At 37.9% G+C, this 72,089-nt stretch overlaps 1 protein-coding gene and 2 long non-coding RNA genes across 3 annotated transcripts; 1 reads left to right on the plus strand and 2 right to left on the minus strand.

Annotated features, from left to right (window-relative positions):
- Window positions 1–32,940: 32,940 nt before the first annotated feature.
- Window positions 32,941–43,519, minus strand: LOC126613874 (uncharacterized). The gene is made up of 2 exons (XR_007620209.1): window positions 43,301–43,519; window positions 32,941–33,078 (listed from the first exon to the last, which is right to left on the minus strand). It is a non-coding gene; the product is annotated as an uncharacterized LOC126613874 (long non-coding RNA).
- A 7,093-nt stretch (window positions 43,520–50,612) lies between these two features.
- Window positions 50,613–52,847, minus strand: LOC126586170 (uncharacterized). The gene is made up of 4 exons (XR_007610762.1): window positions 52,492–52,847; window positions 51,815–51,966; window positions 50,967–51,013; window positions 50,613–50,829 (listed from the first exon to the last, which is right to left on the minus strand). It is a non-coding gene; the product is annotated as an uncharacterized LOC126586170 (long non-coding RNA).
- Window positions 52,848–55,716: 2,869 nt separating this feature from the next.
- LOC126591270 (uncharacterized) lies at window positions 55,717–57,084 on the plus strand. The gene is made up of 2 exons (XM_050256918.1): window positions 55,717–55,829; window positions 56,607–57,084. Exons 1-2 carry the CDS (start codon window positions 55,717–55,719, stop codon window positions 57,082–57,084), a joined length of 591 nt encoding a protein of 196 aa, XP_050112875.1.
- Window positions 57,085–72,089: the final 15,005 nt, after the last annotated feature.

Genomic DNA, 72,089 nt, shown 5'->3' on the forward strand with positions numbered 1-72,089 from the left:
ACGTTTTTAATTAATAAATTAATTAAAAACTTAATCCAAAAATTGTATTTAGGCTATATTATACAAGCCTAATTCACACAACCATAAGGCCCAAGCCTTCAATCCATTTCCAAATGGTCCATGTTGTAATTACTAGACTAAAACATTAAATCTATATAAAGGCCCTTGGGAATCTTGTTTTCCCCAATGTGGGACAAGAGTCTCAAAACTTCCAACACTACTTATTTTTTAAGTGATCCAAGTTCCTCTTCCAATTTCCTCAACTTGATTTTAGTCGCAAACCTCGCCTTTTTGCACATGTCGAGCCACACGCACTAGCCTAATCATGGCAAGATTCCACCGCACTTCGAGGTCGTCAAGAATCGTGACAAATTTCATGTACCGAATGACATGCTCCTTAGTCCAGTTCTTGTCGAAGCTAATATGTATTCAGGTTTCGACATTCCTCTTGGGCCCACATTTTTATCTCTAGACCACTTAGGAGCCATTAGCTTCCTGCTCCACCCCATGATACATCTCGTCTTATTTTTCATAAACATTCATCTTATGCAGCTAAATTTGAACTCATACTCGGTTATGTCGACTTTCCTATCCTTGGGTTTGAAGCTAGGTGTGTCTTTAGCTTTTAGGGATTTTCTTTATCTTTTCGACTTGACCGCTTTTAAAAAAGAGACTAGTTTCTTTAATTTTAAACCTAGATACCGCAAGAAATTCTTGTCTTTGGAGCCCATGAGAGCTAGAGAATGGAAGAAATGCCCCCTTATGTTTCAGGAAATTGAATGACTCCTGAGCTGTCTCAACTATCTATCACTTTTGCTTTTGGTCCCAAACCTGCTATATAAATTTTCTGTCGTTGTTAATCCTTTCATAACTATGTAGAAATAACTGATCATAAGCTTTTTTTGCAGCTTTATCGGATGCCCTAGGACACATCATCCTGAGAGACCAGTAATGCTAGCTAAAGAGGTTCGTGATGAGGAAGGTATGAAGGTCGAGAGAAGTTGCTGACACTTTTGGTCGAACAATCGTTGTCTCCTGACGCCATACTTAAATCTCTCTTCACTTTTGATATTAAGCTTTGATACACCTCAAACTCTTCCCTCCTTGGGATTGACTCCTGAACAAAAGGCTAAGAAGAAGAAAACGAAAGAGAGGAAGACAACGAGATAGAGCAAACAGAAGCGGACTTTAACTTAGATTATTCTCCCGCTGTGGCTTCGCCGCCTTGTGACTTGCCAATGTCTAGCTTTGTTGTATTGCTTCTTCTTTGCCTACTAGTGCCCATGTTTATGGGCAGGTCAGAAAAACGACCTGCGATGGATAAACCCAAAAAATCTAGGCATGATTCACCAAATACCTTTGGTATATCTTTGTGCCCATGCAATGTCAATTACCTCCTCTTACCTTTGGCTTGGCTAATGGCAATCGTTCCAACAATTTCTTTCATGCTTGGATACTTGAGTTCACGAAAAAAGATGAAAGTTTTGTAACCTTTGGCGATGGTCTATGGGACAATACAAGTGTTGTTGCTGCTGTGGCGAGGGTTTGACTCATCTTAACGATGCTGATAATTTTGAGGTCATGCTTGATGACGATGTTAATTCCTACGAATCTTGTTGTTTCCTAAAGCTATTCTCCCACTCTCGACTTTTCTTACCATTCATGTAAACCTTAACCTTATTGTTGTTTTACAAATTCCTACACTCCAAAAGGAAAAATTAGATAGACTATCTGCCAGGATGGAGTTCCTTAGCCTTAGCAACAGGTGTTAAACTTCACAAGTACGAGGAGAAGATCTCAAAATTTAAGAGAGCTCGTGATGAGGTGACATCTGAAGTGAACTGCGTGAAATGAGAATTGGACCAGGTAAAATTCGTGAACACCGCTGAGCTCGAGAATCACAAAAAACAAATATGCAAGAAGATAGTTTTTAGTTTGGTTGATGCTGACTCGTATGCTGGCTATATGGTGAATATAAGTTGTATGAGGGGATGGACCCTAACAACTGAAGGCCCTCTGATGACCTTACTTCTTCTGATCCTATCTCAGGTAGCGGATTTGTCACTAATAGTAAGCATATATTTCGATTTCGGGCTTTGGAGGCTTTCAGTTTGGTGAAGGAAAAATTTTGTCTTAGCTAAGAACATGTGAGAACATTTGAACACATAAGCAAACTAATAACACTTTAAAGTAGACATGCATTCAAAACAATTCTAAAACCCATGACTTTCAAAGCCTAGTGAATGGTGAACCACAAGACTCTTTAACAACATTAAAGAGAAGAAAGGATTTTGAGATTCATTACCCTTGAAGCTCATCCTTGTTTACACAAAGGATTCACCCAAGTGGAGGGCCTTCAAGTCACATCCTAGATCCTTAGATCTTCCTTGTGTTTTTCTTCCTTTTGATACTCCTTTGCTCCTTAAGGATGTGAGGAAAAGATCTCCAAGAACACCAAAGATTTAGTATCTCTAAGTCTCCACACCAAGGATAAGGTGTGAAGATGAAATGGATGACTTAGAGGAAGAAAGATTGCTAGCTATCCTTCCCCTAAGTGGTCGGCCTCTATGGAGAAAAAGAGAGAAAAGTTTCTCTTCTTTGCCTCAAGAAAACCCTATTGAGAGAATGGTTATAAAGTTGCCTTTATACCATCTCTCATGTGAGTGGCAAACTTACAATTAACCCATGTTTGCTACCATTAACCTTTGGATGGTTTTGACTTTGTTTTTGGGTTAATTTCCATTTAGTTTTAGTTGTCACACAACCTAAACTCAATGGGCCTTGTGGACCAAAAACCCTTTTGGGCCCCGAAACCCAAAACCAAATTAAAAGCCCAATATGAACCTTTTGTAAGATTAATTAACTAATTAATTAATCTTGACCATTCTCAATTAAACTATTTAATTGCTTATCCATCTCATATATATTTATTCACTTTCATCCTTACTCGGTGTATGATCCATTATGTTCCAATTAGCGAGGTAGTGGGTGATTGTTCATCTTAATGATCAATTGTGAATTGAAACCACATTTCAATTCTTCCTTTGATGAAGATTAGTGTTTGCTAATCTTCAGGGCTTCCACAAACCATGAGTGACACCTAGCAGTATGTCATGGCTACCCAAGCTAAGTATAAGTGGTTGGAGAACCTATCCAGTTAGAATTATAATGCAATACGGTCCTTCTCTAATACAATACTCTTAATCACATTGTTTGAGTGATAGTTTGTTTCATGTCTACTATTCAATGTGATACTTCTCTATATGATTCAATTGAATATGATTTGGATCAAACTTCCTAAGTGATATTTGGCCAAAGACTCCTGAATCATATCTTAGAGTATTCTCCCTCCACCATGGACGGTTAGAGATCCCTTGTTGTAAATATATGCCTACATGACTAGATAGAACAATGTCGTGGACACTCACACTGGAATGCCTTTAACATGATCAAAGATCAAGGACCCAACCATTAGACATTTATGATGCCTCAGGTCAAAGGACTACTTTGCATATTGCAACTTAAGAGTTCTTACATGACATGTATGTTCGAACTCCTTTTTGATTGTTGTTCATTGTACTCAATTACCTTTTGAGCACCTATGTGTTTGTCTCAGTGTCCAACACTAAATGACTTGAGACTAGTCATACTCATGCTTGAGTCACTGGATATTTCTTCAACTGGTGCTAGTTCGACATCATCGAGCTGAGGATCCATTAAGGCTAGAAAAATAAACCTGAAAATAATATCATCGTGTTACTTAAAAATAAAATACAAACATCATTTTGCCTTAATCAATTACTCTGAACCGATTTCACTCACCTTGCAAAGTGCAAAGCTTGATGCTCCCATTTCCAAAGTAAGATTGCTAGAAACATTAAAGGTTTAATAGAAAAATATAGACAATGTGATTCTTCCTAGATATTAATAATTCGCTACAAGCAGACGGCTCAATTACGAAATGAGTGATGGATTGGAATTTGCATATGAAGTTTATAGAACTTGTTTTGCTCAAGAATTAGAACAGATTGACATAATTCATAGGCCAACAAAGATACAAGGGCACCAAATGGGTAGAAAAATCATCAAACTCATGAACTGACAAAATGAAAAGAAAAAAAATTACAAAATGGAAGAGACTTTTGGCAACAATCTCTTCCAAGCATTGCAGACCCCATCGGCAAATTAAGAAGAGATTTCATTGTTTTTGTTATTGGCTCAAAGTTTGCAGGTAGTTTGTTTTCACGATTACAACTAGTTAGGGTTTTTTCCGTTTTTAAAATTTATTTTTAATTTTTCAGATTTTATGTTTTTTAATTTTCAATTTTCATCATTAATATTAGTTAAAATCCACATAAGCATCCATATTATTTAATGAATAAATAATAACCCTTAGATGTTATAAAATCTAAAGGCTACAAAGAAGTGTAAAAATATTTGTAAAGATATTTGTCTCTTTATCCAATCCCCCATATGACACACCCCGTCCCATTCAGGGCGGGGTGTGTCACCATATGTAACATCCCACATTGCTCAGGGGAGTGGATCTTGTAAGCCTTATATGTATATTCTCATCTCTACCTAGCACGAGGCATTTTGAGAGCTCACTGGCTTCGGGTTCCATTGGAACTTCGAAGTTAAGCGAGTTCACTCGAAAGCAATCCCATGATGGGTGACCCACTGGGAAGTTCTCGTGTGAGTTCCTAGAAACAAAACCGTGAGGGCATGGTCGGGACCCAAGCGGACAATATCGTACTACGGTGGAGTTGAGCCAGAGATGTGGTGGGGGCCCGGGTCGGGATGTGACACCATATATATATGTATGTATGTATAGCATGGCGTCAATGTCATATATATATATATAGCCTTTAAGACCAACTCCAATCTTTGGAGTAAGTCCTAAAATTTCACTTCTATTCCCTCCCTCCCTCCATTTGTTTCTAACCCTTATTCTAAAATTGGGTCAAGTGTTAGAATCTAAAAAAAAAAAATCCAAATAGCAGCCAAAATTTAGCCCAAACAAAGGGGATTCAAGTGGACTCGCCGGCCCAGACGCGCGCCACGAGCTGCATTCGTTAGGCTAGCTTATGCTATCTGGCCCACCCACGTGGGGTTGTCTCCCCACTTGTTTCCTTGGATTATGAGCCCAACAGCTCTCTTCTAATCGTGTAGCCACAATTACATGGGTCGTTGGTTAATCCAATGGTCCACATTTAATTTTTTTTAGTTTTATATTTATATATTTATTGAATCCAATGGTTGAGATCTAATATAATCAAATCTAACGGCCCAAATTTAAACCAACAGCTAAAATAATTAAAAAAAATTATTTAACCCAAAATTCACCCAAACAATTTATAAATACTTATGTATTTGTTCAAACATCCACACAAAACTCATTTTTCTCCTACAATTCTTCCAATTTTTCTTTCTACCACCTTCCAAAACCATTTCTTCCCATTTCCATTTTTTTTAAGATGACAAAAGATCATATTAGAGGTCGTAATTGGACATTTCCTTTGTCGATTTAGTGATTTTTTAATACTTATCGAAATTTAAATATTTTTAGGTTAAATTGTTCATAAAATTAATTTAGGGTGGTGTACATATATATATATTTTTTTTAAAAAACTAATTTTAAAAAAACTTAGCCTAAAATCATTCTTTAATAATCTGGGGGCTAAAATTTTTTGCCACAAAAGTTGGAGCAGTAAAGTTATTTCTGGGTTAAAACCTAAATTTTTTGGGCTAAAAATTTTATGTGATAACCCCTCCCAACTTTTACGATTTTATTAATTATAAAAATGTGAATTGACTAAAATGCCCTAGAGGCTTGATTATTGACTTTCGTTGACCGTTACTTCGTGACGCGTTTGAGCTATTACTTTATTGTACCCCTGAACTACTCGACAGTAGGAACGCGTAGGTGCAAGCGAAATCGAAATTAGAGTTACAATGAAGATTTTATGAAGCTACGTATACAAGAAATACTTTTATGAAAATGCACTATTTTATATTTTATATATTTTTCGAAATGTTTATGTTATTATTTTAATATTTTTTGTTTGAATATTTTAAATATTATATTAATTTATATTTAGCCCGTGGGACCCACAATCACACCAAGTCAACACTTCCTCTCTTCTGCGTGACTTCCCCTCTTAATGCTCTCATACACTCATTCTTCTCTTTATCTTCTTCCTCAGCTCTCTCTCCCTCTGCAAATATTAGTGCCGAGACCATCACTGGCACACTCCCACTCTGACAACACTGCCACCACAACCCCAACTATCACCTCGTTCCACATCTCTTTCCCCGAGCCCAGAGATTCGAACTAAACCCCCGGGCCCACATGCAAATCGGAGAAACAGAGGATGGAGAACTCCGACGAGTTCTCAGATTTTCCGACCGAGGTAAGACTCGAAATACCTTCAATCCTTTCCTCTTGATATTTTGAGTCGATCTTTTGAGTTGTACACATGTTTTGGTGACGATCTGGTGTAGAAACCAACTCAGGGAAACTTTTCAAGTTTTCCGGCGGAGAACCGACGGTTTTCGAGCCGTTTTCCGACCAACTCCAGCCACGGCCGAGGAAACCAAGGTTATAATTCGAACCATTGTTCTTTGATCCTCATTTTGGTATATTACTTAGATAGGTTTAGTGAAGTTTTCAGTTAGTCGAAACCGGGATTTACTCTGGCTATTTCATTCCCAGATTCTGGCAGTTGCAGTAGCAACCGGTAGAAGAAGAAGGTAAAGAAAAAAAAAAGAAAAAAAAGAAAAGGGCTTTAGGCCCAATAACCAGGTCCAAAATCCTTAGCCCAACCGGCCCAAACTTATGGGCCAATGTTTCAGCCCAGTCCAGTTCTAGAGTGGGCTCAAAATATTCTGGAATATTCTTGGAATATTTCTCATGTTAACTTTTTCGAAAATTTTTGGGAAACCCTTCTAGCCTAATTTCGACGTCCTGAGTCCATTTTTGACATCCATTTAGTGAAATTCTAAAGTTTTAATGTAGTTGACCACTGGAGCGTCTCGATTGAATTTTTAGGGTTGACTGTTGATTTTTCGTTGACATTTTACAAAATTTGTCAAGGACCCTCCTTAGCGTATTTCGACACGCTAATTCCAAATCCGCACTCCGTCTTCCCAAATTTAATTGTCTTAGTGGATTTTTACTAACGGGTCCCAATATTATGCTTAGGTGTGATTACTATTGGAGACTCCAGCTTCTCATGTCCGAAATACTACGACTTCGCAAGCATCTGTGAGTGGGTCTTTTCTTTTATATAGTATATATAATTGTTAGTTCATTATACATTTCATAAAGAGTTTTCCCCTACACGTTTAGATTAGTGTGACGTTTATAAGATTTAGCGCATTGGTAGAAGTTATGACATTATGCTACATCCTATAGGATGCACAAGTATGCGTATTATTATTGATGTCTTAATTATATTTATGACCGTGGATAATATTATTCTGACTAGAATTATCGAATCACTGTGGCATGACTATATATGTGATTCACTCATTGTTTGTTGCACCGGTGTTAGTACTCTTCTGGGCCAGGGCCAGTTTTTCACGTGTATGTCCACATCGCATTGTACGCTCACTTTGGATCCATTGTAGGTGCCAGTCCTGTCCTAGATTGCTATAGGCAATTAGGACTCGTATGTGTTGTGCATAGCGCCAGTCTTCACGTGATTGTAGTATTAGAGCGTATATCATTGTTACACCCAGTCATGTTCATGTCAGAATATCTCTGCATGAACTCATGTGTCAGCATGTGTCGATGAGCACTCGATATAATATGTTTGCTTATGCGAGATTATACGATTACAGACGTCATGCACTTATTTACAAATTATTAGGTCATATTGAATTCTTGAGATTTTGCAGGCAATAGGTATTTTCTTACTATACGTAGGATGTATATTTTGAAAACTATACTTGTTTTACGGCAAAGGGTTTTATAATGTTTTCATAAAGGTTTTATTAAAACTTTATTTTCAGGTCCACTCACCCTTGCTTTGTTCTAGTAGTAGAGCTTTCGTATCGACGAGGATTCTTGGAAAATCTTGGTATAAGTGGTTACCTTTGATGGTATAATTCTCATCCTACTTTACTGTATTTTACTAATGCTTTGATATCACGTGTGAAATGGGTCCATTCCCGCTCACCAGCGCACTCTTATACTTAAGCACTTTTAGGTTGATAGGAGCATATTTATGCGCCTTAGTTAGCTAGTTCTTATGCATTTTTGTTATGTTTTCTTAGTTTAAGTAGTCTTTTAAGCTATTTTCATGTGTTTTCAGGTTTTAAGGGCATATTACATAAAATGAGGCAATTTGGAGCTTTTTGGAGCAAAAGTGAGCGTGGATTGAATAGTACATGCTTGGAACACAAGGTTTGGATGAAATTGAAGATTTGAAGATTTGAGGATTCCTAGTCCAAGAAGGATTCCTAGTCCAAGGAGGAGTCCTAATTGAAGAAGGATTCCTAATCAATGAGGGAGTCCTAATTGAAGAAGGATTCCTAATCAACGAGGGATTCCTAGTTGAAGATGGATTCCTAGAAGAATGAAGATTCCTACTCAAACGAGGTTTCCTACTTGAAGTAGGAAAGCTAAGCCTAAAAGTTTCCACTTTGGGTTGATCTTTCCTAAACCTAAATGGCCTTGAGTTTTAGCAACATTAGAAGGTTCCTAAGCGTTGGAAGACACAAAGAAAGGTTCTAGAATAATTTCTCATCTTTGCCGTGGGTTAGGGCCTATTTCTTCTTGGTGTTGGGCTTTCTAGAAGCCCTATCTATATTCCCCTAAACCTGCCGCACATCTCCCTTTCTAGAAACCCTTTTCCTTGCCTTGCAAGGCATTCTAGAAGACCAATCCTTTACCCTATCCATCCAGCCGCACCCTAGGCCTTTTCCCATCCAAAATCTGATTGTTTTAACCTATTTTCTGATGGATTTGGTTTTCTAGAAACCCTAATTTGATTTGCTAGGGTTTTTGGTGCTTATATATATATATATATATCTACACCTTTGCCGCACAGCACCACCTCCCATATTCATAAATCACGCCAGAAACTCATCTACGCTCTCTGCCGCAACCCTCACTCACCATACTCCATATTTTCTGACCCTAAACACCTTGCCGCATCCTCCATCAATCCTAAACCCTTCCATACCATCCCCTACCCATTCTCCCATACAAAAACCACCCAAACCTTGCTCTTAGACCAAGTGCCGCAGCAAGGAGGAAGGAAGACTCGTGGATGTACCTGCTGTCCAAATTGGATCATCTAGGTGTTTTCTTTCTTTGGATCTTAATGTCTAAATTTATGTATCTTTGCTTTGCGAGTATGAGGAACTAAACCCCCCTTGGCTAGGGGGGATTTGAAACCATGTTTATGCTTGCTATATGATTTGATTACTTCTAATTGCGTTTCATAAGTTGTGAATTTAATTTGCTTATCTACAAGAATTAAAACTGATTTGTGTATGTGGTTGAGAATGCATGCTTAATTTTCATGCATGAGTTTATAAGGGAATTTCACCTAATTGTTATAAACTTATATTCACAAGTAGTAAAGGTTGTTGATCACAATCGTGTTAAGTAAATTATTGGCATAAGTTTCAAGCGCTTTCATAGTAACAAGTGCCTCGCCAATGCTTATGATTTCCATAGAACCTAATGATCTTTGATTGTTTATCTATTATGCGCTTTCATGTGGGTAACTTTTAAGGAATAATTTGATTGCGATGCGCTATTTCCATTCAATTCAATGACTAAAGGGAAATCTGAAAGTTCATTTAAGCGTACCTAATTAACTTGGGGTGTTGGGAATTCATGGTTTATTGAAAAGCAATTGGAAATCGTTTTGTATGCAAGTCTGGCTTGTGTGGAGAAGAACCCCTTAGCTAGCTTTCCATCCATTCACTTTAACCAAATTCGTTTTAGAATCTGTTCAATTTACAAGTTTTGTTTTTGTTTTCAATTTTCGTCAAAACCAAATCCCCATTTATTTTGAAGTGTCATATTAGTTAGAAATCAATTTAGTTTGTGTTTTTAAGTGTCTTGAGTCAAGTTAAAACTAATTTTCGTCCAAATTCTTCCTTAGTGTTCAAAACTACCCAGAAAGTGTCTTTAAGGTAGTTTTGAGTGTTTGTTTGCTGTTTTGAGTCTTTTGCTTTGTTTTGGTGTTTTATAGTTTAGTTTTGTATTCTTTGAGTCTAGTTTAGTGTTTTAAACTTTGTTTTTACGTTTTGAGTCAGTTTTCAAGTGATTTGGCAATCCCTCCTAATCCCCGGCCTAGAACAATCCCTACTTACATTCCTTACTACAATTGATAAAAATAGGGTTTAATTTGTGTGCTTATATATTTCGCATCATAGGTTTAAAATTTTTCATATTTTCCACATCACTACACTTTATGGCTTCGTCACCCTTCAGGTGTCAGCCAGCACAGCTCGATTCGGAGTCCAGGTGGATATTTCGAGTTGCAGTGTGTCATTTTAAGTTTTACACCAATGGTTGGAGATGGTCTAAGGGAAGATATCTCTAATTTTTTTTTATATGAAAAAAAAAGATTATTTGTGGGGTCTACATCACACTGAACTTTAATAATTCGAACCGTCTATTTGTCAAGTTGCACTTCATAATCATCATTGCAAAATATGAGCCAAATCGAAAATATTTGAAGAATGTAATTGGGTTCAAAGAAATTGATGAACACTTTGTTAAGAAACATTAAAATTTCATCATGATAATTAAATATGCAAATGATTTTTTATTGAATTGAATTTTTGCAAAGATGATCAATGAATCGAGATTTACAAAATAGACGGTTTGGATCATTGAAATTTAATATATATAATAAAGGGATCCGTTGATCCCTTCCTCCTAATTTACCAAATCAGTGAATCTGTGCCATTGAAAATTATTATAACGGCTAAAGTTATTATCACTTTTAAAGTGGGTCCCTGCTTGTAGCCGTTAAATCAAATTTCAATGGTACAGTTTCCCTAATTTGATGGATTAGGAGGAAGGGATCTGGAAAGGATCCTTTTCCATATATACATACACAGAGTTTTGAAATGTCAATTGGCTTTAGCAAAAGTGGAGAGTTAGTTGTTAAATGGCTTTTGTAAAAGTAGTGATAGTAGTTGTCCATTGGCTTTAGCACGGCATTAGATAGATGAATAGTGTTAGGGAGCCCATTCGACATTGTGCATTGAGGTCCCTACTTAGCTTTAGTCATCAATTACGAAAACGAGAAAAAATGGAAAAACCTTTTCATAGATAGTTTTGGTAGCCGGATCACTTTCTCCAAAATCCATGGATCAAGTAATTCGAGTCCTTGAAATTTAATCCAACGGCTAAAAACAGAAATGTTAGTAAAAACATTTATAAGTTATAATAATTTTTTATCATTGAATTAAATTTAAAAGACTCAGATCACTTAATCCATGAAGCTTTGAAGGAAGAGATTTAGATATAATCTCTTTCTGTTTTAGAAAACTAGGGGAAGGAGAGTGTCAGATGGCTTTAGCAAGTTAGTAAAAGGGCAAGATGTCAGACAACTTTAGTAAACTAGGAAAAGAGGAAGGTGTCAGACGGCTGGGCAGGCATCCACAATGTGCAAAAACCTTTGTTGAATTTAATGAATGAGGATACTTTCCAGATCCTCGTTGAATTTAATGAATGAGGATACTCTCTGGATCCTCTTTTGTTAAGATTTTGAGATCCTTTAATCACATCTGTTTATTGTATATCATGCATTTATTTTTTGTCAGGTACTGTTTATATTTAATTTTAAATAAAAAAATTTATAATGATTTCTGACTATACGATATACGATAAACAGATATGATTGGAGGATCTCCGAGATCCTCACAAAGAGGATCCGGAAAGAATCCTCATTCGAATTTAATAGCCCTAGTTGATAAGTTGGGTAGCCTGTTAACTTTTGCGGTGACATGTTTATGTTGGAATTTGTAAAGGCACCGACCATATGATAAAAAGCTAACATCCAACTCGTGCAATGAAAGACACTTTTAATTTGGTTAATCACAAGCTCCAAATCACCAAAGACGATAACTCGAGTTGCCTTAAGATCGTGAAGTAGCTCAAGAATGAGCCCATGAGCCTTTTATTCGCCAAATAATTAGTACATTTAAAGCCAGTTTTGAAAGGAAACAACCACATCAACGTTCGAGCGATTTAATGGTGACATCAACTCCCACTGAAGACTCAGTACTATAACCATCGAAATACATGGTCTAGAAATTGTCCTACATTTGAACCGTGCCGATCTCTAGTTCTTCACCTCCAGAACTGTAGGGGAAGGATAGTGCACTAAGAAATCCGCTAACACTTGGCATTTCATTGCCTTTTGAGGAACATACTAAAAAGTAAACTCCAACAAGATTGTGGTCCATTTTTCGATTTGGCCTTTAACGATAGGTTGTGTAAGCATATATCGAATCACTTTTGGGTGATTATTTGAGTCATCGAAGGCAACATGTACTGTAGCAGTTTAGTCGCCACAAAAAACAAAGCAAGACAAAACCTTTCAACGGAAGTGTAATTGACTTCAGCCGAGTTAAGATTTCTGCTAAGGTAGAACACAGCTTGTTCCGGGTTGCTTTTATTTTCTTGAGCCAACAAACAATCAATTGATTCATCTGTCGCTGAGATATCCAACTTTAAGGGTTTTCCCTGTTTGGGCGTCATCAGAACAGGCAGACTTGCAAACATTCTTTAATTTTATCAAAGGCTTATTGGTCTTCTGTCTGCCAAACGAACGTGTCTGAATCTTTCAATTTCAGTAATGATGAAAATACTTTCATCTTTCTGACCAAATTAGAAATAAATTGTCGGAGGAAATTGATCTTGCCGAGCAGATATTGAAGTTGCTTTTTGGTTGTCGGGGGATGAGTGTTTGTAATGGCTTTGTTCTTATCTACCTCTATCCCCCATTGATGGACCAAGAAACCTAGAAAATTCCTTGCTGAAACCCCAAAAGCACACTTCTTGGAATTCATCTTCAAACTATATTGCCGTATTGGCTCAAAGGTTCGTCGAAGGTCCGTTAAATGATCTTGGAATTTCTTGGATTTGATCACAACATCATCAATGTAGACTTTGGAAATTGTTCTAATAAGATCATGAAAAACTGCATTCATCACACATTGATAGGTAGCATTCGCATTCTTGAGACCAAAGAGCATCACGACATACTCATAAGTGTCAAGGGCTCCAAGACACCGAAAAGATGTTTTATGAACTTTAGTTTAGGCTATTAAAATTTGATTATAGCTAGCATGTGTTGGAAATGTGCCCTAAAACCAATCATATGATGATACTTTACGGACATTTCAAATGTTAAACTAATATAGTTTAACATATAAAGGGCAAAGATTATTGTTTGAGCCGTCTCATATAAATGTTATATGCTTAAACGATAAAGTCCAAGGAATATGTGATTGGGAGAATGCAATCTAATGAAGTTAGATTAATGAGACCATTCTTTCGTAGACACATCCTAAATGTTCCTGATCATAGGATTACCAATTGGGCATTGACAGTCCGTTAAGATCAGTACGTACTGTGTCTTCTCTCAGGGAGAGTGACTAGTCTCGAGTCATTGGTGTGTGTGACATCAAGACAAGTACGTAGGTGCTCAATAAGAGAATGAGTTCACTGAACGTGATCAACGAAGAGTTCTTATATTCCATGTCACATGAGAACTCATGGTTGGGATAATGCAAAGTAGTCCTTTGACCTGAGGCATCACAGTTGTCTTGTGGTTAAGTCCTTAATCTTTGATTATGTCTAATTCACCCCCTAGGGGTGTCACGGCATCGTTGGGGTTAAGCCACTTAGCTATGGAGACAAGTAAATGCGCAACAAGGGATCTCTAACCTTCAAACAGTTGAGGGAGAATACTCTATGATATGATTTGGAATCTCTGGCCAGAGTATGAATGAGATTGGGGAATGCGTTCCAAATCACATTCAAGGAAATCATATAAGCAAACGATTCACATTGGATAGTAGACATGAGTAAATAAACTATCATACCAAACAATGTGGTCAAGAGTATTAGATTAGAGAAGGACCGTATTGCATTTGTAATCCCGAACTGAATAGGTTCTCTATCCTCTTCTGATTAGCTTGGGTAACCATGACATGCTGCTAGGCGTCAACCATGGTTTGTGGAAGCCCTATACGTGTATAACCACTAAAGGGAGAATTGAAAATTGTTTCAATTCACAATCGATGTAAAATGGTTTTAATCGCCCACTGCCTCGCTAAAAGGAACCTAATGGATCGCACACCATAAAAGGTGGAGATTGAAGATTAAACGGAAATGAGTAAGAATGATTAAATGGTTTAATCATTTATTTATGGCAAGGATTAATTAATATGTTAATTAATCAAACGAATAAGTTCGTTAAAGACTTCGGGATAGTTTTGGACCTTAAGGCCCAATGGGCTTCGAACGTCAAGCCCATTAACTTAAGTTGTATGACAATTTAATGAATAAAGATTCATTAAGGCCCAAAAGCCCAAAACTCCCTAAATGGCCGGCCATATGTGTATGAATTAGGGTTTTGGTTGTTTAGGTCACTTAAAGAAGTGACTATATAAATGACTTTATAGCCAAATATTCATTAATGTGATTAAGGGTTTATTTTGGGTGAAAATGGGTGAGAATTGTCTCTCCATTTTCTCTCTAAAGAGGCCAACACCTTGGAGGGTACATCTAGCAATCCTACTACTCCAAGGTCACTCATTTCTTCTACAATCTAACCTTGGTGAAGAGACTTAGAGGTTCTCAATTTTGGGAACTTGGAGAACCTATTCTTCCATCCAAATCCATGGATCTAAGAAGCAAGGAATGAAGGCCCTATCTCTTTGGGTGATTAGCCTTTGCTTATGCAAAGAGGAATCTACAAAGGTATTAATTTCAACTCACTTTGTTTTGAGTTGATTATTGGTTCACCAATCTACTAGGCTTTGAATTTCATGGTAATGTTTTGTTTTTGAGTGCATGCAAGCATGATTCCGCCTTTTAATTGTTAATTGCATGCTATATGATGTTGCTCAAATGAACATGTTTTTCAAAATAATTCCTTCAGCATGGCCATCCATAAAGGATTAAATCTCGTGATTGGCCGCAAAATAAATTAGCAAATAAAAAATTAGCATCAGATATTCATCTTCTAGTGTAGCTAAATTTAGATTGTGAAAGTCGATGCAAATCTAAAGCATGCCATTTTTCTCTATGCCTAGCACAATGTTCGTCAACCATTCCACATATCGAGCCGTGCAAATAAAGCCGACATTCAACAAACAAGCAAATTCATCTTTGATGCTAAGCTGGACTTCAATTAAGAGTCTGCACGGGGTTGGTGAAATGGTTGCAATCCTTATATATCTTGGGCCTATTTAGGCCAGGCATCTCATGATAGCTCCAAGTGAAACAATCTTTGTATTCAATAAGTAATTTACATAGCTCGGCCTTTAAGGGCTGAGGTAACAAGGAACTAATAAAAAAAGGTCGAGGGTTGTCAGCATTCCCACATTTATTTCTTCCAACGTGTCTTGATCTTCAGGTTGATTGTCCTCAAGTTTGGCCGGTACTACTTTTAATTGTTAAAAAAAAAGGTGGCCTTATCATCTCTTTCAGCGAGGAAGTCAATTTAGTTGGCATCAAAATGAGGGACTTGGGAAATTGATACCAGTGGGTCAGCAATCGTTCCATAATGGATGAAATTGCGGCCTTTCATTCTATGACACTGGTGTGACTACACATTGGAAAAATCAATAAAATCAACCAGGCCAAGTCGTGCAGAATTCAGTTGGACGGTTTCAGTGCCTACTTCGATAACTTTCTTAACAGAGATCTTGGTGAGTCGGCCATTTTCATTGAACCCTTGGAGTGTGATATAGCTGACCTTGTCATCATATTAATGAGCCTAGATCATGTTAGGCTCAAATGGTTGGCTATCGGCTAGGTTAACCACAACCGAATTTCCATCTTATAAGACTAAGACTTGGTATGAAGATGATGTAATGCAACCAGGTTGATGAATCCAATCTCGGTCGAGCAAAGAATTATACTCGGTCTTTGAATTGACGACGAAAAATACTATCATGTGTGGTCTGCCAGTAATGGTAACTTCCAAGGGCTAAATGCCTTTGGTTGGGAACTTGTCACCGACAAAGCTACTCATGGTTATGCCAGTTGGTATGAGCTCATGTTTTGATTGTTTTAAAGCTTTCATGATCGATACTGCAAAATTCAGGATTGCCTACACTAAGTTCGTCTGCCTCGACTATATTCGTGAGAATATAGATGTGATGAATCGGTATCAAGCTGTATGGACATGTTCTTAAAAAGAGATGAGCATTTTTATGGTAAACATGGTTCAACCGTCTGAAAGCCTATTAAATTGAAAGATACTTAATGAGCTGAGAATCATGGCCCTTGGATCAACTTTTCTTGGCCCAAACTATTATTTCAGAACTAAACAAAATAATTTCAAAAAAAGTGACTCGGTTGATCTTAAAACGGAACTTAATCAATAGCAAATTTATCATCTCCTTTAAATATTTTAATTGACTTTACTCTTTGATCCATCTTTACTACCACCTTCTTGCCATGGCTACAGTTCATTACCACCACTTCTACCTCCACACTTCATCACTTCTTCTACCACCGCTTTACCATGAAAATTACGATCACCATCCCTCTACAATTTCCGCCACATCCACTATAACCACCATTGTAACTACACCACAACCCTACCACAATGTCCATAACCACCCTCTATTAGAAAGAAATCATAATCCCTTAGAATCAGGGAATAGAATAGGCACGTATGTTACAATTGTTTGACTTATTTTCTTTCCCTTTATTGTATATTTGTAGAGAAATTAGCTCCTAGTTTATAGGTTCTTTGTTATATATAACTATTCTATGATTAACAAGGTAATCATTCGGGCCAAATATCTTCTTTTACGGTCCAATTTTACATGGTATCAAGAGCAGGGTTAATCCTTGCTCTGCTCTGCCTTCACTCTTCCGCTGTTGGATTCCTTTGCGCCTATACAACGAGTTTTTTCTTCTATTTTATTATGTGGTAATTCCAGCCATGGGTAATAACCAAAGCTTGGATGGAGACAAGCCATAAGCATCTAGTCCATTTTTTATTCACGTTCTCGTCTCCGATGGAAACAATCGTTCTACTTGGTGTAGATAGCTTTCTAATATCCAATGTCAACAAATCATCTTCATTATGAACAATAAGAGAACTGGGTATCCAACTGCTCCTTAAGCCAATGTTGCCGACAATTAGTCTATTTTGTCTAAACTCCCAGAGAATCTTCGTCCATGGTTAATTGATAGTGGGGCGACAGACCACATCATGTCTTCCCCACACTTGCTCGACACCACCACCAAATCTTCCTTGCCACCGATGGTATTACCTAGTGGAGAGAAGGCTACTATTACTTCTATTGGCAATTTATCTTTAAATTCATAAATTCAATTGAATAATGTTTTGGGTGTGCCTAGTTTTAAAGTTAACCTTATGTCGGTTGGCAAGATTACAAGAGGATTGAGTTGCTTAGTAACTTATTTTCCATATTGGTGTATTTTGTAGCACTTGGTTATAAAGAAGACAATTGGTCTGGGTAAAAAGCGTGGGAGACTTTACTACCGATCCCCTTTCAACAACCAGTGGCCGCGCCACTTGCTCACCTTGAACCTCCACTACATGCTCTTTCCCTTTGGGCTGAATCTGTCCCTTGCATAGCTCTCTGAAGCTCTTGCCTGTCGGGCACGGTTTGCTTCTTAGTGTGCTACAATATGAGTTTGTTGTTAGCTTGAACGGTGCCTTTATGGGGCCTTTGTTAGGCCTTGAGGCTTACAATCAAAACTAACATGGATCTAAGCATGCCATTGTTATCTTTGTATAACAGACTGTTCTTTTTTTTTTTTTAGTTATGAACTGGGTTGATTACTTGCACCATAAGTTACTTAGATTTCTTGATCTTACTGGATTGTCATAAATAAGTTAAGTCTGTATAAAGTTTTTTTTCTGCCGTAAACAAGGACTTTTACTCATAATATTGTATATCCAAAATGAAGGGGGTTCAGGGCCCTTCTAACCATTCATTTTATTACAGTTAACACTTAAAGATGTAAAGTGAATTAGTTTGGCAGATTAATCACAGATGAGACTTTAAACAACAGACAGCTGAAAGTGATTTAAAGACACAATGGAATATGCATTAAATAATAGATCTACTTTATGTAAGAGACTCGGGTAAGCTATTAACCTTGTCGAGCAAGGTTGAACTTCTTGCAACCACTTCTCTTTGTGTTTACAAGGGTTTGTAAACTCTGGAAAATGAAATGTAAATAGGGTTTCCTAAAGGGATTCAATACGACAACACTGGGGGAAGGTAGTAGAGCTTCTAAAATTGACAAAAGATGGCTTTCTATGGGGGAATCTATAACTAAAAGGGCAAAGTCTGGACAAAATGCAGCTTTCTAGTTTCTTGCTTGTTTGATAGCAAAGTTTAGATGTGTTTTGATTGATTGGTTGAGTGTCCTTGTCTCTGGTGTCCCTTCCTGTTTTTATAGATGTTTTAGCCCGACTGTCCAAGCTCTGCTTTTTGCTGATAGCCTTTGGAGGATGGTTAGTCACCATTAATTTACCATTCATGCCCTTGAAAAGTGCTTTTTTGTTGGAGGTGAGCTGCCCTCTGTTGCCCATCACTTCTCACATAGGCTTACTGCCTATTCCTTGGCAGAAATGGTTTTGAAATCATCTCGGGCTGCTAGCTTGTCCAAGCCCAATTTCTCCCTTGCTTTTTGTACTATTGGGCATTCATTCTCACTAAGACCAATGTTAAATATTAACCCAAATAGTACCCCCTTTAATCATTGTCGAGTCTGTTAATCAAGACATTGATAATGATTAAAATATATTGCATGCTTTAACTAGGTACTCATGCCACTTAATTAGACATTTTGAAAAACCTTTGCACTAACCCATGATTTCCAAAGTTTAACTACCTATCCGTTAAATAACTTCCACATCACTTTTCTCGGTCATCTTCTTCAGCCAACTCGACTTTCTGAGCTCTCTAATGTCTCGAATTCTCATCCCTCTCTTACCTTAATCTTTAGTCACTTTTCCACTGTCTTTTCTCGAATTCAAACATGGCTTCTAAATCGCGCCTTGTATTCGAGTTTGGAGAAGGAATTGTCAATCTGCGCTGTTGGCTTAATGGCATTCATCGCCCTTTGGCTGGCCTCAATCTGTCAATCTTCTTCGAGGAGGAAGGTTACACTCACTGGGGCTTGCTTTGACTGCTTGAGTCCCTATTACAGTGGAAAACATTATGGCCGCTGCCAATTGGTTCGCACTTAACCCTACTCTGCCGAGGCTGGGATTTCTGCTTCCAAGTGGTCCAACTTCATTAGGGGTTTTCCCTTGATGAAGGATGAAGCATAGTCTTAGTGGGTGGATAAATTGAAGCCTATCTGGAAGCAAAAATGGATGGCGAATGGCATCTATAAGCTCATCATGATGTCAAAGACCACTGTCTCCATTAAGCACGAGCTTCTCTAAAAAACTCTTTTCTTCTAGAACAACGGGACGAACATTTTCAACTTCAAAGTGGAATCATGACTTGCACCATTCTAGATATGGCTCAGGTTTTCGATCTAAGGCCATTGGGCAGGTGTGTGGACATCACGCATGATTGGTCTTCCCCTTCTCGCCCGACTACTGAAAGCTCAAATGCTTATAAGTCTACCACCAATTTGGAGTACAACTCCACCACTTTCAAGAGCTATGAGACCTCATTTGCAGGCTTCATCCCATTCGCCAATAAGAAGTTCAGTCTACATTCCCCCACTGCTGACCCATCACAGGAACACATGTATTTTCTCCTTTATTGGTTAAATAAGCATGTGTTCCCTAATAAATCCAAAGAGTAAAGTTGGAGTGGATCCCTCTGGTAGAGGCGCTGCACTCTTTCGACGATGTCGCCAATAGGCACTTTCTTTTGGCGTATCTCTACCATATCCTCTATAAGATGACAAGGGGCCAACCCTTCTAGACCAACATCAATAGAGCTACCTGGATGGTGCAGCTCTAGCTTTAATGGTATTTTCCTGAGTTTCAGGTTGCTAACTTAAAGTTCCTAGAGGGATTAGCTCCAAACCGAATTCTGGCAGAAGTTCCTACCACCAATCACTTTACTCTTGCATGCCTTTACTTCTTCAAAATCTACTAAACTCAAGCTAATTTTGTTGGAAATATGCCCTAAAACCAATCATATGATGATACTTTACGGACATTTCACATGTTAAACTAATCTAGTTTAATATCAAGGGCAAAGATTATTGTTTGAGCCGTATCATATAAATGTTATACGCTTAAACGATAAGTCCAAGGAATATGTGATTGGGAGAATGCGATCTAAAGAAGTTAGATTCATGAGACCATTCTTTTGTAGACACATCCTAAACGTTCCTGATCATAGGATTGCCAATTGGGCATTGACAGTCCGTTAAGATCAGTACGTGCTGTGTCTTCTCTTAGGGAGAGTGACTAGTCTCGAGTCATTGGTGTGTGTGACATCAAGACAAGCATGTAGGTGCTCAATAATGAATGAGTCCACTGAACACGATCAACGAGGAGTTATCATACTCATGTCACATGAGAACTCATGGTTGGGATAATGCAAAGTAGTCATTTGACCTGAGGCATCATAGTTGTCTTGTGGTTAAGTCCTTGATCTTTGATTATGTCAAAGTCACTCCATCAGGAGGGTGTCCACGGCATCGTCGGGGTTAAGCCACTTAGCCATGGAGGCAAGTGAATGCGCAACAAGGGATTTCTAACTTTCAAACCGTTTGGGGGAGAATACTCTATGATATGATTAAGAATCTCTGGCCAGAGTATGAATGAGATTTAGGAAGTCGTTCCAAATCATATTCAAGGTAATCATATAAGCACACGAATCACATTGGATAGTAGACATGAATAAACTATCAAACCAAACAATGTGGTCAAGAGTATTGTATTAGAGAAAGACCGTATTGCATTTGTAATCCTAAACTGAATAGGTTCTCCACCTCTTCTGATTAGCTTGGGTAACCATGATATGCTGCTAGGTGTCACTCATGGTTTGTGGAAGCCCTAAACGTGTATAATCACTAAAGGGAGAATTGAAAGTAAGTTTCAATTCACAATCGATTTGAAATGGTTTTAATCGCCCACTGCCTCGCTAAAAGGAACCTAATGGATCGCACACAGAGTAAGGTAAAGATTGAAGAAAAAATCGGAGATGAGTAAGAATAATTAAATGGTTTAATTATTTATGGCAAGGATTAATTAATATGTTAATTAATCAAACGAATAAGTTCGTTAAAGACCTCGGGATAGTTTTGGACCTTAAGGCCCAATGGGCTTCGAACGTCAAGTCCATTGACTTAAGTTGTATGACAACTTAATGAATAATGATTCACAAAGGCCCAAATAGCCCAATGAATCCCTATGGCCGGCCATTTAGAGATGGAGTGGGTTTTGGACTTATTTACAAGTTTGCCACTCCAATGAATTAAGGTATAAATATGACTTTATAGCCAAAATTCATTTAGGGTTTCTTTTTCGGAAAGGATGAGAAAACAAAGCTCTCATTTCTCTCTAAAGAGGCTGGCCACCCTAGAGGAATTTAGCTAGCAATCTTGCTTCCTCTAGGTCACTCATTTCTACTTAAATCTAACCTTGGTGTGGAGACTTAGAGGTTCTCTACTTTGGGAACTTGGAGAAACCTATTCTTCCATCCAAATCCATGGATCTAAGAAGCAAGGAATGAAGGCCCTCTCTTTGGGTGATTAGCCTTTGCTTATGCAAAGAGGAATCTACAAAGGTATAATTTCTCAACTCACTTTGATTTGAGTTGAGTCTTGGTTCACCAATCTACTAGGCTTTGAATTTCATGGGTAATGTTTTGTTTTTGAGTGCATGCAAGCATGATTCTGCCTTTAATTGTTAATTGCATGCTATATGATGTTATTCAAATGAACATGTTTTTCACAAAATTTCCTTCAAGTGGTATCAGAGCCTAGGTCTAGTAGTTGGTGAATCCTTTTGGGTTTTGTAGTTCATAGTTTTGATTTAAATGTTGTAATATGTTACAAGCTTTATTCTTGTTTCTTTGAATGTAAATTTTGTTGGAAAATTTGCCATCTCAAATGTTGTAGATGTAGTTCATATGAGCATGAATATTGGAGCTAAAATTTGGTGCCATGTTTTTGGGATTTTTCGGCCAAATCCAAAGGGTGGATTTTTGGGTTCTTGTTTGACTTGTTAAAAGTGTTTTCAAGTAACTTTTGGAACCCCTATGTACCCTAGTTTGGTTATATGTTATTTCCCTAAAGTTTGAATGGTTTTCCGATGTTTTTGGGTGAAAAATGTTCATGGAAAGTTTTTGAGTTTTTCATGAATGTTCTTCATTGTTCTTGACATTTTAGCCAAGAACAAAAAGTTTTGTGTTTTGATTCAAAGTTTTGATTTATTTCATAAAGTTTATGTTTTATGAATTTTCAAATGTTTAAATGTATTAGATATTTGTTTAGAAAGGTGATAGAATTATTGGTGGGTGTGAAAGGATTAATTCCCTTTCACACACACCACTTGCACCACTTGCATGCTTTATGTCAAAACTACAAATCAACACACACATCACTCTCTTTGCTTTCCAAAACCGGCCACTACCTCAATGGGAGTACTTTTGGGGCTTTTATGCAATTACATAAAGTTTTGATACTTTTGTGTATTTGCACTTTGGCCCAAAAGTTTACGTTTTTACATAAAGGCTCAAAATCATTAAAGGACAAATTGGTTTGTTTCTTTAATGATGTTCTTCAATTTGTTGAAATTTTTGGGTTCTAGTTGTGATTACATGAAGTAGTGGACTTTTGTGTTTTTACAAAATGAGCTCAAAAGTTTAGTTTTGCAACATAGCCCAAAAAGTTGAGGTTATTGCATTTTGGCCCAAATTAGGTTGAGAACAAAATTGTTTTGTCTCTTTAAATGAGAATTTGATTTTCATTTCATTTAGCTCCATTTAAATCAATTTTATGGATACAAAAACCAAATGAAAATGTTGCATTCAAGTTTAATTGGTTAAAGCGTTAATTAATTAAAGAAAGGGTGATTATGAATCTAAGCCTAATATAATTGAGCTATGTGAAAGGCCGTTTCAAATTTGTTTGAACCATGGGAATGTGTAGATTAGATTTTGGTTGTAATTTGATTTGATCAAATGTTGTAAAAGAGCATAAGCTCTTCTTTACTTTAAAGTAATTTGTTTTGATCAATTGTTGTAAAAGAGCATAAGCTCTTCTTTACTTTAAAGTACTCCTTTTCTTGTTTTATTTGATATGCATGAAATTGGAATAGTTGGGGTCCAACGCCCCTAAGACAACACGCCTTAATGTGATTAAACGCGTAACTAAAATCAATCACCATCCCTAGACCGAGATTCAACACTAGGCTCGTGTTGAATCTAAACAAAGGTTCATAGTCATCCTAAGGCCCTAAGGCAACTATATAGTCCATCAAATGAATGCAAAGTTTATGTTAGTAGTATCATATACTCTTGCTTGAAAAACTGTTTTATAAGCATAGTGGGAGTATTATATACAACTAAAAACAATCAAATGGACCAATAGTTGTAATAGAACCAAAATTGTTTTAATAAGATTAAAATGAAAGTTTATATGTGATGAGACCTAAAAACCCTCAACCAAACCATTATTAAGTTGATAAGCGTGAGAGTGCTTTGAACACTCTTTTGTGGCCTTCCACCGTGGTAGGCTTCAATCGTTTGTGACTCATACACCGTATTCGTCCAGTTCTGGGGTTGCAAAGTATGTGCTTACATTCAGGAGAAGCCTATAAACATATGATGAAGTAAAGGTAGGCAATGAGTATGGTCAATATGATTTTCTTCTGAGGCCATTCTTGAACCCCTACTTTAACTAGCATGGTGGGAATGACTTAACTAAGTGCAATGTGCCAATATGATATTCTTCTGAGGCATCATTCTCTAGAGGCCAAACTAGATGGGTACTTGCAAGAGATGCAAATGAGTAAGCGTACTCTCTCATTATTATTGACGCTAGCCAATATGATTTTCTTCTGAGGTGGGCTTGGTAATGGTGAGTCTCCCATACCCTACTAAGAGTTTCATCCAAAACTCTCGAATTCCAATGAGGGATATGGAATTTTCCAAAAATAGTGGGTGGTGCTATTTGATTTAAAGACCCGGATCAAATGGCTTAAAATCAATCAATTTATATTCGTTATGTATTTGTTTACCAATATATTTGCAAACGCTATCCAAAACTTGACAAAGAAAAGCCGAATGCTTTAGTTTCCGGACTTGGTACAACAATCCCAAAGATTGTCTTAAATGGATTGTATATGTACCTAAGTAGTCTCATCCTCACAATCTTCCTATTGATAATGTATCATTGGAAGAAAATGTTAGATAAGTCTATCATAAGGAGGACAACACTTTTAATGTCATAATTCTTCACTTACAAATCGTTGTATGAAGAAATAAGAGTTGCTTTGAACAACCCTTAGTCAATGCAAACACTTAGTGCTTGTTTCTTTGTTACATGAACAAGGAACTTGAGAATAAGCACAAAGGCATGGACACTTAATGTGCCATGATTCTTCACTTACAAATTGTTGTATGAAGAAATGAGAGTTGCCTTGTACAACTCTTGAAAGTTTGTAATTATGTTTAGAACAAAATGGTTGGTTGACAAAAATAGTCCATCAACATGGACTTATGATGATTTTGAATCATTGAGTGTTGAAGTGTTAAAACACTTCATGAGACGGAAACTAGGCTAGGACTTCACCTTTGAGTCCTTATCCAAATGGTTCACTAAGTTTATTACAAACTATATAGTGAACAATAATCACATGCTCTCCAAATTGTTTCATGTGTATAACACAATTGAAATAATTTTCAAGAGAGATAGTGGGAGTTTAGGGACCATGACTATTGTAGTCAAAGGAGAAGTCAAATGAAGAAAGCGAAATAAACTCCAAGGGAACAAACTTTCTTTATGAAAGGATGGACATTGGAAGGGGTATTTGCAAGAAATGTCTTGCAAATGTCAAGAACACACCTTTCGAAGGTGTTGTAAATTGTTCTTGAAAAGTTCAAAACAGTTGGTTCTTCTACTTGAATGCTTGATTCCGTATTAGTAACTATGTTTTACAATCGTTGTAAAAGTGTGACTAATAAGAAGTAGAAGATATATGAGAGAAGAAAAAGGTGCTTCACATTCGGAACGTGAATAAAATATAGATCTCTGCGAAAGCAGATAGTACTTACTTCCTCATATGAACTACCAAAGAAATTGGAAAAACCAAAGATTGTCTTTACATTCCAATTTTAAGGAACTTAATTCCGTCACTATAGTAGAGATGGATGAATGTTTTGTTTAACAAAACATTGTTTTTTATTAATCAATGATTGGATTATAGTAATCTAATTGATTGTCTCTATAGTAGAGATGATATGGTAGTGTTAACTGTTTAGAATATAACGATGCTTAAAACCCAAAAGGTTGCAAGGTAGTGACTAATCCCAACTAAAGTTGTGATACCTCTAAAACATAAATTACGAGTTGGTCAAAGATGGATGCTTTAGATCGTTAGATCCGGATCCAATACCTTCTTATTAAAATTGTATGGAGGCGAAATGTTCGATTCTTTATTCTTTTGGAAAGAAGAAAGAATCACAAAGTTGTTGAGGCTAATTCACTTAGATGTTAGTGGCACTTGTCCACAATATAATACTACTCATGTTGTATGACATTCACCGAAGATCACTCTCGGTTGGACAATAGTTTATTTTGAATAAACACAAGTCCGAATACTTTGCAAAAGGTTTCAAAGAATTCAAGAAATGTAAGTTGATGAGTAAGACGTCTAAAGTATTTGCCTCCTTAGATTTGATCCAAGGAAAGATAACACTTTAGAACAGTTTCCTTGAAAAATATCAAGGAAAGAAGCATCAAAAGATAATGAATTTCTCCATTAGGAGAAGAACGAACTTGAATAAGATTTAGTTCGTTGGATGTTATCAATTACCCATATATAGGATATATGCTTCTAAGACAATATGATTGTCAATTAGAAGATCTTCCAAAATTTTCATGACTCCATAAGATGTAGTTGGAAAGAAAGACAAATCTTAATCATGTTAAGATTTAGGGTTGTGTGCTAATAAGCAATATTTGTTTGAGAATTATCTTGTGGATATCCTTAAATTAACATTTGGATATCACTTCTATAAACCAACTAACAAATGTTGTTTGTTGGGTAGTTCATTGTAATCCTACACTAGGATTTGCCCAAGATAGAGCAAATGAACGAGGGATAGAACTCAAAGAATGGTTCTTTAAGAAACAAGATAGTGATCAACAAATATAACAACCTAGTTCCTATACCACAAGCTCCAAGGTAGTCGAGAAGGATTTATAAACCGTCTCAGTTGAATGGTTTGAACTTTATGACTATGTCATAGAGTTACACCTCTTAATTCGAAAGAAATAAGAATGAAAATCCTTATGACTACATTGAGTGTATATACGATATATACTCAAGGAAATGGTAAAGTACCATTTGACCCGAAATAATGAAACCTTAAATAGCTAATTGGTAGCTTAAGGTGACTACAATCAAAGAGAATGGTTGACTTTGAAGAAACCATCTTTGACGTAGTCTTGTTTTCAATTAATTCGAAGATTGCTAGCTACAACTAAATGGTGATTCAATGTTTGGACATAATATAGGTTTCCGAAACCATTATTAAGATAGTCTTGATAATATATGTCTAAAACTATGAATCACAAGACATGTAAGTTGTAGAGATCCAACCATCATGGATCTTAACAAGCTAGTGGGATCTGTAAACGTCTTATGAGAGAAAGATCAAAACGTTTGATTTTCTCATAAAGATGTAAATGAATCTTTTGTTTACTAGGTTTACAAAAGATTAGTGGGAGTTAATCATGTTCCTAAATCTGAATCTATATATATATATACAAATATATGATATATTGATTTTGGAAATGAAAAGAATACTTCTTCGTTAAAGTTATGACTTTAAAACATTATATGAAGATAGAATGTATATGGGAGACATAATCTATATACATGGGATGGAAATCTATATTGATAGATTTTAGGATATAATTGGATTATATCAAGCCCTAAATATAGACAAAAGATGATAGGAAGTTTCTCATATGATGATGAACTTCAATCAAAAGGACAACTCTAGTGAGACTAAGAAGTTGCTATTCTCAAAGAGAACGTACTCTTTGACTCCCAAAGAAATAATGCGTAAATAGAATCCTTTATGCATACGCAGAAAGGTGATTTATGTATTTCATATTGTATGAAAAACATTGATATGAGTTGTACCTAGAACGGTACAAGACGATATCAGTGCAAGCCCAGGATCAGAACCACGGCAACTATCAAGTGAGTCCTTAAATATTTAAGAAATACTAAAGGATAGATTCCTCAAAGAATGAGGAAGAATTAGAGCAACGTAATGGAAGCGTAAATGTATTAGATTATGAATCTAATCCATCATTGGATATTTCTTCATTATGAATGAAGAGATAATCAGATATCTCTTTATTATGACTAAAGAGATATTTGGATGGAAACATTAAAAGTAATGACTTTAGTGTGTTCCATTATGAATGCAAAATATATTGCCATATAGAAGCTTACAACAATGTTGTTTGGATGGGAAAGTTCATTTATGAACTCTCTATTCGGTTCCAACCAGAAAGTGTCTCTAGTGTAACGACACTACGACACTAATGGGGCAATAGCTCAAGCCAGGGAATCAAGGTCTCATCACGATCCGAACTCAAATGAGAGACTGAACCACATGATTGAGAATCATGTATAATGGTGACGTTGTTATTCTCAAGGTTGCTTCTATGGATAACATATAGATATCCATTGTCTAGGCCTACTACTCAGCCATTTCTGAAATGACTACAGAAGATGTATCATCACTGATGACCAAGCTGATTGGCTCTAGTGCAAGTGGGAGATTGTTGGAAATGTGCCCTAAAACCAATCATATGATGATACTTTATGGACATTTCTCATTTTAAACTAATCTAGTTTAATATCAAGGGCAAAGATTATTGTTTGAGCCGTCTCATATAAATGTTATACGCTTAAACGATAAGTCCAAGGAATATGTGATTGGGAGAATGCGATCTAAAGAAGTTAGATTCATGAGACCATTCTTTCGTAGACACATCCTAAACGTTCCTGATCATAGGATTGCCAATTGGGCATTGACAGTCCGTTAAGATCAGTACGTGTTGTGTCTTCTCTCAGGGAGAGTGACTAGTCTCGAGTCATTGGTGTGTGTGACATCAAGATAAGCATGTAGGTGCTCAATAATGAATGAGTCCACTGAACACGATCAACGAGGAGTTATCATACTCATGTCACATGAGAACTCATGGTTGGGATAATGCAAAGTAGTCCTTTGACCTGAGGCATCATAGTTGTCTTGTGGTTAAGTCCTTGATCTTTGATTATGTCAAAGTCACTCCATCAGGAGGGTGTCCACGGCATCGTCGGGGTTAAACCACTTAGTCATGGAGGCAAGTGAATGAGCAATAAGGGATCTTTAACCTTCAAACCGTTTGGGGGAGAATACTCTATGATATGATTAAGAATCTCTGGCCAGAGTATGAATGAGATTTAGGAAGTCGTTCCAAATCACATTCAAGGTAATCATATAAGCACACGAATCACATTGGATAGTAGACATGAATAAACTATCAAACCAAACAATGTGGTCAAGAGTATTGTATTAGAGAAAGACCGTATTGCATTTGTAATCCTAAACTGAATAGGTTCTCCACCTCTTCTGATTAGCTTGGGTAACCATGATATGTTGCTAGGTGTCACTCATGGTTTGTGGAAGCCCTAAACGTGTATAATCACTAAAGGGAGAATTGAAAGTAAGTTTCAATTCACAATCGATTTGAAATGGTTTTAATCGCCCACTACCTCGCTAAAAGGAACCTAATGGATCGTACACCGAGTAAGGTAGAGATTGAAGAAAAAATCAGAAATGAGTAAGAATAATTAAATGGTTTAATTATTTATGGCAAGGATTAATTAATATGTTAATTAATCAAACGAATAAGTTCGTTAAAGACCTCGGGATAGTTTTGGACCTTAAGGCCCAATGGGCTTCGAACGTCAAGTCCATTGACTTAAGTTGTATGACAACTTAATGAATAATGATTCACAAAGGCCCAAATAGCCCAATGAATCCCTATGGCCGGCCATTTAGAGATGGAGTGGGTTTTGGACTTATTTACAAGTTTGCCACTCCAATGAATTAAGGTATAAATATGACTTTATAGCCAAAATTCATTTAGGGTTTCTTTTTCGGAAAGGATGAGAAAACAAAGCTCTCATTTCTCTCTAAAGAGGCTGGCCACCCTAGAGGAATTTAGCTAGCAATCTTGCTTCCTCTAGGTCACTCATTTCTACTTAAATCTAACCTTGGTGTGGAGACTTAGAGGTTCTCTACTTTGGGAACTTGGAGAAACCTATTCTTCCATCCAAATCCATGGATCTAAGAAGCAAGGAATGAAGGCCCTCTCTTTGGGTGATTAGCCTTTGCTTATGCAAAGAGGAATCTACAAAGGTATAATTTCTCAACTCACTTTGATTTGAGTTGAGTCTTGGTTCACCAATCTACTAGGCTTTGAATTTCATGGGTAATGTTTTGTTTTTGAGTGCATGCAAGCATGATTCCGCCTTTAATTGTTAATTGCATGCTATATGATGTTATTCAAATGAACATGTTTTTCACAAAATTTCCTTCAAATTTAGAGTAAGATGCCTTTATGCTCAAAAGGTACCGTTGGTTCTCGGACCAATTATTCCAAGACTCATTTAGGAAGGATACCAGCAGCCTTGCAAAGAGAAGTTCATCAACTTCATCCAGCAAAGGGATTTGGGTTGGGGAGTCCGAAGCGGCCGAGCAGGCTATGTGCACGGGCTGGAAGTCTACCACCCCAATTTTTGTGGTAGGCAATGGGGTTCAAGCAGGTGATCCCAGTTATCTTCTTTGACTGAATTCATTGTGGGATTTCTTACCGTCTTCGCTCTTCCTCTGAAGTTACATTTAGCCTCCCATCATACTTTTTACAACCTCAACTTCGAGTGTACCTTTCTGTTCACCACTTGGTGGGAGGCCAAATGGTCTAAAAAGTATGATGAAGACCTCAAGGAAGCTCATGACAAGCTCTTCGGGCAGGTATTCTCCAACTATTTTTTCCTAACCTTACAGCCCAAGGCAACACTGATGAAGTGGATGTTGGGAAAAAAGAAGAGGCTGATGATGCCTTGGTTCTTCAAGAGGCTGCTATAGAAGCAGCTAGGTATGAGTGGGTTCCAGTCATGCTCTTGAGGATGCTGGGGGCATCTCTGAGATGTTCAGTGATTCAAAGGCAGAAGCTGGCCTAAAGTAGAGACTAGAGCTTTTCGTCAGGCAAGGTTCTCTATTGTGGAATCATCAGAGTATAAGCCTAAGGAGAGGCCCCAAATTCGACTTTCCCTTCCTGTTTCAAAAGCCACACCTATTAAGAAGAGAACTAGGTCTTAGACCTCCTAAGCCTCCAAACCTTCCTCTACCCTTCCAACTGAAGCAGGCAAGAAAAGACAGAAGTCTGCCCGCAAGTGTTCCAAACTTGGCTTTTCTTTACTTAGTTTAATTCTCTTGAGTTATAAGCTAATCCTTTATTTTCTCGTAATTAAGCCTCCCATTAGCAAGAAACCTAACTATACTCCCCAAGAGTCGCAGGCGGGCGAGGAAGTACAACAAAGCGACAAAGAGATCATTGCCAAGATTCTGGAGGAGTTGAAGGTATCCTGCTTAACCTTTGAGTGATTAGTCAATTCTGAAATTTACCCTTCTTACACTTAGCTAATTCTCGTTGTTTTTTAAAACAGGCTACCAAAACAGAAGGGACTTCATAAACTGAGCCTTCTTCACCTCCAGCCTGACCTATGCATCTTTCTCCTCCTTGAGCTAAGCCCTCAGAGGTAAAATTCTTCTTCCCAATGCCTGTCAATTTTGTAATTCTAAGTTTTAAATGCTAATTTTACTTCAACTATTTTCTAGGCAAATGGATGCCCTCTAACACCTTGGGTGGGGCAAGCACCAACTCCTCATTCTTTGTCTCTTCCTCCAGCAATTGTGGTGACTCCTACTTCCCAGTTCAATCCCACAATTGAGGAACTGCTCCACTTTGTAGAAGATGATAGTGCTTCTGTAAGTCTTCTTTTCTTAAACCTTTTTTCTAGCTTTTCTTAATGCTTTTTTATTTTGAACTTACACTTTTCATGTTGCCTTTGCCAGTCTTTTGTCATACCTGAGACTACTACTCAACCACCATTAGCCACTAAGGTGCCTATAGTCCCTAAGATACCTGTTGTTTCAAAGGTGACCAATCCCAAAGCTCCTCATTAGGCAAGCCAACTTACCCCCCCAAGGCAGCTACAGCAACACAACCTCCTCCCAAAACTTAGGGCTCTTCTCAGGTATAAACACACTCTCACTCTTGTCATGTTCTTAACTCAGGTCTAGATCACCCCATCAACTTGTCTTCGTTTTGTTTTAACAAGTCTCTGTTGAGGGCTCGGGCAAGTCTCCTTAACCTACAGTGAGTATGAGAGTTCTTCCTCGGCCTCCATAAGCCTCTGGAGTCACAGGGATCCCCGTCCCGCAGCCTAGAAAGGCTGTTGCTGCTGCTGAGTCTTTTTTTTCCATCTTTACTAAGGCTACCACTACTGTTGCTACCTCTGGTGTGATGCTTCCCCCTCTAGCCTCTATTCCTACAACAGTCTCCTTACTCGAACTAGTCAGAGACTTCGGGCAAATTAGGATGAAGCTAAGATTTCTGAGGGGCCCTTCTAAGCCTCAACATCTCTAAGACCAGCGCCGAATCTTTAAAGAATGGATGCAAAGGAACCTTACGGCTTCTTTCAAGCTCAAAGCTTTGTAAAATGCTAAGAAGCCCCTCACAGATTTGTACCAAGCCCAACAGATGAAGAAAGTGCACTATAAGTCCTTCATCTCCTTCTTTGAGAACCTGAAGACCCTGAGGGATCAGCATCTCAGGGCCGAGAGGCAGGCAAATAGAGTGAAATGCTACAAGAAGAAGAACACTATGACCTTTATTACCCTGATCCCTCAAGGTCTTCAGCTTCTAGCTTCATGGTTATGGCTGTTGAGATTCAGAAGCTAAAAGAACAATTATCTGCTCTAAAGGCTGAGCAGATGACTCTCTCAAGCAAGCTATACCAAAAATTTGAATAAGTGAAGAGAGTCAACCATGAAGTGGAGGAGTCTGAGGCTCAACTAGCCAATATTAACATAGCCTTAGAAGAGCTAGGTCGTATATTAAGCATACTTATCATTCTACGATAGTTGCCTTGGTTAAAGATGTAAACATGCTAGGCTAGGGTCTCTGTACTTCTTCAATTATTTGAATGAAAAGACCTCTTTTAACTTTTAATACTTTACGTGCTTATTTACAATTTTCTAATAGTAATAACTGCTTTAAACACATAACAAGGGTCTTTACATAGACTCCAATAATATAACAGTCTCTAATATCCCACAAAGTTGGATGGTACTTCTTTAGAAATTTAGCATTAACTGGATGTTTTTGTAAATTTCCCTCTAAATCTGCCAAGCAGTGCCCTCCCCTATCTAACTGTAGACATTGAAATTTCGGTGAAATAAATATTGACAATTGTATTAAAATTACAACCTCCATTCATTTCACCTACATCATACATTCATTTCACATACATCATACACTCACCTCACCTACAATGTCCACTCAATTCACCTACAACAATCCACCCAATCCACCTACAACATCCACTAAAACAAAAAGATGGTGGTAATTCATTCTCAAAGCCTATAAATAGGCCTCTTTATCAAAATCATAGAGGAGGAAATTGACATACATTTTCTCTACTCTCAAGCAAATCCCGAAGGATCAAGAAAGCCCTTTTCGTTCTTCGTGAAATCCTCCTTCAAGATCAAGCCCCAAAGGCCTTTGAAGAACTTCCACCAATTCAAGATTAAGCCCCGACGGCCCTTGGATCAACAACATAATCCACAAATTTACACATTACAATGATCGAATCAGAGGCTAAATTTGTAGAAGAGATTGTAACCCTTAAATCATTAATACAAATATTATTTTGTACACGTGTTCTTGTTTCATTCATCGTAGGAATTCTCGTGTTTACAAATTTGGCACACCCAGTGGGACAGTCTATACCTCTCATCTCTATCTTTGAATCCGCAAAAAGCACAAATGGCATCAAAGAAGGCTCAAGTTGTTCTCGCAACCAATGCAAGGAACAAGAGCGTCATCACACAAGCAGTGTCACTTCGGGCATCACAACTCGAAGCAAGGCAATAGCTCTTTCTGTCACCTCTTCTACCCCTGCATCAACTCCGCCGAATAAACAAGAGCACCCGAGACACGAACCTGTGATCACCCTAGCCTCGCTAAGGGCACCAAGGGAGGAAAGCCTAAGGAAGTACTTTGGTTCCATGTTTTTCGATGCCGACTCAAGTGGCAGCTCAGCCATGCAAGTCATGACCACTGAAGCGACTTCAATCGATGAGCAGCTAGCTCATATGAATAAAGCGATCGCAAGGCTAACACAGATTGTGGAAGAAAAAAACCTGCAAATCACCGCACTCATCAACGAACTAGATGCGAAGCCCGACGTGAAAGTCGAGCAAGGGGATAATCCAGTAAAGAAGGAAAATGACGAGGATGAGGAGCTTCCTGCGGAGAAAGTCGTATAGAAGCTAAAGCTAGACCAATCAGTGGCACTCATGTGATCTCTCTCTATCCAGCAGCTGCAGGAGATGATCGCCAGCACCATCAAGGCATAGTACGAAGGAAGCTCACATGACTCCGTATTATACTTAAAACCCTACTCCAAGAAAATTAACGCTTTGAAGATGCCGAGGGGTTATCAGCCACCAAAGTCCATGCAGTTCGATGGAAAGGGAAACCCAAAACAACATGTCACCCATTTCATTGAAACCTGCAACAATTGGAACAGAGGGAGACTACCTCGTCAAGCAGTTCGTGCGCTCGCTGAAAGGCAAAGCCTTGGACTGGTATACCGACCTCTAGCCCGAATCTGTTAACAGTTGGGATCAGCTAGAGAGGGAGTTCCTCAACCGCTTCTACAGCACCCGCCGCACTGTAAGCATGCTGGAGCTGACCAGTATGAAACAGTGGAAGGATGAACCTGTCATCGACTACATCAATAGATGGCGTTCGTTAAGTCTGGATTGCAAATATCGGCTTTTAGAAACCCTCGCCATTGAGATGTGCGTTCAAGGCATGCACTTGGGGTTACATTACATCCTTTAAGGCATAAAACCAAGAACATTCAAGAAGCTGGAAACTCGTTCCCAAGACATGGAGCTAAGTATTGCCAATCATGGGAAGAAAGAGCCAATCACCGACTTCAAGAAAGATAAGGTGCTCTCCCCAAATGTAGACAAAACTGGGAAGAAGCCCCCCAAGGAAGCATTCACCGTCAACACTACACCCATCAAGACTTCCTCCGCACCTATCAAGATCTCCTCCAAAAAAGCAAAGGAGATAAAGAGAGGTAAGCCTCTTCGCACCCAAGACAGGTACAAAAGCACCTTGAGGGAATTGGAGCAGAAGGTGTACCCTTTTCCTGACTCAGATATGGATGCAATGTTAGACGACTTGCTAGAAAAGAAGGTAATCGAGCTACCCGAATGCAAGCGGCCTGAAGAGATGAATCGCATAAATGATCCTAAATACTGCAAGTACCATCAAATCGTGAGCCATCCTATTGGTAAGTGCTTCGTCCTCAAATAGCTCATCATGAAGCTAACACAACAAGGGCGAATCAAGCTTGACCTCGAAAACACTGCCGCAACACATACTATTACAATTGCATTTGGATCCTTCAATCTCATGCCTCTCCAAGCGACACTTGACCATTCCTATCAATGTTCAAGTTGCACGATACCTTCTGCGTAACCATCGCCAGGGGCAAGCGACCAGGATACACTTACTGATGATGAAGAAGGGTGGACGTTGATGACCTATAAGAATATGAGAAAGCCAAGACCACAAGCTATAAGACCAAAGGGGGAGCAAGGGAGAAAGCACCGTCGCCGCAACAGTAGGAAGCCTAAAAGAAACGGAAAAGCTACTAAGTCAACGTATGCTGGGGAACCTATGGAGCAAGAGCCATGCATTCCTGTCTCATTGCACGAGTACTTCCCGAAGGACTTTTTCCAACAGTGTACTATCGTCATCTGTCATATGGTTGAACTAGAGATGAAAGAGCCCTCAAAAGGCAAAGCTATCACCACTGAGGGAGAAAAAACTCCTACGCTCGAATAAGATATGCCAACACACTTTAGCATCAAGGAAACGCTACGATTGCCAAAGAAGATGCGAAGAGCACTGCCAACGGTCTTGGCAAGTCTCGATGACCACGAAGTACAAGAAAGTAAGAAAGAAGGCTTGAAGCTTCAGCCACATGAATGTGCCACATGCTGTGTCACCGAGGACACAATCCACTTCACCGACGAAGACTTGCTGCTAGGATCCAAGCCTCACAACCGTCATCTCTTCGTTTTTGGTTACGTAAGGGAGCACAAAATCAACCGCATGCTTGTGGATTGTGGATCAGCCATAAACATCATGCCAAAGTTAACAATGACTACAATCGACATCAAGGTTGATGAATTGTCCTTAAGTCGTCTATTAATCCAAGGTTTTAATCAAGGAGGACAAAGAGCGATGGGCATGATCCGAGTAGAGATGACTATTGGCGAACTCAAGTCAAGCACGATATTCCACGTGATTGATGCAAGAACTTCCTATGGCTTACTCTTAGGAAGGCCTTAGATCCATGAGAATGGAGTAGTACCGTCCACCCTTCACCAATGCTTAAAATTTTACCAAGGAGGAGTGAAGGTGATATATGGCGACACCAAACCATTCATCGAAGCCGAATCACATTTCGCAGACGCCAAGTTCTACATGGATGAAGACATGGTGCCTGAAGCTCTTCCAAAAGAGATCAAATCCACAGGCAAAGCAACACCTAAAAAACAGGAATGGCAAGCCATGCCTAAGAAGCAAGAAGGAGAAGCCGTGCCATCTTTAAGTAAAAACTATGACGAGCCTACTAAACCTGCACCAACGAAAGGGAGTAGGACGCCCTCAAATGGACCAAACACACTCGTCTTCCGATACATCTCGATGTCGAGAAGAAAGAATGGTCAATCTCCGTTCGAAACTGGAGCAAGCAAAGCCGATGCACACCGGCACAAAGATAATGTAAAGTTGCTCAAGACGAATGCAGTTTTGCCTTTGACATTACTAAGCGACGCTAAGGTTACAAGACTACCATAAGGCTTTATAAAAGCTCTACCAAAGGGGGTGGAACCAAGCTTTCTCCCAACCAAGAGGACCGAAGAAGGTTTTGATCCAAACGCCTACAAACTCATGTTGAAAGCTGGGTACGACATCGCTTCTTCTTCGAATCCTGGAAAGAAGGTTTCAAACCCCGTAAACAATAAAGAACGTGTCTTCACCGAGACCAAAAGAAGTTGAAGAAGCATGGTTACAGAGTTAACAACAACAAAGATGGAGTTGGCTTCACACCAAATGCACCCGTGAAGATTTCAAACAAAGCGAAAAATGCTAACACATCAGCGTGAGCATTGAACAAGAATAAGAGGAGCATAAATCCACCCCTCAAACGTTAGTCTTCGATAGGATGAATTGTTCAAGAACCAAAACGTTAGCACTTAATCGCATTAGTGGTCAAAACCGAACCTCTGTCTTCAAGAGGCTTAACAAACCAACATCCCAAAGCTATGTTTTTGAAAGGTTGTCAAAACCTAAGAAGTAAATCAACACGGCTCGCTCTCATCCACGTCGGTTAGCTTTGGAAAGACTTGAAGACAACAGGAAGTTTTTTAGAAATAGGGAGACAACGTCAAAGGAAGAAAAGCTCGACAGGCTAGTAGAAAAAGGGCGATATTGAAGCTTGATTCCTTCAAGGATGAAGCGCTAAGCATCTTTGGAGGTTGACACAAATGGACCACTGAAAGTAAGAAGACGCACTATCATCCACACCGGCCAATCTTCACGCCAACAAATCCAAAAAGACAAAGAATATGAAATCCCTAAGGAAGACGTCACTTTTGGCTCTTTCGACTCAAAGTCTTCACCTCGACCGTTGGGGGCATACTCCAAGTCAAGTGAAGTTGAAGGATGGACTCATGTCACTTCGAAGAAACTGCACGAGAAGCATACGTCTTCTACACAAGTGCACCAATCGGAAAAGGGGCAAAGTAGCTTTCACCAACCTCCAAAGCAATGTGAAAGTGTTGAAGATAAGGAAATTTTGGCACAAAGATCGTTCATGCGCGTTCTCTTCTTCCTCGAAAACTTAGTCAAATACTCAACCAAGGCTCCTTGCTATGAAGATTGGGAGGAACGCCTCTCCAAGATCGCTTCGAAGAAATTGGACAAGCAGCAACCATCTAGTTCACAAGTTCATCAGTCGAAAAAGGGGCAAACCAGCTCTTGTCAACCTCCAAAACAATGTGAAAGTGTTGGAGATAATGAAATTTCGACACAAAGATCGTCCATCCCCATCACAATGCGTGATTTCTTTCCAGAAGACTTCTTTAATTACTCAATCAAGGCTCCTTGCTATGAGGATTGTGAGGAACACCTCTCCCAAGTTGCTTGACAAATCCACAACAATCAAGCTCCTTGTTCGCACGAGCCTAAACTGCACGGCACAAAGTTCCCCGTTCGTATGAGCCTAAAATGCGACAACCAATGCTCCTGGTCTACATGAGCATAAAAGGCGACACCAAATACTCCATGTTCGCACGAGCCTAAACCGCACGAACCAACGCTCCTGGCCCGCAAGAACATAAACTGTGTACATCAAAATCATCATCAAAATCACCACTAAAACCATCAAAAAAAAAAATATTCATCGCTCATTTGAACTACGTTATAACTTGATCTCTTCTTTGGAAGGGTACATAGGCAGCTCGAACATTCAACTTTGAGTTCAGTCACATCAAAATAAAAAATAAGGATTTTATTAAAGTCAATATTATTGCAAAGGCAACAAATTTTCTTTGTTAAAAAAAAGAAAAAAAAAGATTCCTTATATATATATATATATATATATATATATATATATCCTCTATCCAGTAGCAGCAAGCCCATCAAAAAGAAGTCGTCCAGGCCCAAGCCTACTGTCTGAATCGAGATTCATCCCTCCTCCACCTCAGGCCTACCTTTCAAAACACAGAATGAAAAAGCTCCAACTTTTCTTTCCCTTTCTCTCTCCAAGCTCACATCTTTCTCCCCAAACGGCCATGGCTCCAATAACGAAGAAGTCTCCACCCAAATCCAGCTCCTAGAAGATGACCCACGTCCACCGCATCGAGCTCCAAGCTCGCCACTTCACGGAAGCCTTCCTCTACTCCCGTAGCAGCACCGTCAAAGAAACCCACAGCTAGCATGGAAACTTGTGCCGCTTGCTTTCTTTTTGCCATGGTTCCTGGGAGGTCAACAACCTCCAGAGCTATGCCTCTCGCCCCTGCTACCTCCTCGATGTCCCTCACATTGTTACCAGCGATCTCATCTGCGAGGAGCTGGCTGCTTCGACCGTCATCATGCCCTCTCCCGCCGCTTTGACACAATCGCTCGCTCCGCCGCCGAACGCACAAGAAAATCGACAGAGAAGTCGAGACTGGGACGCGCCGACGCGCCTTCATCGTGGGCTTTAGCAGAAATTAGCCTTAGTACATGAAGTAGCTTTCTGAATTCATGGAGACCCAGAACGTGAAGATATCGATGAAGTCTGACCCTCTGCAACTCTCTGAAATCCTTTATGGAATTTCTTTTTCCATGGAGTTCTTTTCAAATGTCAGCAAGCGGAGTGCTCGTATCCTTCTACCCTGCTGGTAAAATCGACCTCAATCTGTGGAATTTCAGATCTTGGTAAGTTGAATTGTAGGGGTGATGTTGATCTAAACAGAACTCAGTATGTGTCTTTGGCTCCCATAAAAATTTGCATAAGGCCCGAGTAGTTGGATTTGGACGAGAATAGATTGGTGATGACGATTTTGGTTTTGGTGGGTGAAGATCAAATCTGTGTGATGATTGAAACTATAGTCCAAGTCAATGAGTTCGACGAGAGGCTGAAGTTGTCTAAGCTTGTACGACTTGGTCAAGTTACTGAATGTGTTGAAAACAGTCAGATGAGCGGTGTGCATGATGTGGGTATGTTTCTTCTTTCTGAGGGCCGCAAAGGTCTCTATGGGTTCGCCAAAGTTAGTGACCGCTGTCAAACGACTAACCAGTCATGAAGCTCGACGGCTTACACTCTGCCTCAAGCTCTAGCCGTTTCTGCACCTCCGCCCTAGCTGCTGCCTTTGAATGTGATTAACAAAACCAAAGTTTATCACTCACATCTGCTTGCCTTTATTGCTGCCTATGAATGTGATTAGCAAGACCAAAATTTGTCTACTCACATCTACGACACCATGAGAATGGTTCTAAGTGGGATTAAGCTGCAGGATAAAGGCACATGTTCATAAGCAACCCATTAACACATCTGACATAATTTCCTGCATGCCAATTCAAAGGTGGAGCTCACATTTTTTATAAAGAAGAATGATATCCTATGCCAATTCAAGCACCCACCAAGAAACCCAATCGTGTTATCGTCAAGCCACTCACAAGTGCATGCTACTGTTAGCAAGTCAAGAAGGGAAAAGGAAATGGGTGGTGGCGACAAAATGGTGCTTCCAATCACCATCTAAAAGGAAATGGGTGCACTAGTCACCATCTAAAAGGAAATGGGTGCACTAGTCACCATCTAAAAAGAAATGGGTGCATCAGGTGCCATCTAAAAGGGAAAAAAAAAAGGGAAGTAATTCATCTTAGTCAGATATACATTTTATTTGTATTTAGCACAACATACTGAATAAAATAAAGCATGTCCATTGATATCACTAAGAACTTACAAGTGCGTATAAAAAAATAAAAAAATAAAAAAATAAAAAAATAAAAAAATAAAAAAATAAAAAAATAAAATAAAAAAAAGAATAGCAAAGGAGAAAAAACAAAGACTTCACAAAGGTTGCTCACGTGAAGCCTCAACACTCGGCTGAACCCTAGAAGAAGAAGGCACTAAAGATTGATCATATGGCACCTCAATGCTTGGTCGAATACCAGAAAGTGAAGGCAAAAGGTGCCTCTGGAAGAAAGCCACAAACTTCTGATGGTTACTTTGAATCCGACCTTCAGATGCTTGTAAATGATCAAGCTTTCTCTTCATGCTCATCAAATAATCATTTGCAAGCATGCGCAACTCTCGATTCTCGCGCTTGAGACGTTTGATCTCTCATCCAAGGCTTTCCACCTCGGTCGTCAATGATTCAACTTGGCGAGTTCAAGCAAGTACGCGCTAAACCATGTTGGACACAGAGCCAGCATATTGAACACTAAGTGCCCGGGAGTCTTGAACAGCCAACTCATCAGACCGCCTTGAAAGCAACCTATTATCTCTAGGAGTGATAAGGTTCCTAGCTACAACCGTAGCCATTGTTGCATCCCTCTTCACATAGTCTTCAACTGTAAGAGGGCCATTAGAAGAAAAGAAGGACGGGCGCCATATATTACGCTGACGCTGCGCACTTGTATCACTCCCGAGACTCAAATCTAAGCAAATGTTAGACGGGTATGCCATTTTAAAAAATGGTAAAAGAAAAGGGTTGGAGGGAGTAAATCTCAGAAATACAACAAAGACAATTTTCAAGGGTGGGCAATCTTCAAAGTGTGCATGTGGAATACGATTGACACCACCTTAAAAGGAAAGGCAACACAACCACTTGTTCAAAAAATCAAAGAGATACCACTCTTCGAATTTCAAAAGCCGAATTTTCCTGCATAAAGAACATCAACACTTTTCAGACGCGATCTCAGCTTTCGGCTATCACGTGCAACTTTGTCAAATATGACTGACAGAGTTGAAAACGTGTGAAGTTCATTATTCCAACTACCACACTTTTGGCCGACAAGCGTGGGTGACAAGGCCACATCCACACTACCACTTGCTATTGGGAAATTACTATATAGTTCGACCTCCATCCTCTATGGCAAGGCACACATCCAAAATGCCTGACTTTTCTTCCTCGCTAAATTCATCTGCAACCAAACTCTTCAACATACTCAGTTTTCTTCCTCCCTGGAAACACCTCTTCAACCAAGTCACACCAGAGCAAAAGTATCTCATATCACTAGGGTTGAAAGTAAGAGTATCTCATAGCACGCCTCCTCCCTATCCTTTTCTTTGTCCTCGTTCTTCTCTGCAGGGTAAGAAGAAAGAGAGCGATCAGTCGGCACTTTGAATCAGCCTTCCAATTTGGAACCGACTACCTAGAATCCCTTCCCTGATTGGTCACCTAGCACTGCTCTCCAGTACTCATCTTCAACTGTTGATGCACTGCCGAAGAAGATACCAGATGCCTGGAGAACAGATGAGGCAAGTGAAAATGATGCATCGAAGCATGTGGAGACAAGCAACAAATACATGTGCAGATCATCCGCTACTTGTTCAAAAGCAAAAGTATCTCATATCATCAGGGTCGAAAGCAAAGGTATCTTATATCATGCTTTTCCCTTGTCATTTCCTTTGCCCATGCTCTTTCCTGCAGAATAAAGAGAAAGAAAGCAATCAGTCGGAAACTGAAATTAAACTTTCGATCGGGAACTGATTACCCAGAACCTTTGCCTGGTTACTTACCTAGCACTGCTCTCGAGCGCTCATCTTCAGCTGCCGACGGGTCTCGAACTTCCTCAGCAAATATTTCAGGACAATTGATATGATGTTGGCTCTTTACATTAAAGCTGCCAAGCATGGATAAGTCGCTGAGAAGTGATGCTCTGAATGACCATTTAAAGGCAAAAGGTTGCGCACCACTTCTGCTACGCAAAAGAAACAAGCAGAGAAGAATGCAGAACGATGAGCTGGGACAAATCATTATAGCAGGACACCCTTCTTAGCAAAACTGCATAATCTAGACGAAGGAGTCTAAGTCAAATCCAAGCCTGCCATTGTTGATATAATCAAAGAGCTCGATAAGCTTCAACAACCTTTCGCTGGCACTGTCGCTGAAGAGCAAAGTCTCGACAACCCTTGAAGATCATATCGTTCACCAAACTGCTCAAGGTTCATATAAAAATACTGCGAACTTCCTTGATCTTTCAAAGCAAATTCTTTGGAACATCTGACCTTATCCCCTGACCTACTTCAATATGAATTGGAAAGATTGAACAAAGAAACAGGCCATCACCTCCGCCTCGTGCCTACCTGCCAGGTGTTCAAACCCTAAAAACTACTCAAGATCAAACCCTAACAGCCCTTAAAGAAATCACAAGTCTGATTCAAGATCAAGTGTCCACCACTCTTGAATCAAATCCAGTTCAAGTTTAAGTATGTGGAAAGTCCTTTGGAGGAAACCAGAAAACCCTCCAACCTAGTTTAAGATCAAAGCTGTGGAATGTCAACAAGTGCAACAAAATACGTGCCGATTCATCCATTACCAAAGCCAAAGATCATCTTCCACATGAAGCTCCTTGTGGTCTAAATTTCATCCAAGATCAAGCCTCAATGGCCCTTGAAGAAATTTCAAACAAAATTCAAGAACAAGCCTCAACGGCACTTGAAGAAACTCCCAGCCCAATTCAAGATTAAGCCTCAACGGCCCTTGGATCGACATCTACATTAAGGGACTTCAAAATGCATCTTCTACACATGACAAGCACATGTATACAACGCCCCTTGAAGTGGGGGCATTTGTAGATATTGAAATTTCGGTGAAATAAATATTGACAATTGTATTAAAATTACAACCTCCATTCATTTCACCTACATCATACATTCATTTCACATACATCATACACTCACCTTACCTACAATGTCCACTCAATTCACCTACAACAATCCATCCAATCCACCTACAACATCCACCAAAACAAAAGGATGGTGGTAATTCATTCTCAAAGCCTATAAATAGGCCTCTCCATCAAAATCATAGAGGACGAAATTGACATACATTTTCTCTACTCTCAAGCAAATCCCGAAAGATCAAGAAAGCCCTCTTCGTTCTTCGTGCAATCCTTCTTCAAGATCAAGCCCCAACAGCCCTTGAAGAACTTCCACCAATTCAAGATCAAGCCCCGAAGACTCTTAAAGAAAGTGTTCATCATTCATCAATCGTCCAGGATCAAGCCCCGATGGCCCTTGGATCAACACACAATCCACAAATTTACACATTACGAAGATCGAATCAGAGGCTAAATTTGTAGAAGAGATTGTAACCCTTAAATCATTAATACAAATATTATTTTGTACACGTGTTCTTATCTCATTCATCACAGGAATTCCCATGTTTACACTAACACTTTGGTAATTATGAAAGGGCCCTCCCAAGTGGGACTCCACTTCCCAAAACCACTCATGTGAGCTCCTAAGGGTAGAACTGCCTTTCATACCAATTCTTCTTCTTTAAAGGTCTTTAGTCTTACTCTCTTATTGTAGGCTAGGGCAATAGCTTCTTTCCCTTTATTGATTTTGTTTAAAGCATCAATTTCATGTGAATTCATCACTATGTAGGCCAAACTGGTTCTGAAGCCTTACATAACTCATATTGATCTCTATAGGGAGCACTCCATCTTGCCCGAATGTCAATGCATAAGGAGCGGTCCTAGTCCTTGCTCTTTTTGAGGTTTTGTAAGCCGATATTTCCTAACTTCTTATGCCACCTTTCTGGGTTATCTACCACCATTCTTTTAATGATATTCACCAATATCTTGTTGCTAGCTTCTGTTTGACCATTAGATTAGGGATAATAAGGGCTAGACTAGATCATCTTTATCTTGAACTTAGATGCAAACTCCTCCACTTTTTTTTAGATAAATGATGGCCATCTATCTGTAACAATTGTTTCAGGTACCCCATATATGTGCAGAATTTTGGTTTCAACGAACTTATTCACAGTAGCTTAATTAATATTCCTCACAGCTAAAGCCTCAACCCACTTAGTAAAGTAATTAGTTGCCATAATTATGAAAGTGTGTCATCTGCTGGAAGCTGTGTATATTTGCCAGATAAAGTCCATTGTCCATCCTCTGAAGGGCCATGGCTTTACTACTGGATTCAAGGTACTGATGGTGTGTGTTGGAGAGGTCCATGCCTTTGACACTCTTCACACCCTCTAACATAAGTTTTACAATCTTTTTCTATACTAGGCTAGAAATAGCCATATCTTTTCAGCAACCATCTCATATTTGTCCCTGCTTGTCTGCTCCATAAATGCCTTCATGCACCTCAGCCATCACCCTTATTGATTCTTCCAAACCTAAGCATTTCAACAAAAGTCTATCTAGAGTCTTCTTCAACAAAGTTTTTTCCTACATAACAAACTTAGTTGCTTATCGTCTGATCTTCTTACTTGTGGGAAGAGAAAGGTCTTTTAAGCATTGAATGATAGATGTTCTTCAGTCATTCGTCTCAGGTTCTTTATTCATTACATATAAGCTAAATCCCATCTCAAAGATAAAAGGGAGATTTCTTCCTTGTATTGCACCTTCATTTCAAGCCCTCCCTCTTGAACATGTGCTCCAAAAGTCCTCTATGCCATTTCATTGGCAATCAAATTTGCTTCTCTAGGGATATGGTTGATTGTTACTTCATTACCCCAATACTCTAATAATTGAGTAGTTGGCAGGTAATACCCTACCATTGTGATATGTCTGCACTTGTACTCTCCATTTAACTAATTAACCACCAGCTCAGGATCACCATATACTTCTACTTCAGTTGCCCCCAACTCTATTAGAATCTCCAAGCTAATAATCAGTGTCTTATACTTTGCCTTGTTATTGGTAGTATCCTTGTAATCCAGGAGAAATGAGTAGCAATGCTGGATTCCCTCTAGATCAATGATGACAATTCTAGCTTCTGCAACATGTTGTGTGCAAGATCCATCGAAATGTAACCTCTAAGGGGTAATCCATAAACTGGTTATTCTTTTTACTTCTTGCTGGATCCATTCCTCCTTGCCTGAATAAGCCTTACTAGGTGGGATCCAAAGGTTAGCTACTTCCAAAGTACCAAGGATGTTGACAAGTTCTTCCTTGGATTCTTGGTGCTCTCAGCTAGGAATTTTGCGATTTCTTGTCCTTTTACTGCCCTCTGAAGTACATACTGAAAACTGAACTCTGATAGTGCTAAGATCCATTTCTTAATTCTTCATGTTAGCATTGGTTTAGACAGCATGTACTTGATCACATTAGTTTTAGCAATTATATAGATATGGAAAGGCAACATGTAATGCCTCAATTTGCAGGAAGTACAAAACTAAGCATAGCCTCTTAACTGGGGTATATCTTGTTTCTACCTCAGTAAGGACCCTACTGAGGTAATATATTGCCTATTCCTTTCCCTCTTCATTATTCTGAGCCAATAAACTCCCTATTGATTTCTCGGATGTTGAGATGTAGAGCTTTAAAAGCTTCCCCCTCTGGGGAGGCATGAGCACTGGTGGAGAGGCTAGACAAGTCTTTACTTTGTTAAAGGCTTCTTAGTGTTGAAGACCGCACTCAAACTTGTCTTGATTCTTCAACCTCAACAAAGGAGTCAATGGTTGGATCTTGCCTATAAGATTAGTAATGAATCTCCTCAAAAAGTTAATCTTCCTTAGTAGCCTCTATAATTGCACTTTTTTGGTGGGGGAAGGTGATTCCATTATAGCATGAGCTTTATTCTTGTCTATCTCCACACTCTCTGATGGACCAGGAACCCCAGAAAGTTGCCCGATCTTACCCCAAAGGCACACTTTCTAGGATTCATCTTTAACTTGTGGGTTCTCATTCTTAGTAAGGCTTGTTTAAGGTCTTCCAAGTGTTGATCTTCAATTTCGGACTTCACCACGATGTCATTAATGTATACCTCCATGCTATGCCCGATTAAATCATGAAAAATAGCATTCATTGCCCTTTGATAGGTAGCACCAACATTTTTCAGCCCGAAAGGCATGACAACATATTCATACGCTCCTATGTGTCCTGGGCATCTGAATGATGTTTTATGTATATCCTCCTTAGCCATTTTTATCTGATTATATCCAGCATTTTCATTTATGAAAGATAATACTTTGTGTTTTGCAACTGCATCGATGGATAGGTCAACCATAGGCACAGGGTATTCATCCTTGAGAGTTGTTTCGTTAATGTTTCTATAACCGACACAACATCTAATGGCATTAGTTACAACTTTTAATACAGGTACAATGTTGGCCAACCACTCTATGTATTTTTCATGTTTAATAAAGCCTGCCTTTTTGCCTCTCAATTTCTTCTTTGACTTTTTCTTTTATCTCATTCGACATCCTTCTTGGTGCTTGCTTCATGAGTTTATATCCCCCCTTAATAGGAATTATGTGCTCCACTAAACCGGAGTCTAATCCAGGCATTTATGTGTAATGCCATGCAAAACAATCTTTGAATTCGTGCAAAAGATCAACTATTTTTGCCTGATGTCCAACTTCTAGTAGGCCACTGAGCTGTATTGGCCTTGGGTCCCCTCAGTTCCCAAATTAATGGTTTCTAAAGGGTCTTGAACTTCATGTGCTAGTTTATCAGGTTTTGTAGACAAAAACTCTATTGACTTTAGAGCCTCAGGCTCATCCTCTGGCCAATCTAAGTCATGTATACATTATGCCATATAAATGGCTGTTTTCATTTCTTCCTCCAAAATTTCCTTCCCTTGGTCATCTTTGGTTCCTGAAGTTCATTCTCCCTACTCTACCATTTCTATGGCTAAGCTTTCCTTGATCTCTCTTCATTCTCTCCCATGTAAGGTCTGTCGCATTTCCCTAAGTGAAATAAAGTCCTTGTTCTAAGAGCTTTTCGGCCGTCACCTTGGTAGGGCGGCCATTTTGATCAACACCTAGACATTGCAGGATCCTAACATTAGGATTGTAGAAAATGCTTCAGCAATATTCGCTTTAGGTGGTTTGCTAAGGCTAAACTTAGCCTGTTGAACACCATCTTGTCAGAATAAACCCTCTCGGGCTCTTTTCGTGTAGGGTCGGGCAAGTCTGCTAAACTTGATCCCTTTTTACTAACCTCCTCAATGTTCATAAGTGCCATCATTGGTTTTTGTGCCAAATAATCATCTTCCACCACTGCTGGTTGATTTGGTTCTACACAGAACATGGATGACAAGACATAGGTCATGTTGACATGAAAGTTGCTAGGCCAAGGTATTCCTTCCTTCTTTTCTCTAATCTGGCACAAAAATTGATCCATCCATGCCTGGGCATTCTTAGTTAACATTAACTTGGGCACCTCCTCTTCTCCCCTTACATTGAAATCATGCATATGCCTTCAAGTTCTAAAGGGAATATCCTCATGTGGTGGTGGAGGTATCCTTTTTTCAAGAGAAATGGTTCCAAAACAAATATTCTCTGGATTCCAACATGGTGTAGACACCATCACCATGTTCTCTTTGACTCTTCTTAATATTTTGTACTTTCCTAGATGAGGGTTTGAAGGAACATGATCTTATTTTCCTTCAACCTTGCTATTAGCTTTCTCTACTTCTCTCTTACTTCTCCAACTAGGTTGTCTCTCTCTTCCTTGAGTAAACTTCTCGAACATCACATTTTCAAAAGCTTCTGAAATAGCAGGAATTTTTAGTGAGTTCATATGAGCTTTGTGTTGCCTCTGAACCTTTCTTCTCATGGATGCCCCCATTTGTCTAATAGGTTTTCAATCTTTGCCCACTATATACCACTTTCGACCCAGTCGGGCTGAGTTTCCCTTTGTGACTGGTGGCAATTGGCTTATGGTTCTTTCTCGCTTTCCTTGTCTCATGCTACTGTGGTTTGTTAGCTGGGGAGTCTTAATATCCATCCACCATGGGAACCTCACATCTTCTACTTCTTCAGAGGCTTCAAAGTCTTTAAACACCTTAGATAGACCCTTAGGCTCTAAATCTCCTCCCAACCTTTGGAACACATTCTTAGTAGTCTCCTTGCTTGTTTCAGCAGCTTGAAGAACACTTCTACGGACGTCATGTTTTTCCATCTCTCTCCTTCTAAACAACTCTTGGTCAATGATGGCACCTAATGTTGGTACCTCAAGTTCACACTCACACTAACATTTGCTACACAGAGCTACTCCTTTTACCACAGTTGCTTGGGGCCTGTCGGGTAACCTTCTGACTCCTTCTCTAGGCCTGCCTGCTTGCCTTCTTTCTCCTATGTCATCCATGATAGCCCTTCCTTTCCCTCTCTCAACCCAATTAAGTTTTATCATGTTGATTGGGGCTTCAGGGAATGGATATGTGTCAACAATCATGTTGACCTAGGGTTTCTCTAGCAATAATTTCCCTTTGACTATAAAGTCTTGGATCCAATCTCTGAATTGCACACAATTAGCAATGGAGTGATTGAAGGTATAATGGACCTTGCAATACTTCTTTCCTCTAAGTTCTTCAGGTTTAGGCATTTTCTTGGTGCTGTCGGGTAAGATTACTCAAGCCTTTACTAGTTCTTCATAGATATTTGCGGCCTTGATTAAATCAAAAGAATATGACTGATACCTTGGAGGTTTCACGGGTACAAAGCCTCCATCATTCATTACTATCTTATGGTCTTTGATGGATTGAACCAATCCCTTCACCATTAAAGGTTTGAAAGGAGTGGTCATCTCTGTAGCACATAACTCGATCCCCTCTCCCAGACTGTTATCACTTTCTCCAAGCTCTAGGCCTTCAAACTCCAGCTGATGATAAGTTGAAAAGAGCAAATCTAACATGGACAAAAGCCGTGCGGCATAACATCTAAGAAACCCACTTTACAAAAATTAGGCCGAATCTCTTGTCAAAGCCACACATCCCAAAACTACATAAACCATAAACAAATTCAAAACCCTAAATCATGAGTAAAACTTCCATCACCTGAATGAGAGCGGCCATCAGACCACCAACATTAAGTCCAGAAACAATTGTAAAACAAGAGGCATATCTTGATTAGGCGCGATCTCCAACGGCCCAAATTCATAAGCAGAGTGACATTAGATTTCAAAAAAAATAAATTGATTAAATTCTAAGGTAGAATATGGAAGAATGACTGGATTGAAAAAGGAACAAAAAATAAGTTAGGGAATATCATATGAAATCTCCGATCCTCATCCGTTACGAGGAGCTTCAATCTAGTCACCAAAAAGAAAGTAAGAAACTATTATTTACCACAAAAATATTAGAAAAATGAAAAGAAGGTGAGGAGGAAGAGTAGAGGTGCTTCTCCTTTTCTCGCTTCTCCTATAGAAGACTTGCTCTTGGATCCCTAGGAGGCCAGAGTTTCAGTTGGACGCTCTATTAGGTTTGTGTACGTAGCTTTTTAATATAAATATTATATATATGTGCATAAGAGTGATTTTAGTTTTCCGCTCATTCGTTTATAAAGAAAAAAAATTAGGTTACAATAACCGTGCATTTATAGTTCAGTTTGATAAATTAATCGGACGGTCATAGGTTATAAAGTTCAAAATCTATGATATCACGTTGTATTGTAGTCACATCCAATTGGCCATAGGTGATAAATAGGAAGAAACATATACATTATCTTTTTTTCTTGTTATTTTGGTTGAGGACTATACCTTCTTCTAACACATTAATGTCTTGACGCACTTAAACCACAAATATTGTAAGCACACCTGATCGATACAATGAATCCAATATAAATATCCGTTCTAAGTTCAGTTGTTTGCTTATAAATAAATTCGAATTTGGGTTAAGTTATATGTCTACCGATAAATAGTTCTTAAAGAAAAGAAAAATCATATATACATTGACAATATTTGTACTCAACTTGAATAAATTTATGGCACGCCTGATCGATACAATGAATCCAATATTAATATCCGTTCTAAGTTCAGTTGTTTGCTTATAAATAAATTCGAATTTGGATTAAGTTATATGTCTACCGATAAATAGTTCAAGGAAAGAAAAATCATATATACATTGACAATATTTGTACTCAACTTGAATAAATTTATGGCACGTTTACTAATCTGTAATCAGATTGAGATGAATTGAATTCAGGAGGAATTGAAATGAGGTGAAATCAGAATCAGATTCCTGTTGAAGTTGTTTACTAAAACTATATAGAATCAGAGTGCAAATGATGCATATTCTATATTAGTTGTTTATCAATTCACATGAATCGGAATCAAAACTAGTTTGATAACTAAAATATCCTTGTACAAAATATATATAAATTTTATTTAAATAATTAATAATACAATTCTTTTGTATATAAAAAACTAATACAATTATTTATATACGACAAGAAATCAGTCCTCAATATCTAGGGAATACATGAGAGTGGTATTACAGTACCAAAACACCAAACTTTCATAGACCACAAGAAATCAGTCCTCAATATCAACGTCTGAAAGTTTGATCTTGAAGTTTCCTAATATAACACGCAACGTTAGTATCTGATCTTATTGCAACTAACCCAGATAATGTAGACGTGTCGCATATGAGAGACAATTTGAGATCATGAACTCATATATGATAGCAACATAAACAGATGAGGCAATAACTAACCCATAGGCAGTAAACCATTGGAGAGCACTGTGGTAGAATAGAAAAACCTGTGAAACACGAATAGAAATTCAGCTTTCATCATGGAAGTATATCATTGAGGCACAACAAAATCCGAGTCATATGTAACTTTTCTTTTTCCACTTTTAAAGTTTTAAGTTATAAATAAGAAGAATTATATTTGTATCTTCATTGGTAATAAGCCAAAACAACAATGAAACAATTAAATCAGTTTTATCAACTGTGTCATATATTATAATTTAATAATTTGTATAGCAAGAAATACATGGACTACAGCTATAAATTTTATTTTAAAGTAATATTGAGGTAAATTATCCTGTAGCTTTGCCCATATGAAAAGCTCCCATCAACCCACCCCATAAGGCTCCAAACGGGGTTCTATTTGATTGATGGATCTTTGCCCCATGGTGAGGCTGCAAATACCACTGTGCAACAATGCCTGGGGTGCTAAACTTATCCAGAAAATATGGTTCTTGGATGACACACCAACTTGTCAGCCTACATATTTATTATCAATTTATTGCATATGAGAAGCATATAGTTAAGTGGATTATCTTCCATGCCTACCAATGAACTCATAAACATATTAAGGTTGACAAAAGTCTTACTTTTTGCAAGTCTTAGGTTTAAACGTATTGCAAGTCTTAGGTTTAAACTATGAGTACTTGACACATATTTCTTTCCAACAAAGATTTGGTGCACCACTGCAGATTTAATATTTTGATCCATAACCAACCACAACCTCAAATTAGAAATTTCCGAGATAAAGAAGTAAAAGTACATTCTTAGGGTAACATAAACAGGATGCATAAAATTGAAATATCACTTACTTTCCAGCATCTATAAGTATGTTATAATTCCTCGCACATCTTTAAAGGATTTGGCAGGCAGCTGACTCGGGGAATTCCTTCACTAGTACCAGTACCTATAAATATGATTCCTGATTGCTCACAAGGTGAGCCAGCACCCGTAGTTGCAGAATCTGTGGTTCATTACAAAGTCAGTACACAACAGCTTAAAGCTCGTACAATCCACAAACGGAGAACGTTTAAATTTGTCTATATGGTAACAACAAAGCCCACCAACATCATATATTCATCACCATGCCAAAAGCCAAGCTACCATCTTATAAATTAGAACTGTTGTAGAGTAAGCATATTTAAAACCAAAATTATAACCCAGTTAATCAAATTTGAACCATTTGATTCCATCATCCATTGAATTCAATGCAAATCAATGTATATATCACAACTTCATTCATATTTCAAACACAAGCTGCACAACTCAGTCCCTTATCTCTTATTAAGCAATACAAGTAAAATTTGGCGCCTAAAATCAATGCATAAAAACCATACATACCTTCAAAACAAGAACACCGAACATGTACCGATTCAACGGTTCAAAGGGTATTAGTATATCCACGGAATGCACAAAACCCAGAAATAAGAAATGCAAAATATTGTAATCGGAGCAAGATAAATAACAAATCAGGGATGGCGGAGCTTACATGATTGGAGGTAAGAGTTGAAAATTCGTCTGAAGGGAGAAAACCCATTTGCCGGAGCTGTGATTGGAGGGCTGTGGAGTGGGAGTTGGCGTTTGTACGTAGCAAAGTAGCTCAGAGAAGGAGAAGGCCGAATAGTGCTTAATCCAATAGTTTAACGGGTGTTGACGTTGATGTTTCGGCTGGAATCTGAAACTTGAAGGCGCTGGGTGCTGTGTTACCGGGGACGAGGGAAGGAGATAACGGTATATTGGGTAGAAAAAACTGATTCCTGGATGAGGCTTTCTTCCGGAATCCAAATACCACCGGTAATATGATTCCAGGTAAACCAGGGATCTGATTTCCTATTTTTGATGGGCCCCACATACAAATTTATTCCCCAATGTTAGTAAACACATGAATTACTTGAAATGAATGCAATTTTCATTATTATCTTTATGTAAACACGCCCTTAAGTTTTCAATCTAATAATTACCAATAATAGTTTCTATTTGGTGCCTCATATTGCATGTAATTCAGCAACAATTAATCTTGCGGAACTTGGTGAAAATTCTTACCATAGCTCCAGTACTATAAATTTAGGCACCATTTCATAACCATATTCTTATCAAATGTTCTTTGGGTTCCTCGAATTCGAAGCTTTGGGTGACCCCTCATCGAATTTGATTCGTGCACTTTTCAAGTGAGTTACATTGCAATTGCAATGTGACAAGTGGCCCCCAACAATAACGTGTACACTTTATTTTTTTATAAAAAGAATGTGTACACTTTTCTCAGATCGGTCGTGAACATCCTCCTTCGAGGAATTTTCTAACATGTTTATCTTGGCATTTTCAACTCCCAACAATAATGGAAGAGATCTTTCAACGACAAAGATAAAAAAATATGAGTGTAACAATTCCATTTGCTTATAGAGAATATATCTTGCGCATATATATAAAGTTGTCGAAAGAAAGAAGCATGCATGGCAATATACTAAGCTGATAGTGTCAGACATAGACGAAGAAAATGCAACTTACTTTTGCTTTTAATTAGTGGTTTTTTCTTTGATGAACTCTAAATAGTGGAAAGACCAAATTAACCATAAATCTCGGTGGGAGATTTATCTGATCAGAAAGTTAGTTCCAAAGAAACCTTAACCATCAGCCAAGCTTGCCGTCATATTTCTGAAGAAGGATAGCAATTATTATACGGCCGGAAAGTACAATGGGGTTCAAAAAGAGGTAAATAATTCTTGAAATTCATGACCACCAGAAAAGAAAAAGTATGCATGCTTGAACGCGTGCACTACAAATAGTTTATATATATATATATATAAATCATTTAATAAGAGGATCCTTATTTTTCTAAAAAAATGAGGACACCCTCTTGACTGTTGGATTTGACTTTAATGAAATTGTGTGGTTGAGATTGTGTGGTCTGTAATTTAATTTCAACCACATAATTTCATTAAAGGCAATCTAAAGGTCAAAAAGGTATCCCCATTTTTTTTAGAAAAATGCGGATCCATCTTATTAAAGGGCATATATAAATGGAAAAGGATCCTAGGATCTCCTGATTGTAACCGTTCATCATAAATTGTGCGATCAGTTTTCGTTTCAAAATTTAAAATTTAAAATTAAATATAAATAGTATATAACGAAAATTAACCGCATGATATATGATGAACAATCACGATCACGGGATCCTTAAGATCCCCATAAAAAGGATCCGGCGAGGATGCTTTTCCTACATAAACGCCGGATCCTTTTCCTATATAAACTATTTGTAGTGCACGCTTTCAAGCATGCATATATATATATATATATATAAACTACTATATTATGATTTAAATTTCTTTTCTTTTTTGTGTTTTAAAAGCTGTATCAAATAATATCTATATCATTATATACATGGCTTTTTTAATTAGGATTCTACCCCTTCATAGTCTAGGTCTACCATAAAATCTTTTTTTGGAGATCTACTAATGTTTCTAAAGGCATTTCTTGATTGATGATCATGTACTTAAACTACACACGAAATTTACACAAAATTACATATACGTAATAGAGTAATGCTAGGTAGACTTATTTGTAAACTAAATTTGCAAACTAAATGATGTGTCACCAATACGAAATAAGTACGTTAATCAACACTTAAGTAATAATCCAATAATTAACTTCCATGTCATTTAGTTTTCCAATTTTGTCTACAAATTTAGCCTTCCTAGCTTACCCTAATTAACAAGTTTGTGGTAATTTATGTTAGGGCTCTAGCTAGGTTACCTGATGATGTAATAATAAAGAAGCGTGCATCAAATTAATAATTTAATACAAAGACTGTTTAGCTAGAATAAAAATAAACTCGAATCCGTGTCCATCAATACCGATCCCTCTGCATGATGATGCATTAATTCACTACACAGAAAGTCTACAAATTTTGCTTGAAACCCTAGACTCCAATGTCTAATACAGTTGTCAACAATATAATGTTTATAATTATATATCAATATAATGTTCATCCTGTTTGCTGTGGAAGTCTCACCTTACATGTGTGAAAAGATAAACAAATTTGTAAGGATGAGCAACAAGCTAATGCTTCTAAGAATTAATTAACTGTTTCCTGTTTTGGCTGATTTTTTTTCATTGATAATTAAGCTTCGAATGTGGTTAACTGAATTGTTAACCGGTGAATATGTGGTTGGAACCACGTCATTCTGATTTGTTGTTAACAAGCTTTCTTTTAATTACAAATGATATTACACTCTAAGTTATACTAAGGTAAGCGATATTACTCTAAGTTACACTAAGGTAAGAAAGAGAGTGGATTAAACAGAAAAAAGCGTACACATGCACAAGAGCACATAACAGCAGACCCCCTTAATTAATTTTGTACGTAACTACGCTGAACATGTATGTGGGTCCATTTGGAAAAATTGTAGGGATGTATACTCCAAATAGAAACGGTCCAAATTATAATTTACTATTGTTTATCTACCTTGTTAATTTCCTTGATCTCAGATTTTTCAAGGTTTTAGTCTTGTCTTACACATGCTTTCAACAATGTTAAAAACTGATCCATCAAGTAAGTGCTCCATCAGTTAGCATGTCGGCGATATATTTAATTATATTTTTTAACCAACCAGATTCATTAGGGAATTATAAATAGAAAGACTGCCTTCTTCCTTTAAATATACCTTATTTGAAGAGTTAGTTACAAAAAAAAAATCAAGCTATTACTTGCAAAGAAATGGATAGCAGAGAGCAGCACGCTGGCTTTGCGGTTTGGAGACCTAGCAGCAGCAGCAACAGAGTCTCCAAATGGAATCATATCAAGATCAGAAGGAAAAGAAAAAATAAGAGGTACTTTATTTCTAATATTCATATTGTTTTTGCTGCTTCCGCTTACATATTATTATGCTTACAACTGATCACCATGAGACCAATTTCAACAACAAAAACCTAATGGTGGATTATTTTGGTTTTACATATGTACATCTATAAAGTTATTTTTAGCCTAGTGGCATGATCGAGCAAATAAGAGCGGTAAGATTATTCAAGTGCTGATGGGCGGATTTTGAGAAAAAGTAAGTGATCATGGCCTGCCGGCCGATATGTATATTTTATAAACCTTTAACTTAGGGCATCGATCATTGAAGGCTAATTAGCCATTTTCCACTTTTGCCGCCCGACCTCATTTGAAGGTTGCCCGACCCTCGTTTGGGTGATCATGAGTTCTAATACCTATGATGTTCACACTTAAGATCGATTGACTTACGTTTTGTGGCTATGCTTTACTATTGAATAATCATCCTAAAACGTTTCGGCAGCTGTTATTGCAATTCCAAAGTAGTTATTCCGGTATTCTTCTAAATGCATGATTGTCTGCCTTATATTTTCATAACCTATGAGTATATGATGATTTTTTTGAATTCTCAATAACAGCTCCCAAAACCTTAAAACTCTTTTTTTCATATATATAGCTAAAAGGTTAATTAAACGAAGGTGATCATCACCTGATTACGCAGAGAGTGAAAGCCCACTCTTCATGAAGAGAGAAAGATAATATTTAAACTAATTACACTCCTTTATATAAGCTTAAACTATTTTACATAAGTGACTTTTTATTTTGCTGTGTAGGCTGCAAGGATTCATTTCCTCAATGCCATGGCATGCCATCTTTGCATTTCTAAATCCATTGCTAATTGGCGTACTTCAAGTTAAATGTCAAGGTGCAACCGAATCTCCATTCGACACACACCCAAGTCACATGTGGATATTTTTGTCGACAACGTTAGTCTACTGCTTTGCACTTGCAGCTAACATAAAATCACGCCGTAACTGCACTGCCATATTCTACTCTCGAATGTCCGGTCATATTGCTCTACTCACCGGCTCTCTCTCTTCAGTCTCTTTAGTCTCCATCTTCTTTCCGAGCGTGCTTGATGAGCAACTTGTTTTCTTCTCATGGATCGTTATGCCTTTGATAGTTGGAAGGACTTTGATTGGTCAAGTGTGTAAATACATTTGCAAATCTACAGCGAATGCAGTCCTCTTAGTTCACAGCATTTGGCAGGGGTTTGCAAGAAGGACGGAGCAGCCACAATTGCCGGTGTAGTGCGATGGAAGTTACATAGTAAGAAAAGAAGAGCGAGAGATCTAGAGAAAGAGAAGATGAGCATGTAGGGCAAAGTGGTGTTGCAATTTGTTGCATGCAGGCTAGGTTTTAGGGATTGTCTTCCAGACCCAGTAATTTAAGAAGAAAAGAGACGAGAATACGTATGCACACGGGTATTTGATTAATATAGTACGATTGGCCATCATTCGTATATCATAAGGCACTACTGGCTTGGGTAAGTCATTGTTGAATGAATACTAATCAATAAAGTAAGCACAAACTAAAATAGGTGTTGCTTTTTAATTATAACCAAAGAGACCACTAGTGGTCTCACCATTTGATATTTGACCAGACCTATATTTAATGATGCAGGGAAAACTTATCTAGTGATTAATATTTATATCTATATGGTAGAAAATTTGATCCAGAGATATCGGATATAGCCAAGAACCCTTAATACACTACATTAAAATAGCTCATTTACCACGGACATTATGTGCCCGTTATAAAAAGTGACCATTTACCACGGACTTAGTCAGCATGTTGTAGATAACAGTGTTTTACAACAAGCAAGTAATGGCCCGTTATAATAAAATAATTTACTACCACGGTCTTAATTAGCACATTATGAAAAGATTAAACCACCATGGTTATTAACCGTGGTCAATATTATTAGTAAGTACATCGCATTGTTTTATCTACCACGAACATTAAATGTGGTGCAATTACGCACACTATTTAAAAAATAAATAAAATATCAGAAGGTGATAATAAAAAATTTTCGAAAATTTCCCAAAATTTGAAATCTTTCAAATTTCACACTACTAGAAAATAGACACGAGGAGTTGGTAAAAAAGTTAAAATTAAGCGGTTTCATCCACTCCTCTCCCTCTACCTCGCTGCAAATAGATAGACCGAGGTGGAAATCGAAACCATCGTCAAATCAAAGCCCTCAGGTTTTTTTTATTCCCCTTCTAATTGTCATCTTTAATTCATGTTTCTAATGCATAAATCCATCAGTTTTTCCTGTAATTCTCTTTCGGAACCCCCAGCAGAGGAAATGCTCTTACTTTCATTTCTCTCTCCGATCTTTAGGTATTATCGCAATTCCTCTCTCAATTGGTGCTATAGTATTTCTTAAAATTATTAGATTTAGGGTTGGAAAAACTGATTTTAAGGATTTTGATTGTACTTTGCGTTCTGATTTTGTTTGAGATAGTCCCGTGTTTGGGTTAGATGTAAGGCGTGAAGCTTTTCGAGATGAATCTTAACTAAGGAGGATTACTCTTGGTTTGGCTATGTGTATCTTATGAAGTACAAGTCATAATCCTTTGAAAAGTTCAAAGAATTTAAGAAAGAAGTAGAGAAGCAACTGGGAAACAGATAAAGACCCTAAGATCAAATCAAGGGGGTGAGTATCTAAGTACTGAATTCCTAGATTATCTCAAACAGTGTGGAATAGTATCACAATGGACTCCACTAAGAATTCCTTAACATAAAGGAGTTTCTGAGAGGAGAAACCGAACCTTGATGAACATGGTTCGTTCTATGATAAGCTCCGCTGATCTAACAATATCATTCTGGGGATATGCACTACACACAGCAGCTTATTTGCTAAATGCAGTGCATTCTAAATATGTTCCACAAACACCATATGAGATATGGTATGGGAAGAAGCCAAGTCTTAAACATCTTAAGATTTGGGGTTGTCTTGCATACATTAAGAAACAAGATGCAGGAAAGCTTGAAGCAAGATCTGTTAAATGCTATTTTTTGGGGTATCCTAAACAAACCTATGGATACGAATTCTATCACCCTAACGACCAAAAAGTCTTTATCGCCAAAACTGCTATATTCCTTGAGGATGAATTCGCTCTCTATGGAACTAGCAAAAGAACGATAGAATTGCAGGAAATTCTTGATGAGCCACAAACAATCAATCAACAGATGGACAACCATGTTCCTGAACACCTAGCTTCACATAGATCTGAATGGGTCAGCAAGCCACCTAAGAGGTATGGCTTGGATAATGACTTTGGGGAATTGCACCTTCTAGGTGACAATGACATAAAGGAGGACCCTAGAGACTACACTGAAGTAATATTCGACATTGATTCAAAGAGATGGCAAGAGGCCATGAAATTCGAGATGGATACCATGTATCAAAATCAGGTTTGAACTCTTGTAGACCCTCCAGAAGGTATAGTACCTATTGGAAACAAATGGGTCTTCAAGAGGAAGATAGGCGCTGATGGGAATGTGGAGACTTATAAGGCTAGACTAGTAGCCAAGGGTTACAAGCAACGAGAAGAGATTGACTATGAAGAAACCTTCTCTCCTGTAGCCATGATTAAGTCCATTCGGATTTTGCTTGCTCTAGCTGCGTACCATGATTATGAGATATGGCAAATGGACGTGAAAAGAGCCTTTTTGAACAGCTACCTAGAGGAATAGCTCATACTCAACTCGAAGGCTTCGTGTCCACATCTAAAAAAACTAAGGTATGCAAGCTTCAGAGGTCCATTTATGATTTTGTATGAATTGTTATGATTGTTGTATTGTTATTGTGGTTCCAAGAATTATGGACATGACGTGGATACAGAACCCAAATAGATGCGCGTACAAATACTTGGATGGAATCGAGGATTTTATTGACTTTGCATGTACACACAACCCGAGTGCAACTAGAATCCGGTGTCCTTGTAAGAGGTGTAACAACACGTTAAGGGAGACAATTGAAAATGTTCTATTTCATTTAGTAAGGAATGGAATGATTGAGACATATAATACTTGGAACCATCATGGGGAACAATTAGAGATTGCTTCATCTTCAATTGCCACAAGAGTAGACAATGTTAAACCTATTATGGATCCTAATGAACAAGTCATGGATATTATAAATGATGCTTTTCCATTTGCATCGACAAACACCAATCATTAAGGGGAAGACGACGTGCCTACACTAATGGATAGTGCAGAGTTCAAACAATATGAAAAACAATTAAAAAATGCCAACCAAGAGTTATACCCGGGGTGCGAGAGCTTTTCCGTTCTCATGGCTATTGTGGAACTAATGCACGGAAAAATAAAGTATCGTATGTCGAACCAGTGTTTCAATTACTTTTTGGGGGTTTTCAAAAGAATGCTTCCAAAAGATAATTGTTTGCCGAAAGATCATAGACATGCGCAAAAGGTGTTGAATGGTCTTGGATTGGGTTATGAAAAAATTCACACTTGCAAAAACAATTGTATTTTATTCTACAAAAAGAATAAAGCATTGGATAAATGCCCTGTATGCATTGAGTCGAGGTTCAAAATGACATCTCAGAATAGAATGACTAAGATTCCATAAAAAGTCATGCATTATCTACCCCTGAAACCTAGGTTGCAGAGATTGTATATGTCGACGCATACTGCCACAAACATGAGATGGCATAAGGAAAAATGGGTAGACGGCGATGTGATAAGGCATCCTGCAGATGGGGAGGCATGGAAAGAGTTCAATCGAACGTTCCTCGAGTTTGCTGCTGATCCCCGAAATGTTAGATTGGGACTTGCCACTGACGGAATCAATATGTTCAGGGATCTAAACCAACACCACAACACTTGGCCGATTTTCATATTCCCGTATAATTTGCCGCCTTGGAAATGCATGAAGAAAGAATACATGATGATGACTCTTTTGATAACTGAGCATCCTGGCAGGTCAATCGATGTTTACTTAAAGTCGTTGGTTGATGAGCTAAAGGATTTATGGACAAACGATATGCGCACGTATGATAAGTCCACTGGGAAGATGTTCACTTTGCAGGCAGCAGTTATGTGGACTGTGAATGATTTCTCCGCATATGCAATGGTTTCTGGGTAGAGCACTAAGGGTTATATGGCATGCCCTGTATGCAATGATGATTTAACATCAGGTTGGCACGTCGGAAAAGTTTGTTACCTTGGTCATCAGAGATGGTTGCCATGGGACCACGAGTGGCAGGAAAAGGATAAAGAGTTCAACGGGAACACAGAGCATCGCCTCAGACCTAGAGAATGGTCCGATGATCAGATTTTGGAATAACTTAACCGTTTGGATTTTTCTCTGTTCGGGAAAACAGTAAGTTGGACCAGACCTTCTACACATATGAACTGGATGCATAAGCCTATGTTTTTTGAGCTCCCGTATTGGTCGAAACTAAAATTGAGACACAACCTTGACGTTATGCATGTTGAGAAAAATGTCTTCGACATATTGGTGGGCACCATTCTAGATATCGAGTGCAAGACAAAGGACACGATCAAAGCTCATCTTGATATAGAAAGAATGGGCATATGGAGAGGTTTATGGATGAATAGGGACAGTGATAAAGCCAGAAGGTAACTTGCGTTTTTTTCTATGAAACTGAAAGACAAAAAATAGTTTTTAAAGTTTGTATCGTCTATAAAGTTTCCCGATGGGTATGCTTCTAATATCGCGTGTTGCATGAATGTTGACAAGGGTAAATTTGCTAGACTAAAGAGCCATGACTGCCATGTGTTTATGCAACGCCTACTTCCTATGGGTATTCGACACTTATTGCTGGAAGATGTAGTGAAACCAATACGTAGGTGATAAGTGTTTTGTATTTGACATATATATTGTAGTATTTAATTTTCTCAAACTAACATGTGTATGTTTTTGTATAATATTAGATAACGCTGGAGTGAGCTTGTTAATTAGCCTCATCAACCATAGACTACCTGTGTAATTGATGTTGTTGTAGTTTACCAAAAGCACCATCTAAAGGTGAAAATCAACAATGTCCTTCCTAATTTTGCCCATTTACTCTTCATATATAGTCATTGAAGCTTGTGGCCTCAACCTAGCAAACGAAACTAGTTATTGAGTTGCCATGTTAACGGCATCAAGTTTTTGGGGACTACACAAGATGACAAGTTGTGTATGTAAAACAACGATGTCCATGTCCCATATGGAGGCGAAATTACGGACATTGAATTCTATGGCAAACTAACAAATGTCGTGCAATTGCTTTACAAAGAGTGATACCAAGTGATCATGTTTAAGTGTCTATGGTTTGATACAAACCCAAATAGGTAAGGAAGTGTTAAAATCAACCACGCCTTACTATCTATGAACATTAACAGAACTTGGTATGATGATGACCCTTACATTTTGGCAAACATGGCAAAACAGATTGTGTATCTAGATGACCTTAAAGCCGGGAGAGGTTGGAAAATTGTTCAAAAGATGGATCAGATGAGCGTGTATGCTATACCAGAACAAGACCCAACTGACGACGACGTGGACAACGTCACTGACCAATGTTTAGAATCTTCAATGGAAAATGATGCGGAAACAGTTCGAGATACAAATCTTATCCAAGAACCGTTTCAGATACAAGGAGTGTCTTCAATCGAAATACCAGTTCAGTCAATTACAATTGACCTTGGTGATCTTCCGCAATACGATGTTGCAGTGGGCCCAAACGATGACGGCGACGTAGTTATGGAGGAGGATGATTAGGAGACCAAAAGCGACTATAGAAAAAGTTATCATAGTTCTGATGATGAATAATGCAATTTATTTGAGACTTACCATGTAGAACATAGTAAATGATTTTTTTTGTAATGTAATTATCTTATGTCATAAATAAATTGGTTTTATTTCAATACATATAATTTTTTTTAAATTTACCCAGGTAAATTAAATTTTCAGCTCATTGCGAGACGAACAAAATTTTATTCGTCGAGCAATGAGCTGAAAATTGGGCGCGAACGAAAATAATTTCGTGAAAATTTAAATTTATTGCGCAATGAATATCTTCTGTTCGTCGTGTAATAACCTCAGGATTAAACTAAAATCGCAAACACTTTCCCACTTTCCCCTCACCTCTCTTCTCTGTAAACTCTTTCTCCAACGACCATCTCCCTCAGCTCTCCCTCGTACTCTCTCTTCCTCCTCCAGCACCCCCTCTCTCTTCCTCCACCGACAGCCTTCTCTCTTCCTCCTCCGACAACCCTATCTCTTCCTCTTCCGACAGCGCTCTCCCTCTTAGGTCCATGGATAAGCATCGATATTACTTAAATCAACCAGTAGCTTCTCATTTCTAGTCATGTGGTTACTACAACCACTGTCAATACCATTGATAATTGATCCAAAGATAATGTTATTGGCATAGAATAAGTTCCTTGTCACCCCTAGATGATTAGCACTGTTTTCTTTTTGCACTGGTTTACCTGCGGTGCACTCTCTAGCCCAATGTCCAAACTTTTCACAGTTGTAGCATTTAGGCTTCCCCTTATATCTACACTCACCAAAGTGAAATTTAGAGCATACCCTACACTGTGGTTTTGTCACTGCTTGACCTAGCAGAACTAGCAGGAAATTTCTGTTGAAACTTGGATTTTGAATCTCATTTCTTGCCCTTAGAATTCCAATTCTTCTGGAACTGAGATGGACCAGATTGAGCTCCACTTCTATTTTGCCCTTTTGGACTCACTGAGAGGGATGAGAATGCCTTCCCAGTAGTATTAACAGTGTGTAGATCAAACCATTGTTCTTAGCTCTTTAAGATTACAATTACCTCCTGCAATTCTACAGTATCCAAGCATTTTGTATTTTCTATAACCAAACAGATAGGATCATACGATTTACTTAAACTAATCAGAACCTTTTGCACAAGTCTCTCATTTGAAAGAGATTCACCAAATGTTTTCATTTGATTAATCAATTCATTTAGCCTTGTAAGATAACTAGATAGAGATTCATCATCTCACATCCTAGCATATTCAAATTTTCGTATAAGATTTTTAAGTTTTACCGATCTAACCTGATCACCACCGTGGTATTCTCTATACAACAGATCCCATGCCATCTTAGCTGAATCATCATTGGCAATCTGAGGGAAGATCTGGTCAGAGACTGTGTTTTGTATAATTCCTAGAGCCTTCGCGTCTTTCATAAGCACAGTAAGCATCTCTTTTCATCTTCAGATGATCCTTCCACTTTCTTCTTCTTCTTCGAATCGGGGGTTGTAATCCCCTTTTCTACTAGATTCCATAACCCAACAGATTTGAAAATAGTTACCATCTTAATTTTCCAAAACTCATAGTTCTCACTGGAGAAAATTGGAGTTCTCACTTCCAAGCCTCTAGATCTAGACATCGTCGGTTTGAATGAACTAATTTCTCTTCTTAGATGATAATGGAACTCTGGGAACCTTCACCGAGCGTCGAGTGAGCTTCGATTGAGCTCAATGACTTCACATATTTACGCTCAGGCTCAGATGATTGAACCTGGCTCTGAGGCCAAGTTGGTGTAAATTGATAGCTGGGCATGAATTCGAAAGAAGAGATGAATGAACACTGAAAGAAAAATATGATGAGAAAATGGCTGTTATTCTCTCTCTACAAATCACAGAGGAATTTTGACCCGGGGATGAGTTAGTCGAGTCCCTTCATGTAAGTATTCTTCAATTTTAATTATTATCTTATGCATTCAAGTTTCATGGTTATTATATGAATGTTATAATTAATATTTGATGTTATATTACGTAGGCGACGATGATGGAGAAAAGGCAATTAGTTCTTCAGGAGTTTGCCTCCCAGCTTCCTCCCAAGACTCCACTTGAGTCTGTGGATCCCCCGTAGGATGTGGGGTTTCAGATCCTTATGGAGCCCTTGGATCAGACTCTTGGGCGGAGGCCGGGGACATATTGTAAGGGGATGGGGAATGCCCAGTGGCCATAAGACTGATCTCGCCTCGTATAGGAGCCAGGTGTCATTGCTTGTACAGGCCCTCAGTTAGTCCGGCATTCGTCTCCCGGATCTTCGTCCCCCATCAACCTCCGAGCCATTCCAACCCAAGCATGGCCATACCTCTGCCCCTTCGACCTCTGCCGCTTCGACATCTGAGCCTGTCAACAACCTCGAGACCTTCTAGCCACCTCTGTAAGATGACCACGTAGATTACGCCACATTATTTTCTTAGTTTTTTACTTCCTTACTTTTTAAACATTTTTCTTGTACATAGTACATACATTTAGATTAATTTAAATATATTAATTTTCTCTTCATTACATTTTTTTAATTGCAATTTAATTTTATTACAAAAAAAAATGCAATTTATTTTTATTACAAAAACAAAACAAAACGTAAAATTAAATTTTAAAAAAATATATTTTTATTTTTGCGCCACGAAAACCTTTGTCTCGCAAAACTTAAGCGACAAACTAGGGTTTGTCGCGCAATAATAAATTGTAGTCACACAAAGTTTATAGAGACAAATAATAGTTGTCCCACGTATGTATCCTGGTATTTTGTGCGACGAAAACATTTGTTCCGAAAAATTTTGTGCGACGAAGGGTAAATCATCACACAGTATTTTTGTAACCAATGATGTTTTTCATCGCACAAAGTCTTTCTTCACGGATTCTGCGCGACGAAATTTCTATCGCACTGAAGTTTGTGCGACGGAAATACAATTTGTGTGACCAACTTTGGTTCGTCGTGCAAATAGTAAAACGTAGTAGTGTTTAGGTTACGTTTTCCTAATCCATATTCTTCTCATGATATTCAAGTAAGAACGTATATCTAACGGGCAAATTGTTTGTGATATTCAAATCAAATATGAACATGCAATGAAAACTCTTTGAAAAATCATGTAACCCCTAAGAGTGAAATTTCAATTATTAACAACAAGAAGCAATACTCAATCCTTTGGTGATATTCCAACCGAATTACATCCAATTACTTATCTAAACATCCTAATGGTCGTGAATCATTAAGACATAGAGACAGTTTAAGCACAGTGATTAATAATCCAAAGTATGCACGCATGATATCACAAGCAATTGAATAAAGACTACATATTCATGCTAAGGCTCATGACTTCACCCTAGCAAAAGATATTAATTATGCATATTCATAATTAAAATAAAAAAGAATTTTATTGAAAACACCTTGAATGAAAATTATAAAATCTCTAAACTTGGCCAAATTCCTCTTTCAAATATCACACAGAGAAGAAGAACTAGGCCGGCCACATTGGCTTATTTATACTATTATAATTAAATCCTACATAGAAAATGTCTTGCAATAAAACTAGGAAACCAAATCAATTAAAATAAATTAGGAAACATAATACTAAATTGACTAGTAAAATTCGCCTAGAATTTGTCCAGCCCATTTTGGACCCATATCTCCTCCAAATCCTGCCAATGATAGCTCATTTTGAAGCTTGGAATAATCCGAACACTTCTCTAGAAGGCCACGAACCCAACATATGTCATCTTGGGGGTCCAAAAATCGCAATTAAGCCCAAAAAATCACTTTCTAGCAACTCGCACTGCTCTTTATTTAATTGCCAGAAAATAACCACTTGGTTGTCCTTTTGCCTTACTGCTCTTTTATTTATTCATCCGTTTGATCACGTTTCGCTCCAGAGAAATTCAAATGTCTTATATTGAAAATATAAAACAAAGTATCAAAATTATACCAAAAAATTATCAAAACATACTAATTTGCTTATTAAACATATATAATATGAAATCAACTCATCAACATCATCAATTAAAATTAATTTCAGTTATTGTGAGAAATGTATCAAGTTTTACATTTGCTTATTATGAAATTCTTGGAAATGAGATGATTTTCACTTTAGATTTTCATTCATGATAGTTGAATATAGGCCCTCCTTTAAAAATGTTTCTATTGTTGTGTGTGTGTGTGTGTGTATTTTTTCTCTCTTTCATAATATATAGCAATTGTTAAAATACAAAATAAATAAATAAAATTAGAAGCTTACCCAAAAACAATGAATTCAGAATACTTATATTGCATGCCCTGTAATCATGTCAATATGAATTTGATGAGAAATGAATAACACATTGCAAGTGCACTGGTTGCATCTGTCACCTCCACCCTTGCATCCAGTGGTGAAGTGTCACAACCCGTCCCGAAATATTCAGTTTCAACGGTGTGAAATGATTATTTTGCCCTCGGACGTTTTGTGTGATTGTGTGATTTAAGTTTGGAAGTGAAATAATACCTTAAGTCCCTGATATTTGGCACCAATTAGGACTTAAAGTTGTTATGGTTTTGTGGTTGTTTGGAAGTCAAACAATTTTGGACCACACACACACACTCCAACTCTGTCTCTTTCTCTCTCTCTTTCCCATGCACTCTCTCTCTCCTCCCTCTCGGATTTCCTCCATTGTCCGTACTGTTGGAAATGTGCCCTAAAGCCAATCATGTGATGATACTTTACGGACATTTCACATGTTAAACTAATCTAGTTTTACATATAAAGGGCATAAATTATTGTTTGAGCCGTCTCATATAAATGTTATATGCTTAAACGATAAAGTCCAAGGAATATGTGATTGGGAGAATGTAATCTAATGAAGTTAGATTCATGAGACCATTCTTTCGTAGACACATCCTAAATGTTCCTGATCATAGGATTGCCAATTGGACGTTGACAGTCCGTTAAGATCAGTACGTACTATGTCTTCTCTCAGGGAGAGTGATTAGTCTCGAGTCATTGGTGTGTGTGACATCAAGACAAGTACGTAGGTGCTCAATAGAGAATGAGTTCACTGAACGTGATCAACGAAGAGTTCTTATATTCCATGTCACATGAGAACTCATGGTTGGGATAATGCAAAGTAGTCCTTTGACCTAAGGCATCACAGTTGTCTTGTGGTTAAGTCCTTGATCTTTGATTATGTCAAAGTCACCCCCTCGGGGTGTCCACGGCATCGTTGGGGTTAAGCCACTTAGCTATGGAGACAAGTGAATGCGCAACAAGGGATCTCTAACCTTCAAACAGTTGAGGGAGAATACTCTATGATATGATTTGAAATCTCTGGCCAGAGTATGAATGAGATTAGGGAATGCGTTCCAAATCACATTCAAGGAAATCATATAAGCACACGAATCACATTGGATAGTAGACATGAATAAATAAACTATCATACCAAACAATGTGGACAAGAGTATTAGATTAGAGAAGGACCGTATTGCATTTGTAATCCCAAACTGAATAGGTTCTCTATCCTCTTCTGATTAGCTTGGGTAACCATGATATGCTGCTAGGTGTCACTCATGGTTTGTGGAAGCCCTAAACGTGTGTAATCACTAAAGGGAGAATTGAAAATAGTTTCAATTCACAATCGATGTAAAATGGTTTTAATCGCCCACTACCTCGCTAAAAGGAACCTAATGGATCGCACACCATAAAAGGTGGAGATTGAAGATTAAACGGAAATGAGTAAGAATGATTAAATGGTTTAATCATTTATTTATGGCAAGGATTAATTAATATGTTAATTAATCAAACGAATAAGTTCGTTAAAGACTTCGGGATAGTTTTGGACCTTAAGGCCCAATGGGCTTCGAACGTCAAGCCCACTAACTTAAGTTGTATGACAATTTAATGAATGAAGATTCATTAAAGCCCAAAAGCCCAAAATCCCCTAAATGGCAAGCCATAGTGTGATGAATTAGGGTTTTGGTTATTTAGGTCACTTAAAGAAGTGACTATATAAATGACTTTATAGCCAAATATTCATTAAGTGATTAAGGGTTTATTTTGGGGGAAAATTGGTGAGAATTGTCTCTCCATTTTCTCTCTAAAGAGGCCAACACCTTGGAGGGTACATCTAGCAATCCTACTACTCCAAGGTCACTCATTTCTTCTACAATCAAACCTTGGTGAAGAGACTTAGAGGTTCCCTATTTTGGGAACTTGGAGAAACCTATTTTTCCATCCAAATCCATGGATCTAAGAAGCAAGGAATGAAGGCCCTATCTCTTTGGGTGATTAGCCTTTGCTTATGCAAAGAGGAATCTACAAAGGTAATAATTTCAACTCACTTTGTTTTGAGTTGATTATTGGTTCACCAATCTACTAGGCTTTGAATTTCATGGTAATGTTTTGTTTTTGAGTGCATGCAAGCATGATTCCGCCTTTAATTGTTAATTGCATGCTATATGATGTTGCTCAAATGAACATGTTTTTCAAAATAAATCCTTCAAGTGGTATCAGAGCCTAGGTCTAGTAGTTGGTGAATCCTTTTGGGTTTTGTAGTTCATAAGTTTGAGATTTAAAAGTTGTAATTGTTACAAGCTTTATTCTTGCTTCTTTGAAAGTAAATTTTGTTGGAAAATTTGCTATCTCAAATGTTGTAGATGTTGTTCATATGAGCATGAATATTGGAGCTAAAATTTGGTGCCATGCTTTTGGGAAAATTCGGCCAAATCCAAAGGGTGGAATTTTGGGTTCTTGTTTGACTTGTTAAAAGTGTTTTAATGTGTTCTTTGGAATCCCTAAGTACCCTAGTTTGGTTAGATGTTATTTCCCTTAAGTAAGAATGGTTTTGGAATGTTTTTGGGTGAAAAAAAGTTCATGGAAAAATTTGGGTTTTTCATGGATGTTCTTCATTGTTCTTGATGTTCTTGCCAAGAACAAAAAGGTTTGGTGTTTTGATTCAAAGTTTTGATTTGTTTCATAAAGTTTATGATATATGTTTTTCAAATGATTTATCATGTATTTAAAGTGTTAAATATTTGTATAAATGATGATGGAAACATCAATCATCAAAACATATATTATTTTTATGAAAGTATTTAAAGTGTTAAATATTTGTATAAATGATGAAAGAAATATCAATCATCAAAACATATATTATTTTTATGAAAGGTGAAAGCACTACTTGATTGTTTTTGACAAAACTAATAAATCAAAACATCCACCACTCCTTTTTATCCCTAAAAACCGGCCACCCTAATAAAATAGGGTATTTTTGGGGCTTTTATGCAATTACATAAAGTTTTGATACTTTTGTGTATTTGTACTTTGACCCGAAAGTTTACGTTTTGACGTTAAGGCCTAAAAACGCTAAAGGACAAATTGTTTTGCTCCTTTAATGAAGTTTTGAATTTATTTAAATTTTGGGTTCTAGTTGTATTTACATGAAGTAGTGACTTTTGTGTTTTTACAAAGTGACCCCAAAAGTTTATGTTTTCGCAATATGGCCCAAAAAGTTGTGGTTATTGCATGATGGCCCAAATAGGATGAGAACAAAATTGTTTTGTCTCTTTAAATGAGAATTGGATTTTCATTTTGTTTAGCTCCACTTAAATCAATTTTATGGATACAAAAACCAAATGAAAATGTTGCATTCAATTAATTAGTTAAAGCGTTAATTAATTAAAGGATGATTATGAACCTAAGCCTAATATAATTGAGCTATGTGAAAGGCGTTTCAAATTTGTTTGAACCATGGGAATGTGTAGATTAGATTTTGGTTGTAATTTGATTTGATCAAATGTTGTAAAAGGGCATAAGTCCTTCTTTACTTTAAGGTAATTTGTTTTATGCAAATGTTGTAATGAGCATAAGCTCATCCTTTACTTTGAAGTATTTCTTTCTTGCTTTATATGATATGCATGAAAATGAAGTAATTGGGTCCAACGCCCCTAAGACAACACGCCTTAATGTGATTAAACGCGTAACTAAAATCAATCTCCATCCCTAGACCGAGATTCAACACAAGGCTCGTGTTGAATCTAAACAAAGGTTCATAGTCATCCTAAGGCCCTAAGGCAACTATATAGTCCATCAAATGAATGCAAACCTTATGTTAGTAGTAACATATACTCTTGCTTTAAAAACCGTTTTAAAAGCATAGTGGGAGTATTATGTACAACTAAAACAATCATATGGACCAATAGTTGTAATAGGACCAAAATTGTTTTAATAGAGATTAAAATGTATATTGATTTGTGATGAGACCTAAAACCCTCAACCAAACCAATATTAAGTTGATAAGCGGAGAGTGCTTAGAACACTCTTTCGTGGCCTTCCACCGTGGTAGGCTCCGATTGTTTGTGACTCGTACACCGGCTTCACCCTATAATGGGGGAGTACAAAGTGCGTGCTTACACTCAGGAGGAGTTCTATATACATACATGATGAAGTGAGGTAGGCAACGAGTTTAGCCAACATGATATAATTTTGAGGCTATGCTTGAACACCTACACGAACTAGGCATGGTGGGAATGACTTAACTAAGTACAATGACGCCAACATGATATAATTCTGAGGCATCATTTTCTAGAGGCCAAACTAGATGGGTACTTGCAAGAGGTTGTTGCAAATGAGTAAGCGTACTCTCTCATTATTATTAACGCTAGCCAACATGATATAATTCTGAGGTGGGCTTGGTAGTAGTGAGTCTCCCATAACCTACTAAGAGTTTCATCCAAAACTCTCGAATTCCAATGAGGGATATGGAATTTGCCAAAAATAGTGGGTGATGCTATTTGATTTAAAGACCCGAATCAAATGGCTTAATATCAATCAATTTATATACGTTATGTATTTGTTTACCAATATATTTGCAAACGCTATCCAACACTTGACAAATAAAAGCCGAACGTTTAGTTTACGGACTTGGTACTACAAAACCATAGATTGTCTTTAATGGCTTGTAAATGTACCTAAGTAGTCTCATCCTCACAATCTTCCTATTGATAATGTATCATTAGAAGAATATGTTAGAAAAGGTCTATCATAGAGAGGACAACACTTTTAATGTCATAATTCTTCAATTACAAATTGTTGTATGAAGAAATAAGAGTTGCTTTGAACAACCCTTAGTCAATACAAACACTTAGTGCTTATTTCTTTGTTAATTGAACAAAGAACTTGAGAAGTAAGCACAAGGGCATGGACACTTTATGTGCCATGATTCTTCACTTACAAATTGTTGTATGAAGAAATGAGAGTTGCCTTGTACAACTCTTGAAAGTTTGTAATTATGTTTAGAACATAATGGTTGGTTGACAAAAATAGTCCATTAACATGGACTTATGATGATTTTGAATCATTGAGTGTTAAGTGTTAAACCACTTAACGAGACGGAAACTAGGCAAGGACTTCACCTTTGTTTCCCTATCCTAATGGTTCACTAAGTTTATGGTAAACTATGTAGTGAACAATAACCACATAC

Source organism: Malus sylvestris, chromosome 2 (genome assembly GCF_916048215.2).
Source record: "Malus sylvestris chromosome 2, drMalSylv7.2, whole genome shotgun sequence".
In the NCBI taxonomy this organism is placed as follows: Eukaryota; Viridiplantae; Streptophyta; class Magnoliopsida; order Rosales; family Rosaceae; genus Malus; species Malus sylvestris.

Bases quoted from the DNA above. Each gene is read 5' to 3' on its own strand.
- LOC126591270 (XM_050256918.1), top strand. From the start codon at position 55,717: ATGGATAGCAGAGAGCAGCACGCTGGCTTTGCGGTTTGGAGACCTAGC. The intron at 55,830-56,606 runs GTACTTTATTTC...TTTGCTGTGTAG, and splicing joins AGGAAAAGAAAAAATAAGAG to GCTGCAAGGATTCATTTCCT.